The sequence below is a fragment of the Dermacentor variabilis genome, chromosome 2, assembly GCF_050947875.1.
Source record: "Dermacentor variabilis isolate Ectoservices chromosome 2, ASM5094787v1, whole genome shotgun sequence".
In the NCBI taxonomy this organism is placed as follows: domain Eukaryota; kingdom Metazoa; phylum Arthropoda; class Arachnida; order Ixodida; family Ixodidae; genus Dermacentor; species Dermacentor variabilis.
This window is the reverse complement of record NC_134569.1, coordinates 58,373,527-58,445,615: the sequence shown is the minus strand read 5'-3', so window position 1 is coordinate 58,445,615 and position 72,089 is coordinate 58,373,527. Positions and strand designations below refer to the sequence as shown.

Sequence of the window (72,089 nt, the reverse complement as noted above, 5' to 3'; positions counted from 1 at the left end):
GGAAACGAAGGCTCCAACGCTGTCATTTCGCTTATGTAGAGGGAAATGTTTAAGAATACTAAAGTCATTGTCACCGACAAAGGTCCAGCATTCAGAAGCGAAAGGCTAAGAGCTTGGGCAGAAGAAAAGGATATAACCCTGCGATTCACGACACCATACCATCCTGAGGGTAACGCTATGGCCGAGCGATTGAACAGCGATTTGAAGACGTACATAACATTATATCCAAACTTCCCTGGCGGATTGAAATGAGCTCCGGAAGCTGCTGTCCAGCATCAAAACTGCTCCTATACGGCTGGCCTCGGGTGCACATGTCATTTTGCTGCCTGTGGAACCAGTCCATGGCTACGGGCGGATCATCTCCCGGGAGTAGCGGGCAAGGTAATTCTACAAGAACGCGCCAAGACCAAACAACAACAGCATCAGCACTCGCTATCAATGAAGAAATGATACGACTCCAAACATAGGTATAAAATTCCAGACATCGAACTAAGGCACTTAGTCCTTGTACGCAAAGGACTGGATGGCTGGAAGTCTCCATTCACCGGCCTCTACATGGTGATCAAAATAGTGAAGCAACTAGGCGTTCTGAAGGCCATTTATTACGAAGCACCAGGGGAGAAGATTGAATCCAGCGCAATCGGCAACGTAATTCCATATTACCTCAGGAGGTAAGACAATCAAAGCCGCGGCGAGTGTAAAGTGCCTGAAGCGGAACCTCCGTGAAGATAATAAAGACGACGACCGAGACTTGGGGTGCGAGAAGAGAAGAAGAAAATGTTCATTAAAATGGCGGACGAAGCAGGCCGTCTCACTCTTATTTCCTTACAACTACTTGCCGCGTTCTCGAGAAATCGAGGCTGCATAGCACAATTATTGCGTCGACAGCTATCCAACAAAGAAATAAGACAAAAACTTTTCTGCCCTACGGCTTTAAAAACGATGAATTATTTTCTGCGTGCCCACCAAGATATCCATGAACCAAGGTGTCTTATATCCAAGGTGTCTGATATCCAAGGTGTCTTAGAAACCTTAAAGCCATCTTTTTTCTGGACTATTGTGAATGGTCGAGTTACTAGGACTATCCCCTCTGCCATGTATAATCAGAAAGAGAATTGTATCCTGTGTGACGTGATTATACGTCGCAAGTCAGAGCTGCCGCTCTGAGCCACCAACAATGGAAATGCTGCACACCACCACCATCAGAAATGTTACACAAACTTGATGAAATAATGTCACAAGAATTTTTATACTCACATAGCAACACTAATTTAAGTTCCACATAATTAACATCAATGCACATTTTATTGGCTAAATTTGAGCCCTTTGTTCTTTTTCCGCTTCTCATGGCATGAAAAAAAAACGGGAAAAACAGTATTTTCCTAAAAGTCTCTTCTTTTTTCTTTCCAAGCTCTCACATCTCTACTTTCGGACAGCCCATTTGCGGGGACAGAGAGACGGGGGGGACGGCTGCTCACTCGCTCGTTCGTCTGTTCGTTCGCTGGGGCTGTTCGATTATATTCCTAATCATCATCGATAGTTTCTGCATCATTTTTCAAGCTCGTATGCTCGGTGTCGGTTCCAGAATTCTGCTGACGAATGTCACTGACAGACTACGGTGACGAATAGTGACAATGGCATTGACGACCATGAAATTATGGCGACTGCGTGATGACGATGGCGTGAGGACTACAGAATTAAAAGATGGCGTAAGGGGGACGCAATGGCGATCATGACATATTGAAGAAGGCGTGACGACGCTAGAATGACGATGAGCAGATGACGGTGACTGGATGACGACGACGGCGCAATGACAACCAGAGGGACGACGGCATGGCCACAGAGGAATGACGACCAGGGAAGTGACGACAAAAACGTTACCACGGAAGAGTGTTTGTGTTAGAGTTCGCGTCTGCGCTTGCGCATATTACTTGCCACGCCGGCTGCCTCGGTTTAAACTATATCGGGCACTGCATTGCACAGTACCCGAGACCGGCCAAGTAAGCTAGGCCTCAGCAACCAGAACCGGCGAGGGGGAGGCAAGAGGCAAGAAATGTTTCAAGTTCTAAAAAAACTCCACACCACAGCTTATATGGCGTACTTTGTCTCTCAATAACTCCTCATTTTAACCTACTCTGTAGTGTGTTTACAAACCAAAATAACCTACGAAGCAAACGCAGTGGTAGCAATTGCTAACGGTCTCGCAATTTATTTCACCAACAAAGTTCAAAATAGTGAGGGCGACAACGTGCGGGATCGGCCTATATTCTCACACGTGGTAAGGTTTAGGACGATGAATGCATAAATATAACGTTTTCCCTTTTTGGACGATTGGGATCTCTCCCTTCTCAACGTGCACAGCTATGGCGTCGGCGCACGGCTAATTATTTTGCCATACCAGTAACCCAGTTCATTTAGCGTCACTTTTGCACAAGCTACAGTGTCGCTTTTAGAGAATCACTGTTGCGCAGCCTGGGACAACGCTCCATTATTTATAGAAGTCCCGCCAACGTCAACCGGCATGACCATCGCGACTCCGTGAAAGCCGCCATTCGACGATAAGAGGATTAGGGAGATAACCGCTCGGTTGATGCTCACTGACGTCTGCCTTCGTGGAAAGGGGCGGCCGTTCATTCAGGCTGGCTCTCGAACCTGTTTGAGCGGGTCAAAAAAGGATTAGCAGACTTCCAAGGACAGCCAAAAATTCTCAGCTAATTGATCTTGCTTGGCAAGAGCTGACTCTTTGGTCTTTCAACTCGTGACAATCCTCTTTTTCGAAGAAAAGAAAGGACAGTTCTTGAGCGCAAGTAACTTTTTAAGTTGTGCAAACTATAACATAAGCATAGACAAACTCGCCTGCACAAACTGCACAAAGCACAGCACACAGGGTCCCTTAGGTTACCTTTAGAAATTTTGTTTCTGTCTCAGTTGTTGAACCTAGCTGAAATTGTAGAGGAGAGAGTGACGCGTATTCTTCTTGATTTGTTTGGGCAGGTGCCATATCTTGTAAAGCAAGTGGCAGCGCGGCTTCGTTACATGTGCTATGACAATGTCCTAGCAAGGCAAATCTCCGGAAACATTCGAGGTAAATAATTTCCCCTCTGTTTTCCTTGGCTTTCATATCTGTTACTTTCATATGTTTGCGACTAACGAAAATCGGACCCCTCGGTTCCCCTTCTTCTCATTCATTCTTTCATTGCATAGTGAGGGTCTCGATTCCGGCAGGTTTGATGCCTCCAGGTAGCATACGAGTGTTTACTAGTCAGCTGTCTGCTTCCAAAGTTTACGTACTCGTTACGCCAGCGGTCAAAAGCGTATGCAACATCTGCCGTCATGGCCATGAGTGGCACTGGTTATAACACCCGGGGTCAGATCTTGTGCACATACATAAATTCCGAAAAATGTGAATGGGAGAACCACAGTAAATTTATTTTCATTTTTCTAAACGCGCTGACAATGATTGAGTGCGTGTCCTTCGTCTTCATTAGTCTTCTTCTAGCGCTCGGCTCCTTCTCGTGTTTACTGGACAGCACTCATGGTATCTTGTTTTCTTCAAGGACAGTGTGAGGTCAATTCTGTCACTCATCACGGCCCCTTCACGTAAAGTAGACACAGCTGCTTAAAATATGGAGTATAGACGGGTTCGAAGTTGCGCATGCCATCGTCCAATAATTAGGGTTGCTCAAATATGAGTTTTTGACAATTCTAATGCATCCAGCAGCACGAAGCTAAACGGTTGTAGGGACCACTGGCCAAGTCCGGATTCTTAAGAGAAGGAAGAAAGGTCGAATTTTTAAACTTCACCACCAGGAGGCGCAACTTACCCAAACGAATATGACTCACACTTCTGCTATTACCTGCGAATGTTCGCTTCAACAGTCTAATGCTTTCTGCGCATTATACCTCACCAGCTTTCGCGTCACAGCTTTAAGGGTGAAACTAGTTTCTTTTTTTTCTTTCAAATTTAATTCCTGTCAAGAAAGCTATTCAGCACCCAACCTGATGTCTTCGTTTTTTGGAAACAAACCATTGCGTCTCACAGCTTTCAGTTCTGAATTGTTTTAATTTTAAAGTTTAACATTCCAGATCTATAGAGTAGGTAATGAGGAACGCGGTAGTTGAATGTTCTACAATAATTATGACATGTAGTTCTTTAACGTGCACCAAATGTACGGCACATTGCCGTTTTTTGTGTGATTAGTATTCTTTGACATTTTCCCACAGTAATATTTTTATTATGTCCGTCCGTATCTAAACTCTTTCATGCTAACTTGGTCCACTGCGTATGGGACAATGGGCATGTGCCCTTGGTTATGTGGCCGAATAGTCAGCTTGGGCAACTTGGGTGTGTGGAACTGGGCACGTAACACTCGCTATGTGGTAATTTTTGGTCAATCCTTCCAAAGTAGGTATGTGCCACTGGGTATGCCCGAATACACAAGCAGAACAAGAGGCAAAAGCGAACGAGTCGGCAACAGAAAATTAAAGAGGTCAGCTACAGAGAAGTGGGGAATTTGCCAATACGCTGTGTCGCTACATTGCTTCAATCCTAATAGCATTAACGCACAGATTCTTTATGAGGTGAGGTCGGGCGAAATTTTCGCATACCACCGCTGGTAATTGAACCCGCGACCTTGTGCTGAAGAGCACAACGCCATTACCGGTAGGCCACCAGGGCGGATTTTTGGGGAGCTAGCCACTTATCTCGGTCAAATTCAAAAGACACGTCTTTAACAAACCACAGCACTGAAGCTGAAGGCAAAGAAAGCGTTTCGAGGGGATTAATGACAGGTATGAAAGCGAGCAAATTTATCCCGAGTTCTGATGGACTTGGCAGGAATTTGAGTCAGGTCATCTAGGACAAGCACCCTTCTTTGGCTGCAAAAATATTGTATTTATCCCTCTATTTCAAATGCACTATGGGGTGCAGACAGAGCATTCTCTTAATGTGGTGGGTGTTTAGATGCTCCATTTGGATCCTCTTTCGCTACACTGAGCTAGTGAGTGACGGATGGCGCACAATCTATTGCAACTTAGAAGATTGTGGGTGTAGGCCAGTTGGGGAATCATGATTTCGTTGCCTTTACCGCAAATGACACATGGGACGAAAAAAGAGACAGCATAAAGCGGTACTGACAACTGTTGAGTTAATGAAAGAACGCCGCACTTATATATATCAGACACATGTGTGCACCTGAAAAGCAATGACAGAACCAATAAAAACACAGAGCAACATTCAATAGGGGTGCGGTACAATTTCTAAGATAAATGCTGATAACCTACTGAGGCCTCAAACATGTACGTATCACGTGGAAAGAAACAAAAGTTCTTTCTGACCTACAGCAACTGACGGTGAACTAAGGCATTCACTATCCTTAAAGCGTTGCATGGTCACTGCTTCAACAATCTCTCTTTCCAGCTGGCCATTTTTTCTGCCGATAATCTCAGTATTTGATAACAAAGGAAAGTAGCCCAAGCAGCTACGGCAATGAATAGCCAAGTTCGACCTTCCAGCAGCGCCGAGGAAACGCTCATGCTCAGGCAAGGGAAAGTTAATGCACCCACCTGTTTGTCCAATGTAGTATCTGCCGCACTTAAGAGGAATCTTATATATAACACGTGTCGTGCAAGACACATACGAATTTGCATGCTTCATTTCACAGGAGGGAAAACCCGTCGTTCCCCTTGCCACCATGCTGCACAACTTCGAAAGTTTATATAAGGTGCTGAAAGGACAACAGCAACTCCATGTTTACCAGAAATCTTTTTAAGATTATAAGAAACACTATGTATGTAGGGAAGTACTGCAAGATTCTTCCTACTAGCCTCTTCAGTTGAAATTGATGATTCTTTGTCATTTTTCTGAAGCTTAACAAGCAGTGCTTCGGCCACTGAGAGCAAAAGAGAGCTCGGAAAACCCGCCTTTTCCAGACGCCCCACTTGAGGTTGAAAACGGGAAAGCTGCTGGCGCTGACATGATTTTAAAAGCGCTGATGTAAAACTTGATGAGGCTATACCCTGCGTTATAAGCCTGGAGTGGAATTAATCGAAATGCAACAATGCTTTTTTTTTTTGGACCTGGCTCGAAGGCGCAGAGAGCATGGTCAGTGGAAGAAAAGTTTAAATCTCCAAATTGGATTGACCCAGTATGCAGAAGCTCGTTAGTGAATTTTAACTGGCTTGAGCAACTAGAAAAGACTGACAAAATCGCAAGAGCTGCTTCTGCAAGGTTGTCGTCCAGTGAAAGTTGTAGTGTGATTAAAAAAATCGTCTACGTGTATAAATATTATCAAAATGGAAGGATGAGTTACTTTAAGCTTCAGCGCACGGTAAAAAATGGCAAGAATATTTCCCAAAGCCCTGGTGCGACACTGGACCCAATGAATAAGACTTTCTTCTGGACATACAATCTACTGAGGTAAAAATTCAGCAGCTCTACAAATGTATCTGAAGACACACCACAAGAGTCCTCGAAATCGACGGCCCCTGCAAAGTCAATGAGTTCCCTGACAGCACCAAATAAGTTCATTGTGAGGCACCAAATAGAACGGACCTTCCACGTATGTGGACAAAGCACTGTTGGCTCCTAGAATTCCAGCCTTCAGCTCTTCAACCAAAAGGCCAGAGTCACTAATCTTTTAAGGATCAATTGACATTAATGTCCTCAGATGTGTTTGTAGAAACTTGCTTACATGTTCTTGCCATGTTCCTTTTTCGATCAGTGTGTTGAATATCTTTTTCATTTTTTTACTGCCAAGACCCGCAAGGAGTCTTCTCCACTATGGACTATTGTAATAGGAACAACAATACTGTAACAGTATTAGACTTATACATAGTTTAAATTTTTGACGAGTTCGTGATTTTGTTCACCTCTAGACAATATGTCAGAGGTGAAACAGAAATTGTGTAAGCGTGAAGGATGTTTAGAAGTCTACATAATGTAGAATTACGTTGCAGAAAAGAAGTAACCGATTACTATTACAGCTACTTCATTCAAAACCATATTTAATTGCTGTTGCTCATAACTGCCCCAGAAGATCATTTGAGGAATTACTCAACTGTAATCAATTACTTCTACGTTACCTTTCTCCAAGCATTTAAAACATTGCACAGGCACCGTAAACAGAACGAGTTCACTTGGGACATTCGATGTGTCCTCTGCAGACGTTCACACATTGCTTATGTTCACTAACAAATACTTTTCAAAAGCCAAATAATTTTACATGTTCTCTCGTTTTTGTTATAAAGCATCAGCAGTAGCACTAAAAACTGGCTCAGTGTGCAGTGAGGGTAGGGCAGTGTATACTAACGTACAGATACCTTGCGCCGAACAAGATTGTCGTTAGTCAGCATCTTGGTCCTCTATGGAACGCAACTCTTCATTGTTTCTGGGACTCAGAGAAAATGCTCCCAGTGGAGCCAATGAAAGGTTGGAAAATGTTGTCTGTAGGTAATTTCTTGACAAGAACTTCCGAAGTGGTCGTCGCTATCGAGATACGCTAGCACCAGTTCAATTCGTCGGCCAACATATCGTGGATTCGTTGAAACGGGGAAACAAATACTGAGCTCCAGGGTTCGCCTTTCTGCTAATGCGCATCCAAGAGGCTGCTGCGTTGCATGATTCAGGACGTTCTATTGCAGTTCCCGCCAAATTTTGGTGCATAAAGTGGCATCGCCTGTTACCTCTTGTCTCGTTAGTAAAGTAGCAGGTTACATACAATTCCTTACTGAAAAATGTGTCACCATCCCAGGCTCCACGAAAGTGGATGTCCAGCGAAGCTGTTGCAAAAACAGCACTACAACTGCTGAGAGGGGTCTGCAATGCTTTAATGATGGTTAGGATGCTTGTTTTGGGCTTGCTCTTTATTGAAACGTACGCTGTTCTGTACGCTGTATGCGTGATTTCAATGAATGTATGCACTGGTAGCTTCACTTTGCTGAGTGCTTGCAGCCTCTGCATTACAAGGGGGATGAGCCATTGCATGTTTGCTTGCTTAGGGGGGTATGAGCCATAGCTGATGGTGATACTTTTTGTTCGCGGACAGACACAAAAAAATTCTGACCACCGAGAGGCGAAGCTGTAATGGGTAATTTAATTGCAGTGAGCGTTACCGGTTAAACAACGGAACCCTTAAACTACAAAAGTACCAAGAAATGTGATTTGTTACATCTAATTTCTTGCGTACAAGTCTGAACGTCATATTATGAGAAAAAAATTGTGTTTTCTTAATGAGAACTGTGTTTCGTGACGGGCGTAACAACCGACTAGGTGATGGGGAAGACGTCCTAATTTACGTCGGGATGCCCTCGAGGTGTACGAGGTTGCACTTATCGTACCACTTCAGAAACGGACCTCCCTTATGTAAGAGAGGAGCACGTGATACTGTCGCATGAGTTTCTTCCGCTGTCTCTATCATTTGTGTTCCCTACGTGGCTTTGTTACGTTATTTTTATTCCTCAAGAACGCGCTCGCGATTCAGAAAATGCATGAATGTCCGAAGCCATGTCGTCCTTTCCAAAAAAGATGGGCCCTTGGCACAAGTTTGTAGGCACGTTGATATATTGCTGTAGTGCGTACTAAAATTTACCTGATAGCCAGCGCTGCGCTTAGAAAGTACAATGCGGCATGTATGAATAGGGGGCATGCAAATGCAGCCATCCACGACCGCCAATCGACTTGCTGCTATTGTCATGGCCGAGTTGTTTTTTGCTTCTTTTGGCCACTCACACGACAGTGTCCAAAAAACTGTTCACCGCTTATTTTCGTTTGCTTGCAGCTTTCCTGACTATGCCCACCTGCGCAACTTCACGTGCTACGGGGAAAAACTATGACTTACCTAGCCTTGTTTTTTTTTGTTTTTTTGCAGGCGGTTGTCGTCTTCCGTGCCCACCCATGCTAGAGCGGCGCTGCTACGTCGAGTAATGCATTGGTGGTCGTTGGGAAAGTCGAAGTTCTGCGCGAGCTAATGCTTCCTTTTAAGAAACGGCGCAGCGTGAGCAACCAATCGATTAGTGCGTGTGACTTGCGTAAGGTACGCTCCATTTCCTCACCTTTCGTATATACGACCGAAATCAAGATCCATGTCGCTGTGGTAACTCTTTGCTCCACGCGAGCTTGAGCGCAAGTGAAACGCGGATCCGACTGCTTATTGCTCTGGCAGTGGCAGGAAATTTCCTTGTTTTGTTCCAAACAGTAGACTTTCACGTACGTAAACTGTATATGATGTTCTTCGTTTTGAACGCGGCACTAGTGGGTAATGATAACCTTGGCATCTTGCACGAAAACAACGGCGGTGTTATCGTTTCAGACATTTGACCACCGCTCTAAAATGGCGTCTGTTTGAACGAAATCTTTTTTTTTCATTAAGAAAACCGCGAGTGCCGTCACAACAATAACGGCAGTTATAGGGCAAGACGCGCGACCATGCCGGTCGGCTTGAGGGCTTGTACTTTTATGAACTGTGCCACTGGCACCATGCACGCTGGCGGCGTTCTGCATTGCAAGGCGGAGACTCAACGGTTGTGTGTAGGTGAGCGTGTCGGATGCAATGCAAGCATCACCGAGAAGAGTCGCTATGAAATTTTCGTTACAGGATAACTCATTTTGATGCGATACGCGTATATACATATGAATTCTGACAAGCTTTCTGGTGCCCCGCCATCCCCTCCTGTGTACAAATAAGCAGTCCATGTGAAAAAAGAAACGTTGTATTTGAGAAGTTTTCTTTAAGTGACAAAAATTACAAAATCGTGGCTCACTGATTCAGGAAGGAGTAATGGAGTAAGTGAATAAAGCTACTCATCTAGAAACGTTGGAAGCTGTGACGTCTTGGTGCAAACCCTAGAGCAATACACCAAATGTATATGGAGGAAGTGGCACAGTAGCCAAATACTACTTGTCACGTTACCCGCCGTGGTGGCGTCGTCGATAAGGCGTTATGCTGCTGATCGCGAGGTCACCGGTTTGATATTCAATCGTGACCCCGCTTTCGAATGGAAATTCCTTTTGTTTTCAAAAAAAAATACTGGAAGTGGTTACTGAGCTAAAAGCTACGTTGTGCATTTTGACAGAGGCCAGGAAACCTGACACATAGCAGGGCTTGACATTATGACCCACATGGTGCCAAACTTCGATCTACATCTATGTTATCAATTCATGACATCAGTACACCCTGCACAGTGATGCGGTACCGATAAATTTGTACACCTTCGAAAAAAACTCCAGCTTACCGAATCCAAAGACCCCATGCTGCTTTAGAACTTGACGCGACACTTATCAATCAAGTTAAAACGCCTTTCTGTGCACAACAGTGTAACATTTTGGCAGCGTGTCCGGAATTGGGCGAATGCTGGTTGCATGAAGCTTGTCTTCGGGAATGATATTAAGCGACTACCGCCACATGCCCTATCAAGACAAATATACCGCGATGGGAAGAAAAGTCGGGCGAGTCAGGTTAAGTGCATTTTGTAACAACGACGCAGACAGACAACACACGACGACAAAAAAGGCACAAGCAAGCAAACAAACAAACAAGCGTTTTTCCTAAAATGGCGAAGTGACAGGAAGCTTAAAGACAAGGTACCCTACAAAGTCGCCCTGATTATATTTAGAGTCACGGATTCAGGTCATTGCATTGTGTCGGATTGCCTTCAGATTATTCCTTTCTGGTGCCCTATTACGCAACAGTTCATTCTGTTTTGTCCTTCGTCGTTCGTTGGTATAACGGCACACCTTCATTATGGTCGGCATGGCCCACTTGCCACGACAGGTGATAGGAAATGAATATATCCGGCCGAAATGAATCCTTTCATAATACTGCGGCTGCACTCATTTCCCTTTGGAGAATGTGCTTGGGTATACAGCCACAGGAGCGTCCACACTTGAATGAAAGAGTTCGTACTAATGACTAGCGGCTGTTCTTTCTTGTTTCCTTATTTGGTTCCTTATTTGTTTTCTCAGTTGTTTCCTTATTTCATTCCCTCTCTCCGAGACCGTAAACTACATTTTCGCATTTCAACTTTCACCGAAAAGAGAAAGGAACTAATCACTTCCTTTTTCCATATTGACATTCTCATATTGACATTAATATGACATTTCTGAATTACCTGTCCTAACCATTTTCATTGAACATAATTCATTTTCAGTTACGGTTATAACTTTATAATTAAAGCACCGCGCTTGCCGCTCCCCCCCCCCCTTTTTTTTTGTCAATCGCCTATGCTAGGTATGAGATCACTTTTAGCGCGATAGCGTTAAGGGCCCGGTGTCGCACAAAATCTGATGTCGGCGGCAGCGGCGTTGTCCGTTAGAGAAAAATCATCCCCAACCACGCAGGCCCTTCGCGTCGCACATAGGCGTTACAGAAATAATTGAATTTCTCAAAGTAAAATGCGTCAGAAAATTCGTAAAGCACGACTTGCACAGGACCTAAAGATGTGAAAGGGTCGGATTGTAGTTTGAATATACGAGAAATATAATTCTGTTATGCGGAAACTAAAACTCGAACCCCTTTTGCAGCTACCGTTTGAGGTTTGTCTTAGGAGGAGCTGCGCGACCCACTCGGTTTCTTGCAACACCATCCAGATGGCGCTTGCATCCGCGCATCCGAGGCAGCGGCGGTTCCCACCGTTAGCGAAAAGAAAAAAAAGGACAAGAAAGTTCGCCTTCGTGCCTATAGCGTCCACCGCCAACGTTTCCACGACATTTCGGTTACAGAACGGTAGTTGCCTGGGAGCGTGAGTGATGGGGGCGAAATGCGAAAACATCCGTGTACTTAGATTTAGGTGCACGTTAAAGAACCCCAGGTGGTCAAAATTCCCGGAGTCCTCCACTACGGCGTGCCTCATAATCAGAAAGTGGTTTTGGCACGTAAAACCCCAAATATTATTATTATTGGGAGCGTGAGAAGCAGTCAGGGATCCTTGAATTATGTCGCGTTCCACTCTTAGAGGTGAAGCTTAAGCGTCCTCCAAGTTTTCTTGAGGAGAAGAACAATGACAACAGCGGTAATGTGCTCTAGTGATCGTTTGGCAGGAAAACAAGGAAGCATGGCACACATTTACCACCTCCCAAGACACCGGCAGAACACGCATACGTAATGTTTCCGAGCACTTTAATTGCACTAACAGCTTCGCTGTAAAAATGAGCTTCGAATGGAAGCAGTAATTACAGCCTGCCCATGCAAGTTGCATGACGACGACGGTGAGGCTCCATCGGTACCACCATACGTTTATAGAATTGCGACGATCTGAAGCAACCTTAGCAACCGTGAGAGAATTTCAGAGAATGGGAAGAACAGCCAAGTAGGTGTACTAATTACCAAGGCGTTTGTACTCTCCGGCTTTGTCAGTTCTTGCTCAGCCTCGCATTACGCTGTGTTCTGATATGTGTCCCCGTCTTCTTTTAAGGTTATTTAAGGAGATATTGGAATATATGTGGCACAAGCATTAAACCTCTTCTCTCACAGGGTATTTGTCTTCATAATAGTCATAACAGAAGCAACGATATAAGAAAGAAGTATAATTACATAACTTCCCAAAACTTCGAGTAAACAGAATATCCATATTGCTACGGGGTAGTATTCCCAATGACGAAGAGCCGAGTAGGAAGAAGACGAAGACGACGATTGGAAGCTAGTGCGGGCTATTGCCTCTCGGTCAACTGCGGCGTATTGCCTTGTAAATACACTTGTAAATAGCTTTTCGTCGGCGTCTTCCTACGTAACATATTTGGTGGAGGTGGACGTTCCCTGTACCTCGTCACGTAGCTTCGCAGTGGACGGTACGTCGAGCCTACCTTGATGGCTCCCGGCGACGACAACCCGACTCCGCCGGCTCCGACACCTGCTGCCACTTCGACGACCTACATCACCCTCTCCGCTCCCCGTGATCCTGGCGTATTCTCGGCAAAAGATGGGGAAGACGTCGAGGACTGGATCAGCCTGTACGAACACGTCAGCCGCAATAACCGGTGGGACCCTACTATCATGCTCGCCAACGTCGTCTTTTACCTCGGTGACACACCTCGAGTTTGGTATCGGACGCACGAAGATGAGCTGACCAGTTGGGATTCGCTTAAGCAAAAGCTTCGAGACTTGTTCGGCAACCCCTACGGTCACCAACTTGCCGCGCAGAAGGCGCTTTCCGGTCGTGTGCAGACGTCAACGGAGCCCTACGTCACGTACATTCAGGACATCTTGGCTCTATGCCGCAAAGTTGACGCACACATGACTGAGTCCGACAAGGTCTCCCACATCCTCAAAGGCATTGCCGATGACGCCTTCAACTTGCTCGTATTTAACAACGTCGCGACGGTGGATGCCGTTATAAAAGAGTGCCGCCGCCTGGAATTCGCTAAAAGCCGACGTATCGACCAACAGTTTGCCCGTCTGCCCAACACCCCAGCGACATCTTCCTGTGCCGACGCTCCTCGTCCCAACAACACTGGCGATGTTACCAGGATTGTCCGGCGTGAGATCGAGGCCGCCTATCCGGCTGCGTTCGACTCCAGCCCCTCCCATGCACCTGCAGTCACTGTTTCCCTGATTCAGGCAGTTGTCCGCCAGGAGTTCGCCAACATGGGTATTCACACCATCTGCTCGGCCCATCGCCCTGATCCCCACCCGGCTTCTTCGATTCCACCCCGTCCCGCACCTTTTTTGATTTGAATGTTCGACAAATATACATTTTCTCAAAGTATAAATGTTCTTGAGCAGTTGCGAATGACGTCTCTTCTGAGTGGCACTTTTCAAGTATAAATATTCTTGAGCAGTTGCAAACGAGCTCTCTTCTGAGTGCCAATTTTCAAGCAAAGCACTCACGCACACTACATGGACACGTCAACCTCAGAAACACGAAAACACAAAGAAGCACGTACACAAGAATGTATACTATGTTGTTGTTGTTGTTGTGGCCTGTGATGCGTGTGGCTCCTACCCACGATGGGGGATTGGCCAAGAGATGGGTGGATTATTCGAAATTATTATGAAGCATAAATTTCCTAATAGTTATTGAAATAGCATTGAATAGCGCATAATTGCCTGTTAAATAACATCAGGAAGGTAATATTGAATTGGTAATAATTAACTTAAAAGTAAAAACAAAAATAAAGGAAATTAGCAGGGCATTCGTTTAGATTCCATAAGGAATGTTCGGACAGCGAAGCATGCATCCGTGTGGCTGAATCCCAAAGTGGACGCTCCGAACGAAAGAATTGCAGGTTCTGTCAAGTCCAGGCCAATTCTTCGAAAAGGTATTTCCAACCATCTTTTTCTAAGCGCAGTAAAGCGGCGACAAGATAGAAGAAAGTGGTGTATCGTCTCTTCCTCATTACAAAAAGAACAGAGGGGGGAGGGAACCAAACCCGACCTGTGTAAGTAGAAATTCAGCGAGGGTATGCGGCAGCGTAATTTGGTGAGGCAGACCTCCAGCATCTTTGTGTCACAGGATTCGCTATGCCAGGGAAATGCCAGGTGCTTATACTCTGGAGAAGCAGTCAAATGTGGGTTTGATAAGGCTAATCTTATTGATCGCATCCGAAATCTTGTCGCCGTGATCTGTGCTGTCACTGGTAGAATAGGAAGAACAGGGCCGGATAGTGATGCATTTGCCAGTGAATCAGCAGTTTCATTAAAAAACAAACCTTTATGCCCTGGCACCCAAATCAAATGAACACATCGCACATGGGCAGGAACTAGTAAGCGGAATAGTTTTAGCATGGGTGACTCATTAGTAGCGGTAAGGCAAGAGCATACCGAAAGGGAGTCAGTCAGAATGGCAGCCGTTGTAATAATTGGGTCTAATTTACGTAAAGCTAGGATTACTGCTAACAACTCGGCCATAAAAATAGGCACAAAATCAGGCAACCTTAAAGAAAAAGACCAGTCGAGCGCAGGACAAAATATTCCAATGCCAGCTTTTTCCTCGCACTGTGAGGCATCTGTTGCAATGATAACGTTTGTTTCTAGGCTGCTCAGGTGGTCTTGCAACATGGCGTTTAAAATGCCGTAAGGGAGGAGTTTCGCGTGGTTTGGGAAAATGTCATCAAACCTGATCTCTGGGTAATTTGAATGCGTATTATCATGAAGCACCTCGCGAATGTGCACATTTAGTGGTTCAAGTAATGTTTGCACAAATATAATCTGTGGTCTATGAAACCTGGGCCAATGAATAGGAAAAAATAATTCTGGATTAGAGAGGAAAATAATTTGAAGGCGGTTTAATGGGGATTCATATAGCCTTAGGAAAGTCTGAACTGTCAGAAGGCGAAATCGGCATATTATGGGTGGGATTCTTGCCTCCAGGTATAGTACGGCATTCGAAACGAATTTTGGGAGGCCTAAGCACAGACGTAGCGCCTCTCGTTCCAACAAAACTAGCGGCCGAAGCTTGTATGCTGGGACACCTGAGAATAAAACGCACCCAAATTCTAACACCGGACGAACATACATCTTATACACCATCAAGAGGGATTTTCTTCGCATACCTGTTCTTCGGTTGCTCAACTTGCGCAAAATGCCCATTGAACGAGCTCCTTTTGTCGCAATATATTCAATATGCGGCCGCCAGTTAAGATATCCGTTGTAAATCACTCCAAGGTATTTTAGTGATTCTACTTGTGGGATATCTTCGAGATGATAGTTAAGCGATATGTATACTGGGTCTTTAACGGGAAAAACGAGGATAGCACACTTATTAGCATTCAGGTTTAAGTGTAAGCTATCCAGCCAGCCTTCCAGTTCCCTTAGATACGACTGCAGTATTTCATAAAGAGAGTATATGTCGCTAGCCATACCAAAAAAGGCAATGTCATCAGCATAAACGTATGTACTGACAGCTGGGTAAACGGGGATTCTGCTCAGTAAAATATTAAATAATACTGGTGAAAGTACCGATCCCTGAGGCACACCTCTTGTTTGCTTATATTTACTGGAAGAATAGCCGCTTCGAAAACAATAGAACTCCCGGTCTTTTAAAAATTCATGCACCCATGCTATTATATAGCCTGGAAAGCAATGGCTCTGTAACCGATTCGTTAAAATTGTATGTTCAATGCTGTCATAGGCTTTGCATATATCTAAGGTAACTAGAGCCGCGTATTGTTTTTCCTGTCTGGCGATGTTAATGCGACTTTCAAGGTCTACATGCGCGTGCCATATTGAATAGCCAGATCGAAATCCAATTTGACACGGACTCAACAATCGATTGTCGTCAATAAACTCTAAAATATGTCCGAGAAGCACTCTTTCAATAAGTTTCACTATGTTTGATGTCAACGCAATTGGTCTGATGTTGTCGATAGTATACCCTGCCCTGGTTTTTTAATTAACGGAATAATTTTGGCGATCTTCCATTCTTGTGGAATCCATGCATTACTAACAGAGTAGTTTAGCAACTTCAGAAGCTCACGTGGAGCTTCTTGAAAGAAAATCTTTAACATTGCATTTGTTATGCCGTCCGGGCCAGGCGCTGTAGTTGGCAACTGTAACATAACCTTTGCTACTTCCGAATAGGATATCTCCTTGTAGCCTGAGAATGCAGGAGAAAAAGCAGAAGGTTGAAGACGCGTTGCGAATCGACTCTCCAGTCCTTTAGCTAGTAGTTCTAAGGACTCCTGCATTTCCTGTGAGGTATATACGACTGAGTCTACATTAATGCTCATTGGGAGTTTGTTTCTAAAACGAAGGTAATTAAATAAAGCACGTTTGTTTTTGGAATTAGATAGATAATTAAAATGGTTTTTATCGTACTCATCTTTTGCATGTTTAATAGTACGTTTGAAGGTTGCCGAAATAAATTGATAATCTTTCCAATTTTGTGGGCTCTGATTATGTAGAAGTTTTTTCCAAGCAGCTTTCCTTCTTCTATAAACTCGTGTGCATTCGCTGTTCCACCAGGGACTAGATGAGGAACGCTTAGCTGTCTGAATTACAAATTCGGACTTTTGTCGGGACGTCTGTAATGCTGAGCAAACATTCAAGCCAATTTCTTCGTCATTATTATTATTTAGTGATGCAATGGTGGACCGCAAGCAGTCTTTAAATTTCTTGCAATTAACAAATATTCTGCCTTGTCGTTCAACTGATGTCAAAGGGCATGCAATTTCAAAGTATACCGGGAGATGATCACTGTTTGTACAGAAATCAATCGTTGTCCAAGATGTCACAGTGACACGTGTGCTAGAAAACGTCAAATCTAACACTGAGCGAGATTGTCCGCGGACAAATGTAGGTCCACTGCTATTAAGGCATGAAAGGTTTTTATCTATGGTCCAGTTCCACAGACGTGTCCCACCTGAATCTGTTTTGTAACCCCAAGACACGTGATGCGAGTTGAAGTCACCAGTAAGAATGACTTCATTTTTGCAGCTGGCAAGCGCACTATCCAATTGATATGTACTGTGTACGCCCATAGGGAAATAAGCATTTATAATTGAGAATGTACGGTAGCCTGGGATACTAAGGTGCACTGCCAAAATTTCACATTCCGAAGACATTAACTTGAAAGCTATTTTCGCCTTATGGCAGAATTTAGATGACAACAAAATCATTAAGCCACCTCCTTGTGTAAGGCGATCTAATCGAAAAGATCGAAAATCTTTAAAATGAAAATTTTTCTCAGGAGTAAGCCAGGTTTCTTGTAAGACTATGACGTCAGGATTAAGATGAGCTGTTAAGCAATATAAGTCCGTTGAAGCAGAAAACAGGGAACGACAGTTCCACTGTAGCACTTTTAAAGAAGCTATGGTGATGATCTAACTGATATAGTTACTTCAGCGACTACCGTCGCAATGAACTTTCTTGGATGCCAGAATGAGAAATTGGATTACCCTTTTTGTTTTTGGTATATGGACAAGAAGCAGTTACTGGAGACCCAGTTCGTTTTTGCGGCCTGGTATCATGACCTGTTTCCATGTCGACCTGCGAGTCTGACTGACGCGAAGAACAAGGATCGGATCCAAGAAATGTTGGATCCGATGTGGTACTCGGCACCAGGACTGAACTGGCTACCTGTTCTGCAGCACAAGCAATTGATTTTGTGATTGGAGTTGCAGCTGTTTGCAATAGCTGTGTCATCTGCGCAGTAAACACTTGGGAAAGACAGTCGGTAACACTTGTGACAATATGCTGCATAGCCTTTGTCATTGCTTTTTCTACGGCTGATTCAATGAGCTTCGATAAGTTGTCTTCCTGTAAAATAGATTGCCTCGCAGTGACGCCAGCGTATCCAAAGGCTCTTTCCTTGACGACTGCAATAGCTTCTCGCCGCGAACATCGTCGCCTGTCAATTACCTCGAGTACCTGTATTTCGTTAGCTCTAGCCGAGCAGTTTGCATAGTCAGCCGCATGGTTTCCTCCACATAAGCAGCAAGTTTCGGCTTCAGCTGTGCACTCATTGGGAGAATGATCGGCCCCACAGGCGCGACAGCGTCCATTTGATTTGCAGCCTCCTGCACTATGGCCAAAACGCCAACAGTTCCGACACTGAAGTGGACGGGAAGCGAGAGGTTCCACTCTAAAAATAAGCGGCCACACTTTCAGTTCAGAAGGGCAGGACAGGCCAGCAAACGTAGCGATAACTGATTCTGTGGCCACTTTTTCTCCATTTACCAGTCGGTTACACCGGTATACAGCTATGACGCCAGCATCAGACAGTTTCTCCAGAGTCTCAGTTGGGCTCAATCGAGAGTCTACGCCCCGGACAATGCCTTTAGTGCATGCTAGATGAGGAGGAATAAACGCACTCACCGGGACAGATGCGAAAGTCTTACACTTTAGGAGGTCTGCGACACAGGTCGAATCTGATGACCTACAGACTATCCCACCTCTTCCAAATTGTCGGACATCGCTTATCAGCTGGAAATGACGCGTCATGGCCTGGAGCTCGGCCTGAACAGCTTGTGGGTTGTTCAGCCGGATGAATCCACCGTTCGAGGGCACCAGCGCGACAGGGATGCTGCTAACACCGCTGCGGAAGAAAGATTGCAAAGGCAAATCATCAGGGGAAAGGGAGGCTGACCAAGGGCTAGGCCCTTGCCCAGGAGAGTTTTTAGATATCAGCGTTGTTTCAATCACGGATGAGTCCTACAAAAATAAGATAAGTAAGATAACAAGGGGAAATCCACCCAAAACTCAGCCAAACCCCCAAGTAAGTTCCAACTTGGGCACACCGGGGCGGAGATCGAACGCCGAGCACCGCCGACGTCCACAGAGCGTCGTTCTGCAGCGTCGAACGCAGAAGGGCAGAAGGTCGCTGGCCTGCTCGACCGAGAGGCGAAGGCGGCAGGCAGCAGGCAGTCGCAGGCAGCAACAGCGGGCAAAGCAACCGGGAAAAAATGAGAAAGAAGAGCAAGAAAAAGAAAAACGAGATGAAAGTAACTGTTATCACATAAGCATTCCTCTCATTGAAATTGGTTTCTCCTGGTTCTTTATCAACATTGCATTTGTTCTCTCCTTGACTGTAACCTACATTAAAATTGAGCTTTCAGTCAGTCTGACTGCTTGCTCGCATACTATAGTCTGCTTAGTCCAATATCTCATTTATATTTTTTCCTTTACTTTTGCGTTTCTCGTTTTCAAATAAGAATTTTCATTGAGCTAACGCCTGCCGCCCGATTCTTAGCCTATCCCTCTTACTGGGTACGAGCCATGGCAGCGCTTCATCACCCTCATCATCAACTGTTATCTGAGTTAGTAGCCTTCTGGCATTCCTGATTTCTCCTAGACCTGGGCGCGCTGCAATTTCTCGAAATTTTTCTGGAAGTGATGGACCGATTTTTTTAATGGTGGTGATTGTCTATCTGACGCATTAAGCCTCTAATGGGGAGTGTCATGTTCTTTGCAAACTGAAAGAGGCGTCTTACCTGGTAAAAATATTCGAGCCATAGTTCTCTATTGTCTGCGTGCGTGCTTGGGCGCGTGCGTGAGTACGCCCGTGACGAGGGGTGTAGCCAGGGTGAGCGGGGGGGGGGGTCTTATGGGGCTTCAGCCCCCCCCCCCCGAAATGTTTTTTCATGCTGTCATGCACCACCGACCAAAACAACCCCCGGCGCTGGAAGTCATTCCATAGATTTTGTCTAGAATGTCTTTCTCAGGCTCGAAAAGAAATTTCAGTGCGAACATTGCGAACTCGTGCTGGATTATGCGGCAACGCCCATGCACCAGGAGTCACATAACGCAAGGAGCCCCATCCGAGTCCAATGTTTCAAGGACGTTTTCATGGCGAGCAGGCTCGTCGCGGCATCTCGCAGAGCCGCGGAATCTACGGAGCGCATTGATTTCAATTCCAAAACCTTATGGGTATAAAGTTCTCGCAAACTTTTGATGTGAAAGGTGCACTGACATTTCCAAAATCGTTCTTTAGATTTTCAATTCCGGAAATTTGTGGGTTTAATGTTGTTATAAAGATTTGACGTGCAAGGTGCATGGACTGTTCAAAAGTCGTAGATCGGACCGCACAACGAGACAAGCCAAATCAACACACTGTCAGACAAGTTGACAAAGCACGCAGCGAAGTCCGATGGGACAAAGCGTTGTAGTGGTGCATTTGTGCCGTCATGTCACAGAAAAGAACATCAACATTTTTTTCACCTGCACCAAAGCCTCCATGTGAATACACTTAAGCCAGCAAAGGTATAACTACACTCTTATTTATTTTTCTAGTTTGACTTTTATTCGCGAGGATACATTGAGCCTCTTCAATTTTTTTTTGTTCTCACTACCCTACTCGCGGGCTGCCAGAGTCAATCAGAGCACATGCGTTTTTCTCGTGTTGCCCCAACTACCGCGCGGCGCACTTCGCTGCGCGCTCGTTCTTGTCATGCCGAGTGGATTTTCGCCTGGCAAAGTTTCGGATGCTTTTTGGCTAGCAGACTAGGCCGAGTGGATTTTCGCCTGGCAGAGTTTCGGACGCTTTTTGGCTAGCAGACTAGAAGAAGCAACAATGGTCGCTTGCCGCCATCACTGTGGGTACTCGACAGATTTCAACGCGTTCACTTGAGTGCAACCACTATGGAAAGTAGTCTCGCTATAGAGTATGGTACCGAGCAGTATGTGTATGGTTATCTGTGAACCAAGCGTTCAGTGTTTTCTTCGATATTCCTTCGGTAGCCGCATTAGGTGCCCAAAGTAAGCATTCGATTGTGACCAACATGCTCTCCTTTGCGTTTTCTTTTTCATTTCGGTGCCCTGACCACAGAAGAAAAAAAGACATTGTTGCGGCGCAGCAAATTTTAGCATGGTGAAAGTTCAATTTTGTTACTTCTTCTTTTGCGAAAAGTAATGCGCTGCGGGACGCTTCACTTGACGGATACTCTTATTATATTATTGCGATGGCAATTGTATAGACACTTCTGACGCATTTTTGCCGTCGCTGTCATGTTCCGTATGAAGTCGAAGGGCAATAACATTGTCACCGCGCGCTGAATGCTGTATGTGCGAGTGAAAGCATAGGAGAGGGGGACGGGGGTGTGCCGATGATGGTAGCTCAGCCTTGTGTGTGCAAGGTGGAAAAGCGCGCGGAAAGCGCACCGCCTTCCGTCGCGCGCGATGCATCGGGGGGGGGGGGGGGGGGGGCAGGATTCTGTGATCTGTCAATCTGTGTTGGCGTGACATGTTTATTTGCCTTGTTTAACGCATTATATACACTGCCTTTTTCTTAAATACGTAGATTTATTGGAGACATATAAGTATATTTATATATCTTGTTGCGCGGTTTTGTGTATACGTGCAGAGAACTTTGTTTCCAGTTACACTTTTTTTGCGCTTTATCAAGCTGTATCTTCGCATTTGTATATTCCATTGTATCTTCGCATTTCTAATGTACGAGGGCGGGTCAAATGAAAGTGAGACAACCTACCCCGCGCAATAATGGTTCGGTCCTTATCTGCGAGGCATGCGCGTAGCACACAGGCATCTCTCATTTACATAGGTGACACTCAGGTGCGAGGATAAATGTTCTACAATGCTCTATGGTTGAACATAGTTGCGTGACTTAATGGACACTCCAAAAGTTGAACAGCGTGGTGTCATGAGGTTTTCGACAGCTGAAGGTGTTTCCCAAAAAGAAATTAGTCACCGTACGGCTGCTGTGTACGTTGAACATTCCATTTCAATGGCCACTGTGAAGCGTCGGAACAAACTGTTCGAAGAAAAACGTGAACGTTGCAAAGACTATCCAACACCAAGCCAAAGCCACCGTGCAATCACCACCAACACAATTTCAAAGGTTTATGAGTTGATTAGACAGGAATGGACTATAATCATTGATGAACTGGCAAAGCGTGTGAACAACAGTCACGGTTCGGTTCACACCATAATTCATGAACATCTCGGTTATCGGTTCTTATGTGCGCAATGGATGCCCAAGATGTTTAGCCACTCCCAGAAGACGGAGAGGTTCGGCGCTGCCTTGACTCATCTGATCCGGTATCACAATGAAGGTGGCGACTTCTTGTCTGCAACTGTGACCGGGGACGAATCATGGTGCCAGTATACGAGCCTGAAACACGACGGCAAAGCTTACAGTGGAAAGATTCAAATTCACCACCCCCAAAGAAAGCAAAGGCCGTCATTTCCGCAGGAAAGGCGTTGTTGACTTCTTTTTTGATCGTCAGGGGCCATTACTGATCGAATTTGCTAAATCTGGAGAGACTATCAATCGTCTGCGATATTGTGAAACGCTGCATCAGCTGCGTTTCGCAATCAAGAACAAACGACGTGAAAAATTGTCAAATAGGGACATCTTGCTCCACGACAATGCCCATCCCTATGTCGCTGATGTGGTCAACACAAAACTGGCGAAGCTCAAGTGGGAAACGCTACAACATCTGCCATATAGCCCAGATTTTTCGCCTTGCGATTTCCACATTTTGGAGCAATTGAAAAAACAGCTCAAGGGAACCATATTCGTGTCGGACGATGACGTGAAAGTGTCAGTTACAGACTTTTTGAAGCAGAAACCCAAGGAGTTTTATGACACAGCAATCACGCGACTCGTTAGTGAGTGGGACAAATGTCTAAATGTTCATGGAGACTACTTTTAAATAAAGTATCCCGCTTGTCATATATTCGCATTGGCTCACTTTCATTTGACTCGCCCTCGTGTATTTTGCTGAACTCCTGCTTTTTATATGTGCTCTCTGTTGCGACTATAATTTTGGTACCATTACAATACACGACTGATGACAGCTGCTCCTGCGCAATATATCGGAACAAAGGACAGCGGCATTGAGATTTTTCCCTCGCTATTGCATATGTACAAAAATGTAAACAAGGTTCTTGAATGACAGTTTCATTAAAATATTTGTCCTCAACTTGTTCATTTCATGGCCTTTGAATTTCTCATACCAGCGGCATGCACTGCTTTGCTGGTTTCTAGCTGATATAGTTATTAAGTTCCCCCGCCCGAATGAAATTACTGGCTACGCCATTGACCGTGACGGTAGAACGCCGTCAAGGCGGTGAGGTGTGTCGCTGGCCGACACTCCCAGGTTTATTTCTACCAGATAAACATAAGTACACTAAAAAGTGGCTGGGGAAACGGCGTCGTGGTAGCGCAATTGGTAAGAGCATCCCACGTGTAATGCGAAGACGTGGGTTCGTGCTCCAACTGTGGCTAGTTGTTTTTCCATCCGCTTTCATTTCCATGAATTTATAATTTCTTTATTTCAATTAATAAGTAGATGTAATGTCCCCTACGCTGTCCTTGGTGTCTTTGCTTGTTGGCTTCTTATGATATGACTAACAGAAAACGGGCCTTCGGTATCCTTTCTTCTGAAAGAGGTAAGTTTTGCGCAGTGAAACCGACGTACCAATGATGGAGGTAGAGCACGTGGTCATGGGTTGTTTTGACGGAGGCATTTAGCCATTACGCTTGCGGATAATACCTTGGAGTCGCAGCCATCCTTGGGAACTTATTTTAGACTGGTCCACACAATTTTAAAGCCAAAAAGATATATTGGTACATGCATATTGCGTGTTTCGTGTGGCCGATGCACGCGGGCACCCCGACGAAGACGACGAACGCTCTCTGGCTCTCGAGCTGTCGGCTGAACTGGCCAGCGCTGCAGTCACCCTTTGTAAATATACTTTGTAAATAGTCTCCAGCCTTAATCCTTTGTTTGCGTAGCCTGTTGGTGGAGGGTGCCGTTCCCCATACTCGCCACGGAGCTCAGCAGCGGCCGCACCGTCCTGCTTTCCGCCATGGCTCCCGCTGACGACACTTCGTCTCCTTCTACTCCTGCGACCCCGACAACAACGTACGTTACGGTTACCAATCCCCGCGATCCTGGTATATTCTCCAGCCAAGATAATGTCGACTTTAAGGACTAGCTCAACCTGTATTAGCATGTTAGCCAAAACAACCGCTGAGACCCTACCATTATGCTAGCCAAAGTCCTATTCTACTTAGGCGGAACCCCTCGTGTCTGGTTCCGGACAAACGAGGACGAGATCTCTAGCTGGCATGGTTTCAAGGAGAAGCTCGTCGACCTCTTTGAAAATCTCACCGGTCGTCAGCTGGCTGCCAGAAAATAGCTTGCTACCCGAGTTCAGTGTTCTATTGAATGTCTCGTACATACAAGACGTGCTCGCTCTTTGCCGAAAAGTCGACGAGAAAACGGTCAAGGTTGATAAAGTCGGCCACGTACTCAAAGGGATCGCGAACTACGCGTTCAACTTTTTGGTCTTCAGCAATGTCTTCACCATCGACGTCATTGTCAAGGGGTGCCGCCGCTTTCCGCTCGCCAAAAGCCGCCGCGTCATTCCACAGTTCTCCCGGCTCCCTAACACGGCTGCGACGTCGTCTTGCGTTGACCTGACCGCTTCACCACACTTAAATGAGCACGTCACACGTATTGTTCACCGCAAATTCGAGGCTACAGGTCCTGCGCCGTTCCCTTTGCGCCCACTTGAACCCACCATTGACCGACCAGCTCCAGCGATCTCTCTCATTCAGGCAGTTGTGCGGCAAGAATTTGCAAACGTAGGTTTTCCTGCTGCCTGCTCCGTCTCCCGACCTGACGCCCGACCGGTGCCGACTGCTCTGCCTCACGGCGATTTGTATTTCCCTCCCAGATACCGCAACCCTACCGAATGGAGAACTCCGGACGACAAGCCCATTTGCTTCCGTTGCCTCCGCATTGACCACGTCACTCGCCACTGCCGCAACTCCTGGACGTTACCGTATTCAAGCTCCTTTTCTCCGTCTCCGCACCCAAATGCCGACCCGCGCCGTTACTCGCTTCGCCTTATGCCTCCTACTTCTGACGTATCCGTTGACGTCAGTCGTCCTCCTCGCTCGCCGACACCTCAGAGCCGTCGGTCTCCGTCGCTCCAGCCACGCTGCTATTCGTCGCCGACCAATCATGGACCCTACCGGACGGAAAACTAGGCCATGCAGCTCCTGGAGCTGCTTGGTCTATAAAAGACAATATAAACAGTATAAACAATATAATATAGACAATATAAACAATATAAAAGACAAAATGCACTTCGTTAAGCAAAGCCAATCAGAGAAAGAGTGAGAGAAATGGATCAAAGTAACATGCAGAGTATGTTTCAATACCATGCTTTGAGTGACGCCATCACATGTGCAATAGACAACAGTGGTATGTCTTTTGGTCTCAACATAGACGGACCCGCTTGTAAATTGGGCGCGAATTCATTGTGACATTCATCCCCAAATTGAGATGGATGCCAAATTTTATAGAATGATTTCTCTGAAGTTGCTGGACGGGGTTCTCCCGACTAGAAAAAGTGTAACGGATATGCGCTTGTTGCTGTTTTCCTGCCGATCAGACGTTGTAATACCGATAACATTGCCAACTGATGACCTGCCCCGCCGAAAGCACGCGGTGAAATCAGAGTACATAATATGGGGCTAAATACACCATCCTAGCAGCGCAAAAATTGTGGTTCTGTACAATGTAAGGATTTCTTTTGCTTTATTCCGTTCCTGTCTTATCATCCATCGTTCACGGCCGGCCTATTCCAGTGATAATGTGGGCGGAGTGCCAAAGAAACCACCGAAGAAGCGTAACGTGGAGACAGAGAAATGTATTGACTGATTAACAAAAAAAGCCTATTTGCTGCATGAATCGTAGCTGAATAGCGTGCGGCTGACACCTGAATATCGGTCAGCAGTCTGAAGAAGGAAGACGGGACGTAACAGTTACAGAGATCGGTAGGAAGAGAGTACCTGGACATTGCAACTCTGCATGCGCAAGCTCCTGTTCAAACGCTTAACTCGTTCAATAGAGACAACTTAAAATAGAATCGTTACATTCTAAAGGCCGGGATTTTCATCACTTTTCATATGCATCATGTCAGGGCAATAGAGCAAAATGATGCCAGTTCACATAGCAACTTTTTTTTCCATTGGGGTAGTGGTACCCGTAATCACGATGTCATGCCATGAGCGACTGCAGTAACTCAGCTGTTCCCTCCCGGCCCCTTGTAAAAGATTGGGCTATAGCAGTGCGGGTGACGATGTCGGGTCCTGTAGCAATGAATGTCTAGCAGCAGCCACAGATTCGTTAAGCGTGTCCACAGTGAACACAATTTCCAATCCTCGGTCGTCCGTCTTTAGGAAGAAAGAACCTTGCCGCATAGGACGATGGTTTCGCCAAGGAATAGAGCCCAAAAATACTTCACCAACTCATGTTGGGTCCGGTAGGGATGAAGGGCTTCGGCCGCGAAAGCCTGTCGTTTTTACGGGGACGAGTGGAGGGCAGACAGGGTCCTCCGGATGCGCAGCAGCGGTTTACTTGCCACGAGGGATTCGCAGAACTACTTCCAACGTGATTCCTGTAATTAATCTAAATACCGCTGGACTTTCTGCGTTAGCCGTGCCACCCTCAAGTCGTAAATTGCTCCTCCGTACCCAAGCATCGCCTTTCCACTCATCGAAGAAGTTCACGTAACGTCTGCATTTCTGTATAGAAATATGTTCGAAACCGAAAGAATGATAGAGGTACAGGTACAGAAAATTGGCCCATGGATTATCACTGGCGATTTCGACTTCCATCACTTACTCTGTGGTAGTCCGATGATCAACTGTAGACGCGTGGATATCGTGTCACGTTGCCTGTGATGGCAATCATCCTTTTATGAAGTGCGACAGACAAGCGTATCTGCTAGGCCTCATGTGCAGCATGCGCCTGGACTTGACGTTAGTTTCGCACTGCTTCACTTTGCGAATGCAGGGATTACAGTAAACATAGACGCACGTAGGTGCGATCATATTGCACTCGAAATGTACCACCTCAGATACTATTAAAATGCTTTGTGTTTACTGACAACGTTACTATACAAAAAGATGGCAGTAATTGCACCTAGGCACTCGTTTGCAACAAACAAAACAGAAATATCTGCCATAAAAGTGAGTTCATTATGTAATAAGGAAAATTGAAATCTCACTTACCTTTGGGTACTGCATAGGTGTCCAGTAACGTATTCGTTGTCTTGAAGCTGGTGACGAGGCTACAGGTGTTGTGAAATCATTTGTGTGATACATTCAAACAATGAATACCCGCCGTGGTTGCTCCGTCGCTATGGTGTTAGGCTGCTGAGCACGAGGTCGCGGGATAGAATCCCGGCCACGGCGGCCGCATTTCGGTGGGGGCGAAATGCGAAAACACCTGTGTACTTAGATTTAGGTGCACGCTAAAGAACCCCAGGTAGTCGAAATTTTCGGAGTCCACCACTACGGCGTGCCTCATAATCAGAAAGTGGTTTTGGCATGTAAAACCCCATAATTTAATTTTATTTTAATTCTAACAATGAACATTCGGTGTCCTCTACAGCTTCGTAAAGAAAGGGTAATGCGAATCCCACGCGCATGTTAGAATGCGCGCAAGGTCAACGTTTCGAGAAGGGATTAATTCAATGGTGCGCAACTAACTGCGATGCGTACAATTAAGTTTATTTTCAAGCTGTGTCACGCTTAGTTTAAGGCAATTTTTATTCTTACGCACCGCACAGGCTCCAGCTATATTATCATGCAATGCCTGCGTTCGTCCACATCATGTTCCATTCATTAACTATGCCAAAATGATGCATACACCGAAGCAGGCTGATGCACAGTGTGAGGCGTCTACGTCGTGATGTTACGAGGATGATGGCGATGTATGATGCTTGTTCAGAGGAGAATGGGGATGACAGGTGTATGCACAAAGTACAAGACCTATGTCAACGCACTTATGGCTTCTATGCCCTTCGTGTCACCGTGGCACACATCCATTCTGGGGGACTGGTCGAGAATGGGCGCGTAGCCAATACCACAAGATTGTCGTTGAATATCATGCGCTATTCCATTAAAATAGATCTGTGCTTTAGAGGTACTTTTTAGTCAACATGGGACCAGATTCCGGCCACGGCGGCCGCATTTCTATGGGGGTGAAATGCGAAAGCATCCGTGTACCTAGGTTTAGGTGCACGTTAAAAAAACCCAGTTGCTCCAAATTTTTGGAGCCCCCCCACTACTGCGTGCCTCATAATCAGATCGTGGTTGTGGGATGTAAAACACCATAATTATATTTTAGTCAACATTATAAGTACTGCTTTATGTCGTAATTTATTGTTTGCTTATGCAGAACAGGGGCCCTATAACGTAAAACTATTCCAGTACGTTTTCATTCAAATCTCCTGGCATAAAACTTGCGCAACCGCCGACGCAAGCACCGGGCTGCCACCCGCATAGTTCACTGAACAGACCAATAAAACGCTCTCCTCGTTCATAGGAGGTCACTCTTGTTTGCTTGAAAAAAACGAATAACAGTGCCTACACTTAGCGGCTTGCCATATGTAATTGGCTGACAAGTGGCGAGGAGCACGCTCAAGTGGAGAGTGATTGATAGGGCCGAGACAGTGCACTGAAAGTTGATAACCGGAAGAAGAGAGTGGTGCTGGCGTCTGCGATTTGACCGCTTTCCCTTACTTAGCTTGCGGTGGCTGGTTGAAAATCGCGGCGGCATGCAATGGAAGCTTAAGAATGACGCTAAAACGGATCCTCAGCAAAGAAGGGTTGCAGAACGAGTTTCTAAACGTGCCGAAAGGGCTCGAAAACGTTACACGGCCACGGAAAATGTTCTATTATACGCAATTGGAATGCATCATGTAACCGCACAAAAACAAGGGACAAAGAAGGAACACACAAGACAGTCTTGTGTGTTCCTTCTTTGTCCCTTGTTTTTGTGCGGTTACATGATGCATTCCAATAACGACAACCAACTAGCCCGCTTATCCCTGTTAAATATATTATACGCAAATAAACCCATGCTCTCCGGCAAGTGCGAGTAGCCAGCGCCTTAGCGATCGGCGGCAGCCATCTTTTATTCCTTTCGGAACGGGGCAACTTGTGGCTATTCAGAAGAAGTTTTGTTTGGCATAATAATGCATCTTAAATGCGTTCGCGTCACTTTGACGCGGTGAGTTTTTGCGGTTTTGTGACGTCGCGTGACAGGCAGCTGAAGTGCGTGCAGCCCGAAATCTTTTGACGAATAACCAGGGGCTAATGGCGAAAGGAGCCGAATCAGAAATAACTATTTTTCTTTTGTTTGGTCAAATCATACGTAATCAGTTTGTACGCACGTCATGTGAGATGGGGAGCTATCAAAGTTTTCGTGACGTCGCTTGACAGACAGGTGAAGTGGGGGTGGTCCGAAAACGTAAGTCATCTATTCGGCTAGAAACATACGTACTTGCGCTAATCCCACCATTCCCCGGTTAGGGGAATGGGGGGGGGGGGGGAGTTGCAAAAGAAATGTTGGCATTAAAATACGCTACGAAATAAGCTTTGAACCTGCATCTCATTGGCATTACAGTAACCCAGCAATGTAGGATTCAGGCGAGAATCACAACTGCGTTACAGTCCTTTAGCTGCCTTTAGAAGTAACACAAGCGCTAATGTGGCACGTGAGACATGAAATGTAAGTGCTTAGATGGTCTCCTCATCCCAGCAAATGCGACTAAGGAAACTTGGCTGATTTTTTGCTTCTCGAAGTAGGCGAGCGCACAAGGTGTTAATAATTAGCCTTGTTAGGCAGCCTTTTGGTGATTCTAGCGGCTGAATAAGACTATTTGTTGGAGTGGTAATGAGTGTTTAGCTTTAGCTTTAGTTTAACAGTCTCTGGATATCATTTAGAAAGTACTAAACGTGTAAAAATGCACTCTATATTTCCATTTATATCAAGTGTTCTGGAGTAGGCACGTTTAAGCAGTACAGTTACCTGCCGATGGACCGAGGAGGGATTTTATAAATGGACGCTGTTATCATGTGGGAGAACTACCGCGGCAATCGTTGTGCAGTGCGCAGTATTTCTTTCTGTGCAACACAGACAGTCAGGGAGTAAACAAATAAGTACATTTTTATTAGAACGTATACTTCAGCAGACAGAAGTGGCTATGCCTGCGAGTATTATTGCGGTAAATACGATGATAACATTGTTAAAAACGAGTACTGGAAGTAATGAGATACAGTCAAGAGCACATATAACACAGTTGAGAATGAACACGTGTCTGTGGCACGATGCGAGAGTAATTTAATGCTTTACAATGATGAACACTACACTCACATTCACATAAAAGCTAAACATGCTTTCCACTTTGAAACGCAGGCAGGCGAGAAGTTCCTTTCAAAATTGATTTTCTTTTCCACTTTTTCTTCTATTTGTGAGCCACACAAACAACCGTGACGTAAATATTCAAACTGTGCGCATGCCCATCAATATGCACAAGTTTAATAAATTGACGCTTTCGCTGGCATGTAATGCATCAAAGGTATTATGATACCTCCGACGATCGAAAATAGGCTGTTTTGTGTTCAACACCACCTTCACATAGGCTTTCCTGCAACACACTCCTCAACGCAAGTGCAGCGTTGATCTCACACCGGGCTTTGTCAAGCGCCACACGTACGTGACTCACTAAACTTAACTGCAAAGGTCTTCTCTCTGTCCTGAAAATAAATTGCTGGCTCCTAAACAACCACTCAAAGAGAAAACGAAACACTTTGTTCCTTGTCAGATAGGAGTCCACAGGAAGATGAATGCTTGCAGTGATTGACGTTGGCCGAACAAAGAACGCCATTGGACTCCCCATTTCGACAAGGTATGTCGTCTATTTCAGGTACGCAACCAGCTGCTGCTCTGGCAAAGACAGTCATGCTTGTCGAAATGGTGGCTCTAATGAGTTTCTTTGTTCGACAATTATTGATCACTTTGTTCCTTGTGTAGCCTGTCGACGTCGCTTGGAGGAAACGCCCCGTCGACACAGCGCGTGCGCACTATATCTTCACATCGCCACCCAGCCTGCCTCCGCGATATTTTCCAAAGTTAGGTCTCAAATCTGTGCACCAACGTAGAAACTCGGCAGATTCCGTCACAGTTCATTCCGTCGCAGCCGCTTATTGGTGATCACGCCCATGACGCCACCGTGTTTCGTCACACCCACGTCGGTCTCTTGAGGACCGAACTGCGCAGACGTCACACCTGCGTAAGCGACGTCTTGCAGGACTGGCCGCCGACTCCTCCACGTGTGATGGGCGACGAGGACCAGCGCCTGGCGTCGCTTTTCTTGTTGGACGACACCATCCCTGATCCTCGGACAACGCGCCTCCTGTGCATTCCTAGGATGGCGAGGAACTTAGAGCGGAACTTGTGGCTGAACACGCTGTAGAGCAGCGGGTTGCAAGCTGATGACGTGTAGGCCATCATGTTGACGATGATTAGGTACGTCCAGGTCTCTTCGAAACGTTGACTTGAAAGCGTGTTGTATAGAAGCAAGACCTGCACAGAGGCGTTAATGTTTCGGAGGTAAATAGTTTGGACACAAGTAGCGCTGGCTATCTCGAAATGATAGGAATAGAAAGGAACAACAACGAAAAAAAGATAATAAAATATACAAAGTGCTGTCAAGTTCACAATTAAAAGGCAAAATACTAAAAGACCGTATATCACAAAGAAAAAATAGAAAAAACAAGTTATTAGTCTACAAGGATAACGCAAGCCTGTACGTGTAATGCCAACACAGAGGAAAGTAAAAGAGTACATTAACTAGCGTTCACATGAAATTGATCAATTCGCTGTCTACGACAAACTCTCGTACAGCTGAGAGCCGATCTCTGTTGGTTGGACCACTACCAGAGACCTAGCATTTTCTGCACAGAGAAGAGGCACCTTCTCACCTTTCACGTTTCAGTTCCCGGAATCATGACTACCATTCTAGCGTAACTCAAATAAAGCTTCACCTTTCACTTCAGCTGCTAAGTAATCGTCGCGACATAGCTCCTTTGTCGTTATTTCATAAGTACGCCCACCACACTAACAAACGCACCCTACGCCTAAAACATCATCGCACACGCCACATAGATTATACAGCCATCTTAGCTTTACGCGCATTTAGGGTAAAGCTGAAGCATTTAACGCGTCTGCTGTTCCTTGTGCCATTCGTCTCTGGAAGATCATCCCCGATAACATAGTTGAGGAAACTGACCGTGAAAAATTCAGGCACTCACTCAACTCGCTTAATCCTTGTTAACGAATGTTATCATACCCACTGTTTGGTTTTATTTTTCGTACCATTTCCTTGCACTGTAATACGTTTGTTACAAACTTATGAAGTTTTTTTTTTTATTGTTCTGATACACACTTGTATGTCTCTAACATGTTTCTGTCATCTTTAGGCTATGCACCAAGCCGATGTCTTCTTTTTCTCTCTACCTTCATATTGTCATGAGATTTCCTCTTTTACGTGCTTACTTGCTTCTATGCCCCCCTTACTCAATGCCCCATGTAGGGCCCTTGTTAGGTATTTTACAAATAAAACAAATAAACTGTTTTGACCACTGCGAAAGGTATCTTGCTGCTGGTAAAGTTGCGAGCACTCAGCAAGACAGCGCGCAACAGAAGCTGATAATGTGCAAGTTAGCAAATTTCTTAAATAAGTACTACCTTTATTTGTCTGAGATTTAAAAGAATATATAAGCTGATATTAAGACTGCTGTTCCAGTTAATAGCTTTGCGTACCGCATTTTTCCACCGTGCCCAAATACATACTAGAGATCCAGCATCGTTGTAGTCGTAGTTTGCTTCGATATGAACGTAGTTGCTTGCTTTCATTTTTATCTGAGACAGTATAGCTTCCTGTGTTTTCTTTCTTATTGTTCATCTCATAACTTCCTTCCCCCTGCGTAGGGTAGCACGCCAGACGTGCGTCTGGCTGAACTTGCTGTCTTTTCATTCTCTTCATTATATATATATATATATATATATATATATATATATATATATATATATATATATATATATATATATATATATAACGCTTATAAATGGCCCCGCCTAGTACGAGTCAGCGCTGGCTGGCCTCTACGAATTATCTATCTGATGTACCTCTGAAGAAGATAACCGGAACTTCACTTCAGAAACGCTAATCTTGTGTGACGCACCTGATGAGGCGAAAAGCTGATGAAGTATACAGCCACTCCGGCCACCAACATCTTGATGACACCGCGGCGGGCCTTGACCGATCGCGCGTACTTCTCACGACCAACGGCCGGCGCCATTGAGCGGAACGACTCCGCGCTGAACAGCCGTAGGCCCACGATGGTGTACAACACGCACTGTCAAAGGAATCAGAGTGATTACGTTATTATTCACTCCATAAATGCTAGCTGACCATCGCAGTAAGCAAAGAAAGTTCGCCCATAGCGGAATTCAGAAAAGTTCTCCGATAGCGAACCTCTCACGGCCAAAATAAATATTCATCACATCAGGAGGCTTACCATAGCGCTGAAGAGAAGAATTTCAAAATCTTGTTTTTATCGATAACACTCCCTGATGTATCAAACGGGGACATTTTATTTGCGGAGAACAAACGGCTAGCACTTTCAAATAATGATAAAGCTACCAAGCAAACATACAAATTTTATTCAAGCATCACAGGATGTTTATGAGCGCGGACAAAAAGACTTTAGCAGGCTTTGCTGCGTTCGTGCCTCCAGTATAGATGGCATAGAGTGAGAAGAGCGTGGCCTAACTAAACAGGTTGCAGATTTGTAGTACGTGATTTTTACTACGTATTTATTCACAGTAAACATAGAAAATAATTATGTTTGTCTAGCACAACAATTAAGAAATTCATATAGAAAAATGTATGGAATGACAACTATCACATTGAAGAGAATATATAAAAAACAAGAATAGGTTTACTAATGAAGTAAGAATACAGAGTTAATAGCTCTAGGTATAGGATACACAAAGATATGAGTTATAGGTAACGCAAAAAAGAAAAAGAAACTCCCTTGTCCCGATACAAGATAGCATGAACACTAAAGCTTACAGTCTTGTGAGAATCACAAGTATGTCGTGCTCAAAATTGTGTACATTATTTCGGTATTATCAGTGTTATCGCTTGACACCTAATTTAGGAAAGATGGAAAGCGAAATTTTAACATTTCTTTTTCGATTATTCGTGCGGCATGTATCAATTTTGCACTCTTCAGGTATACGTGTATTGCATAAAGGATGGTTTTCTTGAAGTCCCGCCAAACTGTATAATGTATCGGTATGCGTAGATGCGTCAGATTTGTAATGTCGAGCAAGTCAGTACAAATACAATGATTTCACGCTGATAATGCTGAATTTATGAAAAAATTCCCCAGTGTGTGAGGCAGAAGGGACTTTTCTGGCTATACGAGCGGCTCGTTTTTGTAGCCGAAGTCGTCTAGTTATGTTTTCGAGCGTTGTCGTAGAGCAAACTAAAGCGCCATAATTCATTATCGAGTAATATAAAGAATTATATAAAAGGTTATTTAAAAAGACTTGAGAAGGTGAGCAGTGTCGGCGCAAGCCAGTCGTACGAGAAAGTGTATTTCTAACGTTTTAAAAGGGGGAAAAGCTTCTACTTGAGTTTTAGCTATCATGAGGGGCGCAAGATGGAAACATTTTTGACCGGGCAGAATACTACAGCTTTAGTGTTTTGAACATTTATATTTAAATCGTTTTCAAGAGCCCAGCTATTAATTACGGGCTAAAGTCTTATTGGCTCTCAGCCAACACGACACTTGAAACCCCTGAAAAGAATAAACTGGTGTCGTCGGCCTATATTATGTACTTTTACGCATTATCAATATTCACGAGTTCATTAATGTATGTATGAAAAGGAAAGAGCCTGAAATGCTCCCTTGAGGAACACCTGAAGTTTGCGGTTTTACCGAACAATGATATCGGTTAATGTCAACGAATTGTGTGCGATGTTGTAAGTATGAAGAGATTAAAGACAACACTTTCCCACGGTGACCGTAGTGCTCGAGTGTCTGAAGAAGGGTGCGAGGATTGATGAGATGGAAAGCTTTAGTAAGTCTAGGAAAACTCCCAGAACCATATTTTTATATTCAAAATTTTCTAGTGTAAATTCCTTCTGAGTAAGGAGTACTAGTTCGGTCGACATGCTTGGGCGCAAATCACACTGTAACGAAGTTATTATTTGGTGATCAGAAAAACATGTCATGCACTTAAGGATTCTTTTTTAAAAGTCTTTAGCGAACACAGGCAGAACAGAAATGGGCCGATAATTGGACACACAATCCTTGTTCTCCCTTTTTATAAGTTACAACAATCCTAGCGGATTGCACGTTACGTGGAAAAACGCCTGATAATAAAAAAAAATGCTAAATATCTGTGTTAGACAGTGTGCAACGATATCAATAGTGTACTTGACAACTACTAGTAATGCGTTCGTAAAGCTTGCTAATCCGCAACGGCACACTTAGGGGCGAAAGAAAGCATGTCAACCGAAAACTTCCGCATCGACGACCACTCGACTAATGACTGATTTCCTAGTACCGCTACCATTCCTGGCGTGCCTGCATCTATCGTTCTTTGATATGACCTTGCTTTCCGCTTTGCCCGGGGAGTCTTCGTCGAGTGTATTACTACAATTCACTCCACAAGTGTTACTATGATACACCAAAGCCTTCGTGTGCTGTATCTTGTTTCGTACTTTTGTTAATGACTTCATAAAAGTTTCTTTTTTTCTTTAAACTTAAAACACGTGAATTCAAACTTGTGCGACTTTTCCGCCCGTTACGCGTAGGTAGTGCTATACATAGCTCATTAAAGCGACGTGATGTTGTTTGGTACAGTTGATCAGAATGTAGCGTAATCATTTCCACATGCGGCAATGGGCGAATTTATGCGCTACAGCCCAACTGAGATAAACTATATTGATTAATCAGTCGTCAGCTTGCTGCAAGACCACACTGTAACGTGGACTTGGCTGTCTCAATCACTACAATTGAGGAATAGCAAACACTTATTCCTTACAGTTATCGCATTTCACTCTTGTCTAAATGAACATAGCTGTTGAGGTGCTTATACGGTGCGTCCCAGGTAATTTTAGCCAGAGATTAAAAATAGGCAGGTGCCCTGTAACTGGACAATACAAAGGTAATGTTGCTTGCCATCGCTTGGAGATACTCAAACTATCTTTTTCATTCCGCCTAATTATATCACTGGCCTTAATTAAATAATCAACTTCTCAAATATTATAATTATAAGAAAAGTGTCAAGAGAAAATTGTAGAGCTACATGAAAAACTCCCGATACAGCTTTCTGTTGCACAATGCGGGCTACATAAAAGTTTTTCTGAGCGTGAAAGAAACCCACAAGTGCACGCAAAATTGTCGCGCGACAGGCCACTCGAGGCACTTTGCATGTAATCGCTGGCTTCTTTCGCACTCAGAAAAACACTTTTATGTAGCACGTATTGAGCAACAGAAAGCTTCATCGGAAGTTTTTCATGTCGCTCTCAAATTTTCTCATTAACACTTTTCATCTAATAAGATTTGACATGTTGATTAATTAAATAAGACCATTTATGGGAAAAAAATTATGAAAAAAATTATTTCAGCATCTCCAAGCGACGGCTAACAACATTACCTTTGTTCTGTCCAGCTACGTGGCAGTGGTATATTTTGAAACTCTGGCTGAAGTTATTTGGTACACCCTGAATATAGAATTCGCTACTCTAAAAAACCTAAACCCTTAATTTCACCTTAATTTGCAATGTTAACGCTGCCTTAATCCCTTGTGCGCACAGTATATCACGCCCGGGGTTCAACGGCTGTGGGAAATTAGACCGCAACACCTGTTTGCATTTCACAGCTTTGAACGAGAGCTCATACTTAACAAAACAGAAAAAAAAAGTTTCCCGAGCCAAATATTTCCTGCAGCGGAACTCTCGCCCATGGATGTGCGCATTATTACACGATAGCGAGTACGCTGCGTTGGTTGACGCACGCAGTGCGTTGAAAGCTTCCGAAGAGTGTCACACGTTGACCACTGCTCAAAAGAGCTCTCACCTGAATCACGAGTGGCAGAAGGTAGAAGAGTAGGAACTCGGCGTACTTGAACAACACGAACGCTTCGAAGGAGGGGAAGTGCATGACACACGGTGCAAACCCAGGTCTGACGCCGTGTATCTCGTGGTAGACGAGGTTTGGCGCCGCCAGCAGTGCCGACAGAGGCCACAGCGCGCCGATGACCAGTCTGACCCGCTTGCGACAGCAGAGCAGATGGGCCCGCATCGGGTGCACGATGGCAACGTACCTGCACGTCACAACGCAGGTATAGCTGCTCAGTGTGTGCCTCAGGGTAAGAGACCCGAAAACACTGGACGAAATGGCATCAATTAAAGAAATATATATATCCCAGTTCTGCCTCGAAATTTAACCTAACTACACGGTATTTCCTAGGCAGCAGTTTGTGCTAGTTGGTCCATAATGCCTAGAGGCCGAGGAGAGCTAAGATAAGCGAATCGAAATGTACTTTGTCGTCGCATTCTGTACCTCTCTTCGTCTTTTTAGCTCTATACTAAATTTTGACCATGCCACACAGTAAACAGCCTCCTGTTTTCTCATCCCTTACTTACATTGTGCCATAACTTGTTGACACTCTTCCTAATTTCTAAACATAAATCATTAAAATTACTCCTTCTACTGTAACATCCAACTTGAGCACTTGTACGCTTATAGTTGTGTGAGGCGAAGCATCTATAGGGGACACTTAGTATAGCGAGGGCAACATTATGAACTTTAGCGGGGGTCTAAGTGTCCCCCCATGCGGAATAACCCATTCCGCTGGACGTTTGGAGACGATCTCGCAATTACCTGTGCCAAACTTAGAAGGCTCTTAAGAGTTGTGTGATTATCTAAGTGCTAGAATGCTCGTCTCCCACGCTGTGGATATGGGTTCGGAATCTCGCAGTGGTGTTGTGTTTTCATCGTGCGGTTGGTACTGCGAACCCAGTTATGTTCACTCGCCTCGAGAAGTGAAGAAACCTGGCACGAACAACCATTATATGTATAGAATAATACAAAGTACAGTTTTACTCAGGGTCGATGCCCATCTTTAAAGGTTGCAATGACATTTCACTTCGTGAAAGCGGGTGACGCGCAAGCGTATGGGTGCTATAGCGCACACGAAGCTATAGGCCCTCGGTGCGCCTAGACGCCTGCGCTGTCCGCATCACAGATAGTATTCAAGAGAGGGCTCGTGTGGCCAGGCCCTACGCAGCAGCCACCGGAGTAGGACGCCCCCTTGTAAACATTCGCTTCCTAACTAAATTAACAGGCAGGTTGCCCGCGTGCACAGGCAAACATGAACACATCACACTCGATTACCGTGGACACTCCCTGTCAAAACGCTGATGTGAGCAATCGCGGCAGTGGCAGCGGGCGAATTGATCTTCATGCTGTCTAATGCCCGAACGCAAACTGAGCGGCGAGAACCCACCGCACGCAAAGCTACAAGCCATCAGTCCACCTAGACTGTGCCTCCAAAGCAGATCGCTTTCAAGATAAAGCCCGCGCGACCGCGCGTGGCCGAAGTACGACGCCCTCTTCGCTGCCCCGGTTGCATGCGCGCGACGGAAGACGGCGCGCTTCCGCCCCGCTTTTCCCCCTTGCGCGCGCGAGATTGAGCCGCCATCGCCGGTTCGCCATCGCACGCTTTCACTCGCACACAGCGTACGGCGCGTGAGGACTACGTTATCACGAGACGAACCCGGTACGTCCGGATCGCAAACAAAATCTCGAGCAACTGCCAGAGGAGGTCAACCCTTAGCGCCTCCGCCTACCTCCCTCCTCCGCGACGTTTCGCTTCATTTCTCCTTCCCCCTTCGCTCAACGTCACCTGGTCTTTTCTCTGGGCGGCGTAGCTTTGTCCCGCGCTCTCAGCGCGCTCCTTCGTACTTCCCCGGTGCGTGATTCGCTTCCCCTCAAGTCACCTTCCTCCTCCGCTTCCTTTGCGGCTTCGAACAAGCATTCCCCGATTGCGCTAGCTGGCCAGTTACGCTTGCGCGCAAAACGCTCTGTAATATAAAGATTCGCATGGACATTTATGTAGGATTAAGTGTAATCGCTGAGTAGCTTTTCACCAAAACAACAAGCGCAATGCGCACTGGAGTCTCGTCGCAAAATAATTGCAATCGTGGCGTTGTCGATATAAACAGACAAAAGCAAGAAATGGGGAGAGCGTGGATTTTGAACACCCTCTGCACCTTGTTGGCCTTTCCTAACCTAGAAAGGATGTGGGCCAGCCTTTATACACATGCACGGCTAGGTGCGACCATGTGATTTTATTGCAAGACCACGCGATTCTCTGAACACTTCGTGATAAAAACAAATATGGCGGTGGGATTATGCACAATCGAATACCCGCCCTTTTAAACATTCTCTATTGTTTTTTTCTAATAAACGCCACAAGAGACACCTTAAGCTTAAATGTCATTGCACGATACTGTTGAAATCCAGTGCCGTACGTTACTATTACCCGCATTACTTTTCCTTACTTTTGGGACACAACTTATGTGAATCCTTCAAGCAAGCAATGTTGAAAACGTTTATTAATACGTGAATACGTGAACCCATCAGTTTCGTTATTAAAAGCTCGAACTTCGCTGATCATCATTTGAGATTTCTATTTTTTCTCAGCTTCTTCACTACAACAAAACTATGTACTAAAAATGGCTGCAAGAAGTTCCACTCTACTACTCATCATGGAAGAAGTTTCCGCCATTGTCTCAATGCGTTCACTGAACCAAATCGACATAAGGCGAGAAAATGTCCTTTAACCGTATTTACGTATCCCTCTTTGATTATTGCTTACACAGCACGCGCATATAAGATGAGTGCGCCCTGTTCTTAAAGTTGGAGTGGCCCAGCTGTGGACGATCGATGTCCCCGCCCACACACACCACACAGCTCTACCACCGACCGAACTTGTGTCTCCATCTATCGGCACAATAGCAAATAACAAAATCCTGATTCCCCTGTTTTACGCGACGTAGCAAAAACTGTACACTGGATACTTGAAGTTCCCTTCATCAGAGCAAGATAGAACATGTGGCACAAAGCTTTGCACACAACGAGCCTCCCCTCCCCTCTGCCCTGCATGAACGGATGCTGAAATCTAGCCCGTTATAAGGAAGGTCCCTTTAATTACGCTGTGCCGAAGACAAGTGAGAGCACGTGTAAACTGCCAAATCAAGCTTTATTTATTCATGCATGCATGCATGCATGTATTCTCCTTTACGGGCACGGGATGACGTCTCCTTTCCGTTTCGTTCGCCTAGCGCAGGGTTTAGTCAAAGTCCAGGGATGGTTCGGTGGCTTTAGCGTCCCGCAGCTGAGCCCGAGTTTGCGGCCGTGCTTCTCAGCCACCGTGGACACATTCTCCCTTGTGGTCATGAATTCAGGAATTTCCCTGTATCGAGAATAGGATGCATGGTAAAGAACTCCAGGCGATCCAAATTAATCCAAAGCCTTCCACTAAGGCATCTCTCGTCTTTTTTACTCCGACAGCAGCCATAATAGCTTGGAAGATGAGTTCGCTGTAGCTCTATGCTCTTCCCGTTGAGCCATTTTCAGAGCCACCTCTTCGTATGGATCATTACGACATGATAAGAAATATTGAAGGTTACCACCTCCATTGGCAGCCGAACTCACAGCATTGCGACAGTTGACAGACGGAAGCTGGACGTACTAACCACTGAGCTGACGCTCAGCTTTCGCGTTCGGCAATTTTCAGTGCGCTGCTCAGACTACAGAGAGTAGTGGCGTATTTGCAAGTATATATCAGAGGTGGCAGCAGCGGTAGAAGAGCAACAATATATCGTGTGCATTGCAAAGAAGTTCTGCTTAAGAAAGTAGTCATGTCCGCTGTTTGTGTGTACTGTTGTGGCAGTAAATTAGTTTAGAACCGGATGAATTTCTGATTTCGCTTATTTTATTTTAAGGTGAAGCTTTCTCCCGAACGTTTCTGGCCGTGGCTACGTGCAGCGGCTGCTGTCTTACCCAATAGCTCACACTTCAAAAATTGAATTACATGTCCTCTGAAGGGATCGAAACTCCGCCACGCGGCAGCAGCCCTATGCTCGAACCACAATCGCACTAGTACTTCACCGTATCAACGCCAACTATATCTTTGGGATGATCACCGCATGTGTCACATTGCGAAGGGGAGGTGCGCGAGATCACATGTGAGCGCATGTTTCCTCTACGCCAAAGACGCAGGAATTAATAAATGTATAGCATTTCAATAACCACTTCACGAAAAGTTCGCTTCACATGGATTCTCTCCACCTCTTCGTAGATTTCTGCCTAACTATCATCCTCAGTGAAGTGATGCAATCTAGTAACACCGGCACTGTGTCAGCAGGAACACGTCAGAATCTAAGTGGCACTGCCACCAGTTCGGATTGCGTGGCATGCGTAGTACCTGTCATACAGCGCACGAAACCATGTTGGTCACGTGGAAAAGTGCTTGAGACAATCGCTTCTAACCAAGGCAAAGGACTGAATGAACTCGGGGGCTTTACGTGCCAGAACCACCGTTTGATTACGAGGCACACCGTGGTGGGGACTCCGCATTAATTTTGACCACCAGGGCATCTCTAACGTTCCCCCAATGCGCGGGACACGGGTGCTTGGCAAAGCCCGATTTCTATTCACCACTCTTGCACGCGACGTCGTATGCGCATTCCCCTGTTCCAGGTTGTTATCGTATTATAAAAAAAAATTATGGAGATACAACGAACACGTTGCAATTTATGTGAAACGAAGCTTTAGTGCTGCCGTTATTTAAATACAACTAATAGCAATGCATATGATTGTGTTCATTGAATGCAGCGCGCAATGATATGCTATGTTTATGTTTCTTCGAAGTAATGCGCACAAATTTATTATCATGCGCATTTCATGTTTATGCACTACCGCTCACAAGCTATGCCCAAATGAAAACGCCAAATCAGAAAGATACACAGTGGGGCGTATCTGAGCAGCGACGTCAAGAGGATGAAGGTGACGTGTGATTGTTGACGAGGGAAGAATGGCGACCACAGGTCTATGCTCAGAGAAGCACGACACATACCCAGCTATTTTAATGATGATGTGCAAGTTGTGTCATTGTAGTATATAGCCATTCTGAAGAATTGGTCAAAAAATGGGCCTAGTGGCATGTACTGGGTGGCCAAAATGAATTAAAATCAAGTAAATAATAAAACTGTTGACTATAATGCAGTATTCTATTAAGAGGTCGATATGCTTTAGTAATATCTGTATGAGGCAACATTATATGTTCAGGTTTTATGTAGAATTTTTAAAACTAATACGCAGGTACCCATGCTGACACAACCTTGTCGGTCAGCATGCCTGAGTTTGCCCGTTTGCTGGTATTTGCATTTGGTGCACATGTCACCTTCGCTTTTACAGCCCCAAATATACGCCGAGATAACGACAAACCCAGCAGAAGCAGCAGCAGCAGCAGTCATCCGAAACCCACGAGGTTAGGCGAAACAATTAAGCAAATAAAGCTTCACTCTAATGCGTTCGAACAGCACTCTCCTTCGGCTTTGTTTCTTACTGCAGCATCTACGACAGTGTTGCGCTGCAGCTACTCCTAGTTTTATTCAATAAGAACTGTGAAAGAAAACAAATCTATTTGTCGGCGACATTGCGTCCCTCCTTTCCTACTTTCTTTTTTTTTTTCTGTGTCTGACGCCCGGAACGCAATTTTAATTTAAGAAACGCTCATGGAAACACCATTTCCTCTCGATTCCGTTGCATCTATTCATTTCTTTTTTTTTCTTCTTTTTTTTTTTTTAACCAGTGGTTCCGCTGCGTCCACTCAGGCTGCTGTGACGAACCTCCTACACGAGCGATGACGTTCGCTGCACTTCGGGAAACGAGCAGCAAACACTTATCGCGTCGTCGGCGAAATCGAAAATCTCGGAGGTGCTCGGCGGAGCATGTGATGTCAGCCTGTCGGTGAAATGAGTGTTTGCAGAGAGTTCCAGATATATATGGTTGTGAAACTGGAGCGGCTACGACTTGAGCAACGAGACGCGATGACAGGCGCTTCCTCTGACCTTGGTCTTGGCTGTGACGAACGCTTTCCGAGTGGATCCTTGCGCTGACACGCTTGGGGGCACGTCTTGAAGACCCCCGGACACGAAGCGCAAGTAGAGTTGCCCGTGCTTTGGGAGAATAGGCGCGCTGAGAACGCCGACTGTGATCATCAACAGAAGAAGCCGGAAGTGATTGCTAAGATGATGGAGGCCGTCTCTGTTGGGCAATTTTTGCATTTATTTGCCCACTGTGTTATTACAAATCAATTCTCTAACGCTTAACGCCTTTGCTGTTCCCGCTGGGCAAGTCTAAAGGGAAGAGCTTTTATCTATAGCTTTCTTCATCAGTGTGAGGATGACAAATAAACATTATTATTATTATTATTATTATTATTATTATTATTATTATTATTATTATTATTATTATTATTATTATTATTATTATTATTATTAACAAAATAATACAAACAATTTACCTTATCTTTTTCTGATTTCTTCCCTCGTTTTCATTATTCATTCTCACCCAATTCTGGTTCTTTTGATTCTGTCCTACCTATTCTAAGCTAGTGTAGATGTGCCACTGACACATATACATCTACCATCGAATGCGATGGGGGAAGTAGCTCATCAGACTGTTCTTCTGCCAGTTCTTTTTAGAGGGAAGAGTAGCTAAAAGCGATCGTTTGTAATGAAGCTTCGCAAAAGTCCACAAACAGCTCTATGGAATACAGTCAGTGACTGCAGTAAAACGGAGAAAAGAAATTAATGCAGTACTCAATTGGACACGTCGTCAGTAACATCCCCGTAAATCCTCTGCAAGGACACACACAGTAAATGATTTATTTTGACCTGCCCTGGTTCTTGGCCAATCCCCAAGAGTGTATACGTGGCACTGAGAGACAGGCTTACATATACATCTACCATCGAATGCTATGGAGGAAGTAGCTCATCAGTCTGTTCTTTTGCCTGTTCCTTTCTGCAGGAAGCAGCAGCTAAAAGCGCCTGTCTGTAATGCAACTATGCAAAGATAAACGCACAATTCTATATAAGACTGCAAGAAACAGCAGTAAAGCAGAGAAACAAAATCATTTCAGGCAGTAACTAATCGAATGAATATCGTCGACGACATCCAGGTAAAAGCCCAGCAAATATATACTGTGTACGAAAAACTATGTATTCTAGCCTGCCCTGGACCTTGGTCAAGCTTCAAGAATGGACATGTTCCACTGACACGTAGGCTTTACATATACAGGGTGTTGTCCTTTTTACATTCTTTTAGAAAAAATATTTTTTTTATGAAAAGGATTTGACCATGAAACAACTTGCCGTTCCCCTCGGGCGGCAGGTTGTTTCTTCGTCCACTTTCATTTCCATTAATTTATCGTTTGTTTATTTCATTTATCAAGCACAAGTAATTTCCCCTACGTTCTCCTTCGTGTCAGTGTTTCTTGACTTCTTATGATATGACTAATAAAAATCGGGCCCCTCGGTTAACCCTCTTTCTTCTCGTTTATATATATGTATATATGATTCGCTTCTAGTTTTGACTACGCATTCCTCGTTCCAGGATAAGTTAAACAGAGTAGCCGCAAGGATGCTGCTCTAAATTTCTTCATATCTACTCCAGCTAACAACTACAATACAGCGGCTGCGAGACGTTGCAGTTCCGAGATGCGGGTTCACGTTTAGTATAGGGGGTACCTTAAATTGCGCCCCCCCCCTCCCTACAAAAGCTTTGTTCTTTTTGTTTTTTTGTTTTTTGCAAGAGACCTCCAGAATTCCGGGTTACACCGCCGGGAATCAAACCCAGGTCCTCGTGCTCTGCAGAACACCTTAGCCACTCTGAGAAGGAAATGGCCGACACGCCGGACAATTCGCAGGGCACGCAGGACAGACGCAGGACGCGCAGCGACATACCGCGTGAGCTTGTAATAATTGCTTTACTGGATAACAGGTTCCCGCATAATTGTTGCCGCCTACAGACAGTATGTACGATCCTTGTTTGAAGCTCGAAATGGGAATGCCGCTCTTCTTTTTTTCTATTCTTCTCAGCTATTGTCTCGCAACTCCAAATTGTCTAAATGAGCGAATTTGTCCAAATGGGCTCTACCCGAGTTGACATACCAACACCACAGAACTCGGCGCATCATAGCCGTAGTTGCTTTTTGGACTACAAAACTCTAAATAACTACGTACACCATAAGACGATGACGCATGCGTTCAGTGGGTCAACGCATAAGCATTATATTGTGGCAGGCGTCACGAAAATTCGGTTACGAGCGCTGCTACCGGAACGCCCGTTGCTCTCCTGGTCCCACTATAGATCCGCTCCACCTTTCTTGTCTAACGGTATTGTGTCTTTGGCACAACTGCATCGGTTAAAACATAATAGCAACATTTCAGAAAGTGCTAATAATATCTTGGCTTACCCACGGGGTCCCCTTACAACCACCATTTCCTTTTGTTTTTCGTCAAAACATCAACACCCCCCCCCCCGCCCCCCCCCCCCGCCCCGCCGTTTCCAGACTTAAGGACACAATTATAAATATATTGGAGCTTGATGAACAGGCTCTGCGATCTCTGATTCATTATTAACACTGTTAGACAGTGTATTTGCAACAATAAAAGACTGTGGCAATAAGATGAGCACAAAAAATTACACTAAAGAACGCATTAAATCTTTAATTTCTTATGCGGAAAGGTGCAGGAGACCTCTGCGCCCATAAAAATATAGTAACGCCAAATTTATACTGCAGTGTGGTCGTGAAATCTACAAGACAAACGGTAAGGAAATAAAAACTCAGAAACACTGCTGCATGATTATTAATTCTTCAACACAGCAATCGCGAACAGCATTTTTATCAGCAATGGCGACCCCGTTAATTATCTTATATTTTCTGGAAGTTCTTATCATTTCTGGCAAATTTTCTGTCCAACCTGACTGTTACTTATGCACACATATATTTAATTTATTATTAGGAAATTGCATCAACAGAAAAACAGATTAAAGATGACATTGCAGAAATGCTAGCGCATTTCCCTCACTTTCTGTGCCCACCCGCCGTGGTTGCTCAGTGGCTATGGTGTTGGGCTGCTGAGCACGAGGTCGCGGGATCGAATCCCGGCCACGGCGGCCGAATTTCGATGGGGGCGAAATGCGAAAACACCCGTGTGCTTAGATTTAGGTGCACGTTAAAGAACCCCAGGTGGTCAAAATTTCCGGAGTCCTCCACTACGGCGTGCCTCATAATCAGCAAGTGGTTTTGGCACGTAAAACCCCAAATATTATTATTATTATTATTACTTTCTGTGCCCATTTACAGAATCCCCATAGCCAGCGCGTCAAGACCATGCTCCGCAATGAAAACAAATGGAATTGTTTCGCTCTATGGGCACATTTCATACATCAAGATTCTAATAACAATGAGAGAATGATGGCGACTTGACTCTTTTCGACAACGCTGTGTTGGAGAATCCAATTATTTAATTAAAGAAAATGATGTGGCCATCCTTGCCTGTACAGCGATTCCCGAAGTACAGCTCACTGTCCGTCGCTCCCTGTATAAGGTCTTACGTGCTCGGTATCGTTGGCAAGCCGTTACAATACGTGAACGATTTGCAGGGCAATATTTTAGTCCTCTACTTCTCTTTTTCTTGTTGTTGGACGCAGTGGAAGGAGGGGGGAAGAGAAGGCAATAATACGCCTTCCACAGTGATAAATGCAAGATCTAACTCGTTAATTGCAACGTTTCTACTAAACTGCATTTCTTTTTTATTGCTTTTCCCAATTACCACATTCTTTTCTACATTTTGCTTTTGAAGATTCGCACTATTCTGAACTTCGTCAAGCGTGCTTGCATAAACTTTGGATAGCCAGTGTTTTAAGGTCCTTCACACCTTCCACATCCGATTGCTATTGAAATGTTTATATTTTGCTTTTACTTGGTCATCTTCCGTGCGATGCAAAACAAAAATCGAATCCAGAACCAGGCCATTTCACTTAACCCCAAGGCGTCCGTATCTTCATGACCAGTGAGGGTGATAACAAAGTGAGAATACGAAAAACAGATGAAAATAAAAACAAATAAGTAGCATGCTGATTTAACACAGCTCTCCATATTTTGCATTAGGGCTTGACCGTTTCTTTGCTCTCTTTGTACTTTGTTCGCAGCAGAAAAAAAAACTCTTCTATATGTCAGCGCATAAATAATTTATCAGCTCGGTCGAGCAATGCATTTATTCTGTTGCATAAACTGCTTTCTCTTCGAAGCAGGGCAGGCTTTCTTCTTTTTTTCTCTTTACTCGGCTCTAGCGCATCCTTAAGCGGATAATGGAATCAGAATGAAAACATTGCTGGCAGCAAGTAACGGTTAACATGTTTGTGTTTCGGTGCCGCGCGTGAGTACACAACCCTCCATATGCCCTTGCTCGCTTGCTTGCTGCCTGTGAAAGCAGACAGTACGTGTGCGAGCGTTTACAGGCCAAGCTGCCTTGCTCGCAGGGTTGGTTCAATTATTTTAAGAATAGTCTGTTTCTCAATTCATTGCGGTATGGCACCATTTTGCTCTGGCGACCGAATAGATATCACGTTAACGATGCCCTGAAGCAATCCATTTCCCCTGACTCAGTGATTAAAGAAAGAACGTTCTCCTCATTGTGTCCCCATCACATAAACACCTTACAGAAAGGACACAGTACTAATACACCTGACACTGAAGCTTACACTAACCTAATGGCGCTTTACAATATTGATAGGAGAGCAGACTGGGACATCAGGTACATCCCAACACACCCGAACAAGTGTCGACGAGAATCACAAGACATGTTTCACGGTCTCTTTTGAGTAGCGTTTGTTGAACTACGTCTTCTCTTGGGTTAAGATAAGAGGCGCAGTCTTCGCGCGTCATGCCGAGATCCCTGTTGGCCTGGTCGCTTGTCCTTGTCGCCAAATCGAAATGTCACCAAAGGCTCAACAGAAGGAGCTGATTGTTCTCGAGCAGAAGCTCGGAGAACGCTGGTCGCGTTAAGGGAGGCCGCTGCAACAGTGCGACGGCGTCGTTCCAGCCTATGTCTCTGCCTTCCAGGTATGTCGCTACCATTAAAAGGGAGATCTCATGAGCTTCTGCGACTCAACATTTGTCGTGGTCAACCGCAACCGTGACTTAGAACATTGGGAGTGACGAAGCGATTAGCATTCCTTTTGACTGTAGGTGCTCTGTACTACCGTAGCAACGTCCAAAAGCTGATACGGCAGCACGAACCAGGCTACCGAAAACGTGCTCTCGCGTTATACCCAGCTCAAGGCCAAACGATCAAGCGAAACTCTTCTATCGCCAATGTCATTTGCGTACTGCTAACAGATATGCGCATAACTGTAGTTCACAGCTCTGCATACCGAAACCACGTGGATAAGGTAACAATGTAAAGGTCACGAGCATCTTTGCCTATTCCATGGTTCCAATGGTTGAAATCTGGAGCCTTTAGGGAGCTCAAGGTGAGTTCAAATATTCACGAGAGTGCATCGCTTTTATATTTGCAGTACATATTATCTGAAACTTATCATTGGCTAAGTGGTCAGCGTAGCTGTGGTTGTTCGGAGAAAGGCATATATAAAGGCACAATTGGCCATATTTGACCCTTGAGCCAATAAAATCCATAAATCATCATTTAAAGGCACAAGTGTTAGTTTTCCAGTGCTTGCCACCAAATTCGTTATGCAACGTTATGCTGTGATCGTCAGGTGGTTGTTGTTGTCCTTTAAACGTGTGGCTCATATCCACTAGGGGGATTGGGCAGACACCGGTGAATTCATTATGCCTTGTGGCCCAATGAATATGGAAATTAAATTTAACATGAAAATTTGCGATAACTGATAAACTCATGTGACAGACACAAATGACGAGCGGCACAATCTATGTGCCTCAACTTCATCTTTGTGGCTACAAACAGCTTCGCGTCGCAAATTGTCCGTTTTTAGAAAATGCTCGCTTATAAATGCAACAATTCGCGACAATGACGCACGTGCTCAACGTTTAATCACCTTGAAGTGTTTCTAAAGCAGTTAGTGCTTGAAAACATAGAATAGAAATAACGTCACGGAAACTTACGAAGTCACACGCACGAAGATTAGACACATCCATATGCTAACCATCATTCCCATGGCACAGTTGAACGATCGCCGCGCCAAAGTTTTATCAACTAACTTTTGTAAAAAAAATACTCTACGGCTCGGACTACCTTGCAGACCGGCATGGATAGAGTCAGTGCAGAATACAAGAACATGCGTCGGGCACACCGGAGGCTATCGAAGCGCTGAGACCGGTTGTAGCAAATCGTTTGAAATGACTTGCGTGTAGCGAAAGAATTGCGCAGGATATTCTAAAGCACTCGCAAAGTATTGGGGACACTTTGGACAGTGCAGTTGTAAATGACACCCCTATAGTACTACCGGGGAGGTGAGAACTGTCTTATGCAGCTTCGTTGTCCTTGAGGTGCAAGTTACTCTGATTTGCAGACATATATGAAGGGTGTTTTTGCAGGTGACCGCCTGCTCTGTACTGCTCATGCTCTACCGATTCTGCAGCAAGAGAGAATAGTGCGCCTCAAAAATATACTTTGTGGACTTCTGAGCGCTGGCTGATGTGATTATCTGGCATCACCACACTCTGCAACTAATTGTCGTAACTGACGCCAGCGTATGGGGATGATGAATAAACTTTATTGATCTGAGCAAGCGAAGCCCTTGCCCGAGTTGTGCGACCTGAGATAAAATAATTTAAATGAAGCGAGTGTATAAAATCAAAAATAAGGATAGGCATGTACACGAAGAAAAAAGAACGTAGTGTCTATCCACTTCTTCAGCACTGTTAATATAGGTAACATAGACCATTCAGTTGGCTTGAAGGAAGGCATATCATTAGGTTTCTATTGCGAACCTTGACCAATGCCTCTTTGTGGGTATGTGTCATACATAAAGGACAACAAAAGCAATCACAACCGGGACCACTACCTCCACAAACGCCGTCGAGCTGTTTTGTTTCCAAAGAATGGCTCTTACCCACATCTGGACGAAATGCACTTTTTCCAGAGTTGCCGCCCAATAATTTTTTGTCGTTTTTCTCGAAGGAAAATTGCGCCCATCTGCGAATGTTTACGACGACCAACACAGCATGAACCAGTCCAATATTTACTGCGCAGGATGCTGTGATTTGCTGCCGCGCCACTACTGCGCATTATAGACGAAACGGCAACTTTTCTGTACTTATGTAATCTAGCGCATATATAGGAATGAAAACCTCCCTTCGTTTTTTTTTTTTTGTAAGCGTGACGTTCCCCTATACGAATTTCATGTTTTCTTTGAAAGGAGGCACCCAACATTCAGCGGAACCTACTGGGAATTCAGACGCAACAAAGATTATATTGCCTATTCCCGGTTTTAGGCTGCTTCGTGTCTCCGACACTCTATTGAGCATCTACGTCGTAGCTTTATGCAAAACAGCAAAGCGAAGTGGACATATCTCCTTCAACCACGGCGTGCACATGGGCGTGTGCGGCTTGTTTTTGCCAGTTCTGTCCAGTGAGGGGCATTGAAGAAAACCATCTGCATATTCAATATGGCACTATTTCGCTTCAGTGCGCAGAGTACCGCTACATGTGAGCACTTTGCTCAAGTCAATACCATGTTTGAACAACGGCAAAACCAATTTTTTTCGTCCTTGTAATGCTGACAACTATCATCTAACTTGTTCGCGAGTTTTCAGCCGGTCATTCAATTCTCTTTATCTAAAAACTATATTCGCCAAGGATTGTAAGCTATGTTCATATGTACTTGCTCAGAAATTGAGGACTCACTAGAACATTCATGAAAGATCATACTTCCAACATTACTTTCTTTCACTTCATTCTCCAGCGCCTGGGAGTTGATTCTCTTCCTTAGACAAAACGATGCCTCTGTGGCTTCAGTTTGAAAGGAACACAAGCGAAAAGACACACACACACACACACACACACTCCACGTACTGCGGTCCACTCTAGCTGAACGAGCACACTTCTACAACAAAAATTGACCTTCATCGACAGCCTATCACAATTCGCTAAATGAGATATAGGAACTCAGAAAGGTATATTGCACAGTAAACAACTCGTTTTCTGCTTACACCTGTACTCGAAGATGTCAATAATAGTGATTACCTTCGAAGTGCGGAAAGTGGGCGCTGTTCGTGCAGATTATTTTCGCTACAGATTTCAATGGTAGAATTATTTCAACAAAGTCTAGAGGTGCTAGCTAAACACATTCGCAACAAGACGGGAAATGTTTCATGCTACACTCAACACAAAATGTTTAATACAACGCTCACTCTAACTGGGCTAAGCTCAGCAGGCTTCAAATATATCTGCCAAATACACATCGTACGCAACTTTCACGATAGTCAGGAATTAAAAGTACTACGCGGCAGTGTTGTTCATTTCTTTTTTTTTTCATGTGGCGCACTCTGGCGACTGCTTCACGGCAGAACTCTGCGAACAGTTGTACACACCGCGAAATGCGTCGCTCTTGCGAAGCGCAGCGCCCCAATCGGCGCTGACTGTACCGCTTCTCATTTGAAGGAGGCCGTCGCTCCTCTCGCAGTACTGGAGCATTAGGTAGGCGAAGAATATCTGCGCACTGGACATTATGCGACCACCGGGAAGCATCACTGCAATGTCGCCGTCTTTCCCACCGGTGGTCTTGAGGAATAGCTTGAAGGCGACACGCACAGCAAGGACATCTCGGAACCTCGCGAGGCGCAGGTAGTCCCGCCGGCCGTCGAGGCAAGCTTCGGCTGCGAGAAGCTTCGCCCACGTGTTGTCATTGAGCCAGCTCGCGGTGCCGTTTGCCGAGCCGGCTTCGTCAAGAAGCATATCGAAAAGGCAGCAGCTCAGTCGGGGTCCGAGCCGCGACAACTGCAAAACGTCCGCGCCGCCTTCGTCCAAAACCTGCGACAGGTTGAAGGAGAGCAGGGGAACATACACGCTTCTCGGATGCGTTTCGTGCCAGCAGTCAGCGCTGAATACGGACCGGCTCCAGCGTTTCCGGGAACCGCGAGTCAAGACGTGGGAGAAGGTGTATTCGTGGTAGGCGACGAAGGTGTCAAGTCCCCAACGCAAGTTTGTGACGTCGGGCAGTTTCTTGACGTATTCAGCGACCGGAGCGGAATCGGTGGCCCAGCTAGGTCCGAACACCCTGACGTCGCTTGTCGAAAGGATTTCACGTATTTGTTGCTTCGAGGAGTACGATAAATACGGCAACTCGTTCATTTCGTTCCGCAATTCAACGACGACTGCGTCAACCATACCGATCAGGCTGGACGCGGACTTGCGCAGTTTGCCGTGAGCGAATACAGAAGCAAATGCAAGCGGGCGTAACGCTCTCTCAACCACGCGCACGCACAGTCGCCATCGAGGCTGCGCCATTCGAGTCTTGCCGTAGATGATTATGCTCAACAAGTCGAGTAGCTTCGAATACGGCATGAACGGCGACATCTGAATCATGAACCGAAGGCAGAGGTAATTCATGACGGTGTGAGTCTCGGTATTCGCGACGAGCTCTAATATGGAGAACGTGGAGTTGGGCGACCGTATTAACACATAGGACATAGCGCCGTCAGCGACAGAGCCTTCGAATCCCTGAAGCGTTGCGTTTATAAATTCCTGCAGGTCTGGGCGTGATTCGAGGCGTTCAACTTTCGCTGTGTTTCCTCTCGGCGCCGCTTGAACGAGCTTCTCGATGTTGCTGGCAAATCTGGCTATGGAGAGAATGTCTCTTGGTGGCATGTACTCCTTTTTTGCTATTTTAATCGCTGAAAACACTGCCTCTGTGTAAAGGCGGATCACTTCACCGCTTTCAATAGGACCGAAAGATGTCAAAACTTCAGGTAGGCCCACCGACACAACGTCTTTGTTTTCCACCACTGGGTGAGACGCAACACTCAGAGTGAGCAGCGCTACAGTTCCCGTCTTCCGGAGAAGTTGAGCAGCTGTTCTCCAGACGGAAACCTTCGTCCCTAAAGGAGCACGCAGAGGAAATCCTTCCAGAGAAAACCACGTCATCAAATCCTTGAGCGCCTGCACGCCTTCGTAATCGATGCGCCTTAAGTTCATGCACTCGTCGTGGAGAAACTTCAGCGGCTGTGCAATCTTAAGTCTCCGACGTCCGTCCTGAAGAAAGGCGTGAACTTTTTCCTCCAGAAATTCGGCGTGGTCATCGTCCGTTGAAGTTGAATAGTAGTTGGCTGCTGATGTAAACCTGCTTCGCCAGTGGCTGCACACAAACGCGTTGAAGTCGTCGCACGGTTCAACGTCACGCCAGGAGAGAAGATCGCTCAGGTACGAAGCACGTCGGAGGCAGGCGTCAGAGGTGCAGGTCGCGCCAAATCGAATATTGTCAATATGGCTTCTCGATTTCGCAGACGGCCCCTGTTTGGGCCAGAACAGAAAGCATAGCACGAGAGAAAGGACAAACGCCAGACACACGGCCGCAGGGTAAAGAAACTTCTCCCTGTGGCTCCCCTGCTCCACGTTTCTGCGAACACGCTGCTCACCCGTCCGAACGACTGTTACTGCCCGTTCTGATGGAGACTCAGCCGTGGTGCTCCTTAAGCTTTCGCCAGTGCTCTCGGTCGTCGTATAGCGCGAACTTGATTTCTTGGACGACACGCTCTGCTTCGATCCCGATTTTCTCAGTTTAAAACTGATCGTCGATCGTCCTTTGTGTTCCTTGGGCACTGCACTGCTTTTCTCCGTGAGACCAGCATTCCGCAATTCTCCCTGACCCACTCGCTGCACGAGCTTCGCAAACTGAGGAGCTGATGTCCCGGTTTGCTGGTCGACGAATTCGCTGGCCATCTTGAGCGAGTGCTCGGCACGGGCTTGCGATCTCTGAGAACTGTTTGGTGGCAATTTTTGAACCGCAGCTATTGAGGGCTGCGTGTTTCCAGACGTTCCGCTCGAGGGCGAAGAATTGTCCGATGCAGCTGGCGATTCTCCGCTTCTCGAAGAATTACTAGGGCCGATAATGTCTGCTTCTTCCCTTTTCGGTACTTTGAGAGGAGTCTTCTGGTACATGCCGTGTAACGCTGCCACGGCTTTGGGATCCTTCTTCGGTGCCTCTGATCTGCTATAGGTCCAGCGAGAGGCTGAGCTGGCAGGTACGGTCGTCGGCAGACGTGTATCTAGCAGACTCGTAGTGGAACTACAGTAAGTTGTAGCAAACGGCCCTCCTCGGGCTGATGTCCTTGGCGGAGTCCGCAACGAAGGCGTCGAAAAGTTGGCTAAGCTGACGTTGTGGCTGGTCAGCAGATCGCGCGGATGTGCTTGTTGAGGAAATGGCCCTGGTGTTTTCGTCGCTATTGTTGACTCTTCTACATCGGGGCGTTCTGCCATCAACAGTATACTTTTTTTCGTTGTAGCCGTAGAGTCTTTGAAGCTAAATAAATTTCTGCCCTGCAATATCTCAGCTGGCGATTTCTCTTCGGTTGGCTTCTGCTTATTTTTGCCATGCAGCGTTCCTTTAGTCGCCGAATATGTGACCTGTTTGGTTCCTTCGCAAGTTGTAGTGGCAGCTGGACTGGAAGAGCATTTAAATAGGTTTGGTTGCTTAACTTGCGGCGACCTTCCAATCTTTCGATGATTTGCTAGCCGATATTCCACTAATGTGCCCGATTTTCTCTCCACGACTTCTTGCGACGGTCTAACACTCAAAGAATTCTCCTCCAGAGGAACCACAGATGTGCAGGAGGAGGCGGAGGCTACAGGAACGCTATGGTCTCGCAATACAACTTGGTTGTGAGGCATTACTGAAGGCAAAGTCTGTCGTCTCTGCTTAAACACCCTTTCGATTACTTCTGTGTCCCTAAAATGCTTCTCATTTACCTCCGGTGCGGCGACTAACTTATCTTCCTTACGAGCCACGGTTAGCGCGTAGCTTGAAGCGAGGATCGCCTTAGCAGTCGTCGGCTTCGACTCACCGGCAGCGTACGGCGGTTGGTTCCGTGATGGGATATCGTTCTTGGACAGCGCACTCCCGGAGCTCTGGAACGGGGCCCTCAAACTCGGTTGCGTTGAATTCATAGGGACACCCAAATCGCCTGTCAGCAAGTCGTGTGGGTTGATCGCTGCTATCTTCTCGAACGCGCGTTAGGCAGTTGCGAGTAGCTTCTGAGCAGGGGACGAGGCGTCGCGCGCAGGCTTTCTACCCAAGACGATGATGAAGATGACGATAATGATGCTGCTGGTGATCATGATCCTCATCTATGGTACATACCCACTAAGAGAAATAGGCCAATAATCCGGTGGCAGCGGGCGGCGTGTTACAAATAGCTATTTTAAGAGGAGAAACGGAAGATTAAAAAGGTAGGATCGAAAGAACAAGAGTGCCTATGTACCTGACCAGTCAAACTAACTGAAACGAAATGCATGGATAAGGATTCCGTACTCTTTTTTTCTTGTTTCTTGTCAAATATTGGCGCTTACCAACTACGAGAGATTGGCTAAGAATCAGTTGGTTCCGTAGTGTGTGCGCGCGCGCGCGATGAATCAAGAAAATGCAAACTAAGAATTTTAAAAGATCGATGATCATAGTTGTTAGTGAGACATTGCAAAAAGAGAGAATAATATGTTTAAATTATGTCTTTAAGACTATTTGGGGAAGGAGGTAAAAGAATGTAAATATTAGAACAATAAACTCATAATGAAGAATTTTGAGAGTCTATCATTGCGTAAATATCAAACTAACTGGAACGATTAATGATAAAAGCACCGGGCGCGCTTAGAAATTTAACACGGTAGTCGTTTTTGCGCCCTGAACAAACTTATAGGTAGCAACGCCGGCGTCCACGCGCCTTGAGGCCATGCAGCATTCCACCCGCATTCTCCCGCGTACTTCCTGTTCGTCCTCTTTGCTAAAGGACACGGTACGAGCAGCTTGTTTTAACAATTAACATCAAAGATGGGGTCCACTTGCGATGGATGATGATGACGGAGTATAATAGGACGCATGGAGTGGTAGAAGGAAAAACAAAAAGATAAAATAGGACAACGAAGGAATGAAGGGTGTTTTATTCTGATCGTCTTCGTTTGTTCAGTTGAAGCCATCTGGAGGCGAAATTGCGCCAACGTCCTGTGGCTGCGTCGGACGTGACGCACCAGGAGTAGCCAAAGCTTCTCGATTGCAAGTTCTAAAGGAGCGGTGCAATTTATTGAATTCGTCTTCCCCTCCGACATGGAAAGCATGGCGAAAATGCCGCGGTTGGTGTGTTACCTGGAAATTCAACAATGTGGAAGCAAGAAAGAAAGGAAATAAAATGGCATTAACGTAAACGATTTCAGTCTTCCGCAGTGTAACTAAACGACTGGCGTACCGGGAGTTCGCATTTATCGAACAATCAGTGAAGCAACGATGTTGCCTACTTGGTCATCGCGTTCAAAATCAAACAAACCTGAAAAGATGGGGCACTTTATAACGTAAATCTAATCCAATCCACTACTGAAGTCCGCCCTCCATGAATCGTCAAAATTTTTTCGGTCACCCCACTTCGCCTGCCTGACCCGCGGCGTCAGCGAAACCGCGAAAACTTTCCAACCTATATGACGTGTCCACACTGCTTGTGCGTGGTGAGACCGAAGGAAAGAAAGATAATTATTTCTGACTACGCCATTTTTGTCATTAGCCCTGCGTTATAGATCAAAAGTTTGCGCGCAATACCCACTTGCCCTTTCCCTCCGGCAACGTCACAAAACCGCGAGAACTTACCCCGTCAAAGTGTACGCGGTAAAGATGCATTACTATGCCGGACAGAACCTCGTATTTATTATTATTATTATTATTATTATTATTATTATTATTATTATTATTATTATTATTATTATTATTATTATTATTATTATTATTATTATTATTATTTCATAACCGGAGTCTTCCCTGTTTTCGAAGGAATCAAAAGTGACTGTCCGCCGATTGCTCTGGCACTGGCCGCTCGCGGCTGCCGAGGAGAATGCAATTATTTGCGTATAAAAAAAAATTGTCTAGACGTACACCATTATGGAGCCCTCTCGGCAAGTATAAAACGTCGCTTTGCCAACTCTTCTTCGCTGAGGATCCATTTTACATCGTTTTAATGTTCCGTTTGCACGCCGCCGCCATTTTCGACCAACCACAGCAAGCGAAGCAAGGCGAAATGGGAGAATTGTGGACTCCGGCACCACCTTCCTCAAGCTGTCCTCATCTGAGAGACAGTTACTGCGCTGCACTTTACCCCAATTCTTCCTTCCTCAAATAAGAATCTCTATCTCTCTCTCTCTCTCCTCAACCGGCTATATACTTTGAATGCACTGATTCGGCTCCACCAAAGGCCTCTCCCCTACTGCATGCTCATCATCTCTTGTCACCCAACTATATAAGAAATATCTGTCAAGATAGGTGATGGCTATTCGCTTAGAAAGTACACAAAAGTGACCTCCTATGAACGACGAGAGCAATTGATTGGACTGTTCCCACGAAGCTGCAGGTCACCACCCGGTGCTTGCGTCAGCGTTACGTAAGTTTGACTCCTGGAGATTGGAATAAAAACAGATTGGAATAGTTTCATATTATAGGGCCTATGATGTAATCGTTCTCCTCAACACATTCATATCGACCGAGCGACAAAAAGAGCGACAAATGTATGTATATATATATATATATATATATATATATATATATATATATATATATATATATATATATATATATATATATATATATATATATATTCAATTTGCATCCTTATACATGGTACATCATCTGCTGCATTTCTTATTGTGTTTGCACGAGTTACTCAGGTGTAGTCTAAAGTCGTTATCAAGAACATGATCTGCGCTAAGCTATCCATGAAGTCAGCCCCATCGTAACTTCTCTCCAAGCACAGGACAGGAGACAATAAACCAGAGCCGATGTCATGACAAAGTTACAATGAAGTCCCAAAGAGAGAGAAAGGAGTGGCACTGTGAGGTTGTTGACCAGTCTCACTGACACAAAGCATACCGCACATAACCTCGTGGTTTCGGTAGACGCGCGCTTTCTTTTTTTAATCGCAAGCGCGTTTCTCTGTAGCTTTATAACGATGAACTCACCTTCAGTTCCTTCTGTTGTCGGGCGACGATAGAGCAGTTGACATTAGGAGGACTGGACCTATCGAATTTGTGACGCGGCGAAAGCGAAGCCGCCGGTCTCATACTTGCAAACCAAGACGGGCTGCTCCAGTCAGTTGACGTTTTGTGAGCATTTCTTCTATGCAGTGATGGCTGATACGCACCGCCGAAGCAAAGTAATGAAGAACAGTACCCATCATGATAGGGAATATAACACGAGGGGACGAATAGCCGAGGTTATGTTCCCTACAAGTTACGTAATCACGTATCTCTGCTTCGGACAATTCCCTGCGAAACGAAATTGGAACTCATGATCATCAGCCCCTAAAAGTTCCCTGCTTCCGATTTCAAACCGCCCCATACCACACAGGCATTTTGACGGCCCTGAATCCCCGTCAACGCGTGTTTGGTCCTCTACGCACTCGCTGCATTCTTCCAGCTTTTAGTTTTCTTCAAATCTGCTTCTATTTTCCTCTTAAATCATGCTTTGGCATTTAATATGACTGGGAACCATTTAACTTACTTTCAATGCTTCAGACCTTTGTCACCCTGTGGCCTTTGTGCTTCAGTATGTTCCTTGACAGTGCGTGTTTTGAATTAATTTCTTATTTCTTTTATTCGGTAATTTGTTGGTTTAAATTGACCCCCTTGCCAAGTTGTCTTCACGTTCACTAGAATGAATGTGCGTTAATACTGTGTTTTTCCTAGAATATCGAACAATTTTACTTTCCCTACACCAACTATAATTGTGAATAAATAATTTAGTTCTTATACCGACAACCTCAACATTTTTTTAAACTACAAAATTTAGTAGATACTCGAGAACCGTTCCGCAAATCTGCTTACCGCCGATGGATGCAAACTGGCGCTGCAACCAGATCAATTTGGGAGCCGATTCCTGGCGACAATGAATACTTGATACTCATACAGTCCCCGGTAGTCAGTGTCAAATAATTACCTAATCTGGGACTGCTGTATACGCCAAGCACGTCGGCTAGAACCCAAATGGCTACGTTGCTAGAAAAGCGACTTTTGAGTTTTTCTTGGGTACGTCTAAAAGGCAGTTTCAGGAGCTTTATGTAAACGAGCCACGTATTCATCTTTTTTTCGCCTGACAATAAGCCAGGAGACGGTCCACGGAATGTATGACGAACGTTTTGATGAAATAATCTACCACTGAATTTAGGCGACGCTTTAGATTTCTCGTGACTAAGGATGGGGGCAGCATGGGTCCTCGCTCGAGCGTTGAGAAATAGCTGGCATCAAGAAGCATGCACCGTCTGTTCTGCCGACGCACGCTACGGCGCGAAATTACAATAGCATCGATAGAAAGTGCGTCGGCTAACAAGTGTCCCACTACTCCGTACGCCCAGTCTTGTGTATAGCCAATAGACGCGCGCTGAATCGATGTTTGCTAAGGTCATCGATTAACTGATGTTTGCGAAGGCCCCTCTGGGCTATCCGATTTTTACGAGAAGGCGCCAAGTCAACCATCCGCTTCCTCGCTACTTAGTCACGCGAAACATACGCCGTTAAACTGTCAATTGACTCAGTATCGCGTCGCAATACTACGGCTCAGGAACGTTTTGTCAGGAACGTTTTCGCGGAGGACTGCGGATTATAGTTTCCCGCACCGTGGGGTTATGTAGTGCGCGCACAAAGGCTTCTCGCATTCCAACACTGCGGTTACCATGACCGTGAATCGAACCCGATGCCTCTTACTCAGCTGCCAAACTTCCCAGCCGCTGAGTCACCGCTGCTGGCGGCAGAACTTAGCACGAAATGCCAAACAGCTTACCGCTCGACGCAGACGCTGACCAGAGTCATCACCGAGGCGTACAGGGCCATGACCTCGACGAATCGCAGCGTGCGGCACAGGCCCAAGCCCAGCTCCCAGCCGCGGTTCCGGATGAACAGCACGATGTCCGGCACGCAGGCCAGCAGAATGGTGAGGTCGCTGAGCGCCAGGTTCAGGATGAACAGGTTGGTCACCGAACTGCGCATGTCTCTGTCGCCCAGGACGGCGCACACCACGAACGCGTTGCCCAGCACCCCCGATATGCCGATGGCGGCGAATAGCGAGGCGAGCGTGGCGATTGTGGCAGGCGATGCCACAGGTTCCTCCGCGGCCATCGACACGCTTGGCAGGGTTCCGTTAACGATGAAAGTCGGCGAGGAGACCTCCAGCAGCATGCTCTCGGTCGGAGACATGGAGAATCGCGTGGCGTGTGAGCAGTGTCTCAAAAATTCGCTTCCGCTCTTCGGCTTTTTCGTCGAGAACAATTTTTTCAATGACGAGTCCGGGCACGCCAGACACAGCGATGAGCCTTGTACAGAAAATTCTTGTACAGGCAGTGTACAGCTTGACTACGGCAGTGGAAAGTACAGGTGAACAGGACGTTGGGCATCACCCTTACTCCTGCGAGAGCGATGTAGCAGTGTCACTACCTCTGGCCTGCACAAGAAAGCATAGGAGAAATATCTGCGCTTAAGCGTTTAATGAAGGAACATCTCGCGTGTTCCTTAATTGCAGAAAGGGCGAGAGCATAGAGGCTTCTCCAAAAATTAATTAAGAGAACTCTGGCGCCATTGTGTTCAAGAGCTGCAAGTAGGACGATTCAGCCAGCATCAGAATGACAGGCACTACATTTACTTGCCTAAACTTTGTTTTTCTGGCATCAGACGGCTTTGCAACTTTGTAAATTGTTCGTTTTGAATAACATATTGCGTTATAAGGACAACAATTCGCAATGACTATGCCTATGCTCTGAAACTGGAACTAGACCTGGCAGAGCTGGCGCAGGCTAAGACTCCAAGGGTTAGTTCTAGTAGATAAACATAAATACCCCAGAAAGTGGATGGGCAGACGGTGCCACGGTAACACAGTTGGCAAAAACATAGAACGTGTAATATGAAAACGTGGTTTCGTATCCTACCTGCGGCCAGTTGCTGTTCATCTACTTTCATTTTCAATAATTTATTATTTCTTTAATTAAGAATGGCCCATAATCACCCTTATGCTGTCCTTGGTGTCATTGCTTGTTTGCTGTCACTAATAAAAATCAGGCCCTTTGGTTTCCTTCTTCCTCGTTCATATATATATATATATATATATATATATATATATATATATATATATATGGAATACCAGGCTTAATCTTCAGCAAACAGCGGCTGAAGATTACGACGGCAATGTGTAAAATGAGGACAAAAATACATGAAGCGCGTGCTTTTGGGACGTTCATATAAGGACCAAAATCAAACATACATAATTTGATATTCATTTCCGAGCAATTTGTCATAGTATTACTGCTTCTGAAATTGTTTCACCAGAGTACTCAGAGTTGGGGCACGCACTGATTTTTCCCCATCACTACAACGTGACAACATTGTTGAAGAAGATAAAGCGCCTTGTGTCGTCGCCCAAATAGTACCGAGGGGACGTGCCACGCTGTCTGGCGAAGCAACGAAAAGAGGAAGTGTACAAAGGCAATTGAATGAACTTAAGTTATCTTGCACGAAACCGTAAGCGAACGAAATATGCAGCGGGGTTTTTCATCAACATTAAGTTCAATTTGATGCTGTAGAAATTTCAAGATGCACATAAATTAAAGGGGGGGGGGCACGCTTTTATCCTTCAGAACCCCATTTTAATAATTGCGCTTCGTCTAAGGAAGAAATTCTAAATCGCAATGAGCACGCTGAGATTAAGCCAGGCTCACCACGAATGCGGCATGTTCTGCCCTCAGGCTACTGTCCCGAGCAGGAAAGAAAATGACCAGCCAGCAGAAAAATCTCCAGTAATTTTGTCACTGGTCACGAGGACTCACCACAAATCGCGCCCTATTTCAAATTTTGGCTCTTACCTTTGCCGGAAGGCTTCGCGGAAGAAACAAAATTTGCGCTCAACCTTCCTTTTTTCTTCTTCTTCCTCCTTTTTCACAGAAAATCTTCACACAAGCTTCCAATGGGTGAATCACAACGCCGAAAATGAGACCCACTTCTGCGGTGGCAGCAGTCCTTGGGAGACAGCGGGTACACAAAAAAGCAATAAGAAGAAGAAAAAAACTGTCATAGAGCGGAAACAAACTCGTTGGCAATCGCGCGCAGCAAACAAGCTCCCTCCGCAGGTGCTCGAGCGCGCCTATCGTCGGACTCTTTGACGGCCCGTCGCTCACCCCTGCCGCACCGTTCCAAAGGGCGTCGGGTCCAACACTGCGGTCGGCGCAGCACTGAGCCGCGCCGCGCTCGACTCGGCGCTCGCGCCTGCCGGTGTTCCTGGCACGCCGTTTCTCCCTCTGGAGTCGCTGCGCTCGCCGAAGAGAGGAGGAAGACCGCCGGTCGTACGTTGGCTTCCCCTCGTATCGTCTTTTCTCTTTCCCCTCGTCCCGTTCCTCTATTGCCGTTTCCCAGTCTCGCCATCATCCTACCCCTCCGTCCTCTTTTCCCCAACTTTCTCTCTCTCTCTCTCTCTCTTTCCTAAGAGGCGCTCCCAACTTTCGTGACCACAAGGAGTAGAACTGGTTGACGGCCGCGAGACAACGCGCGGTTCTCCCTTTCTGATTGCTTTCTCCAAGGCGCCGGTAACCACACCCGGTTCCTGCTAACCTGTCTCGCTGACCGTGTGATTGTATTTGATGTATCGCTGTCGTCATACCCGTGCGACCGAGAACGAATAGGCAGCCAAGGAAAAAGACGAAGTGCTGGGCGAAGGGGTTCGCTGGCCACCTAAAGGTACATCGCGTTTTTTTTTTCCTATGTGATTACTGCGCCGCTTGGAACAAAAAAAGTACCGAGGAAGGTTAACTAAACGTTCACTTTGTCTTTCTGTCAATTTATTTGTTTGTTTCTTCCTTCCTTCCTTCCTTCCTTCCTTCCTTCCTTCCTTCCTTCCTTCCTTCCTTCCTTTCTTTCTTCAGTAGGTGTGCGGTACAGCGATTAAAAGACAGGGCAAAAGAAAACGCACAGGCACACACACAGCGCTAACTTCCAATAATATTTATTATTGAAAACAAGGACGTACTGATACACTCAGCCAGCATTAGTCACAGCCACGTCTACACCAAATTATTCAAATCGAAACATTTTATAAGTGATATCTTAAGCCATGCGCAAGAATATAAGTCCTTTTTCAGAGAGAGCCAATGAAGGTTTACTGATACATGAATCCCTCAAGGCAGCAAGCTGCTCAGCTTCTATTACAAGTCTATTCAGTTAGCACTTACTTCTACCAGCAATGGTTGTTGATTCAAAGATAGGGGAGCACTTCTGCTGCTTACAATGACGGGAGATAAACTCCCCCCATCTGAAGCAAATCTTCGACTTTATTTTTGTGTTCGCGCAGCCTATCATTAATGCATCCGCCCGTCTGTCCGATGTAATACTTTCCACACGATAAGGGTATACCATATATAATCGAAGTCTTACGATCTCTAAACTTTTTGCTGTGTTTAACTTGGCAGCTAGGAGCACTTTCTTTCTTTTCTGGTGTTGTTTTTCTGCACAAGCTGATTAGTTTCTTAGGTGCAGAAAAACCACATTAGTGTTACCTTGGCGGGTAAATTTCTGTTTTTTAAACGTTTTTATTTCTGCTTTTAATAGGTCAAGCCTTGCGACAGAAAGGCTCCGCGTAATAAATTACGGCAGAAAGAATTTCTGCCATAATTTTCTTTAAGTCGTGCGACAACCAGGGGATATAGGGTATAAATGTTGGTATTTTTTTCTCATGGTTACTATTTCCTTCCGCACGTTCAGATGTCCCAGATTGCTGCGCTTGCCTCAGTATTCCTTCAACAACTGGTACTAGAACTTGACTGCGATAACCTGCATCATGTAGGCACGTGGTTTGTTGCGTGAACGCTTCGTCAGTGCAATGATGGCATGATTTAGTAAGTGCGTTAGTAAAACACGTTTCCGCAATTGTCCTTCTTGTTTTCCTGCGCAAGCTGATTAATTTGTTAGGTGCAGCAAAAAAAAAATCTCAGTGCCCTTTCACTCTGTGAAGAAGGATGACCAGAGAAGCTGTGTAAATGTGGGCCCCTTAATGGCGAACTGTACCTCCGGCATCGCACTATCTTCGGGATCGGCCCACGTATACGTAGTGCTTAACGCCTTCTTCACCTCCGCTGCGGGTCGGCCCTCCCTTGCACTATCTTCGGGATCGGCCCACATAAGAGGAGTGCTTAACGCCTGCTTCACTTCAGCAGTGGATCGGCCCGGCATTGCACTATCTTCGGTATCGGCCCACGTATGTGGAGTGCTTGACGCATGCTTCACCTCCGGCGTGGATCGGCCCGGCATTGCACTATCTCCGGGATCGACCCACGTATGGGGAGTTTTTTGCTTACAACGACACGAAAATTTCCTTGGAGGATAGCGGTATACAGCCTCACTGTAAAAACCAGATCAGTGTTACCTCGGTGGGCAATTTCCTTTAGGTTCTACAACAACCACTGGATATAGGGTATAACTATTGGTCTTTTTTCTCACGGTTACTATTTCGTTCCGCACGTTCAAATGTCCCAGATTGCTGCGCTTCCCTTAGTATTCTTTCTACAACTGGTACCAGAACATGATTGTGATAACCAGCATCATGTAGGCGCATGGCCTATTGTGTGAACGCTTCGTCAGTGCAATGATGGCATGATTTAGTAAGTGTTAGTTAATCGCACTACCGTACATCTATTCACGATGTGTTACGAACAAGCCCACATTGCAACTCTCGTGAACTTTATTTCTTTCTTCTTTCTTTATTGATACTGTTAACCCTCGCTTGAGGGTTGTTACAGGGAGGGAAAATAGTAGAACAAAAGCAAATTTGACATTTCATAGCATCGTGCCTACGATACAAAATATTAATCAAGCATTCAAATTTGTGCACATCTGTCTGATCTACAACAACATCAGGTAAGGCATTCCACATTTTGATTACATCCGGAAAAAAAAGAATAACGAAAAACATCAACACGTGTGTTATAAGGCTTGACGGCCCTGCTGTGGTTTATACTCTCGCTACGATTAGCAGGAAACTGGGCGTATTTTTCCTTTTTTATCTTCAAAATCCTTTGAAACATCTGAAAAAATCTTAAGTGTGGCTTTTTTCCTACGGGTTTCCAGCAACTCAAGCCCACACGAACGCAGAATTGTTGTTACCGAGGCCGTCCTTCGGTACCTTGAAGCAATAAAACGAGCAGCCATTCTCTGAATTCTTTCTAGTTTGTCTATAGAATTTTTTTTTTTTGGGGGGGGGGCGAGCTGTAGACAACACAATCGTATTCTAAAGATTCTAAGAGTTTTATAAGCAATCAATTTGGCATACTTCGTTGCATGTTCCAGCTTTTTCTTCAGTGAATACAGTTTTTGTGGAGCCGTCGAGCACAGGTTATTGATATGTTTACGCCAGTGTAAATTGTGTGAAATTGTGACCCCTAAATACTTGAATGTATCTGCATTTCCGAGTTTGTTGCTTGCAATGTTATAAAAGAATGGCGCGACACTTTTTTCGTTAGTAATATGTGTAAAATTCGATTTGTTGCAATTGATTTCCATGTTCCATTTCTCACACCGAAGGTGAAGGAAATGAAGGACCCGGTTAATTCTGATTTGGTCGTCAATGTGTGTTACCGTAGAATAAATTAAAGAATCGTCAGCAAAAAGCTTCAATTCCACAGGGACCTCGGCAATCTCTGTGATGTTATTAATGTAAACCAAGAACAGCAACGGGGCCAAAAGTGACCCCTGGGGGACACCAGAAAGCACTTCTAACGGAGGGGACAAGCACTCGTTCACACGCACAACCTGCCTGCGATTGTGTAGGTAGGCTTCAATCCATATTAGAATAGTATCATTTATCCCTGCTTTATGTAACTTGAAAAGTAATTAATTGTGTGAAACTTTGTCGAAGGCTTTCGCAAAGTCTACGCAGATGACGTCAATTTGCTCTTGGGCGTCTATAGTTGAAGTAAAATCATCAATAGTTTCTATGAGCTGGGTCACTGTGGACTGTCCCTTTCGGAAACCATGTTGTTGCTCATAAAAAAAAATCGTTATTTTCAAGAAAAAGGAGAATATGCTTACTTATGATATTCTGTAAGACTTTACAACAGATGCTAGTCAGGGAAACCGGGCGATAGTTATTTATTAGCAATCGGTTACCACTTTTAAAAGCTTAAAAACAGGAGTTATGACTGCGCAACGTCAGTCTTGTGGCAACGAGTGAGTTTGCAATGACTTCACAAAGATTATATGTAAGAAAAATGACACCCACTCCGCGTATCGCTTTAGAAATTGAGTTGGTATTCCATCCGGCCCACTAGTACATCGGGCTCCTTTATGCATGTGGTTCGAAAACCAGAAGAAACAGTTGCACTCATAGCCAAAGTGATGTGCAAAGGCCGGTCTCTAGGCTTTTCTATGCGCGAAATATTCCTGCCTGAAGACGTCGGAACCCTCTTCGGAAGATGCACTCCTTCAGCAGGACACGGAATTAGGATCCTAAAGATTCTACGTGCCGAATTGCTGCGGCAAGCGCGACTTCTCTGGGCTCACCTCCGCGCACAAACACACTGTACCTACGAGCCTAGTGTGGCGAATAACCAAGTTCACAGGTACTCGGCTCTGACACATCAGGTCACGGAATACCTGTGGCAACATCAGCTGAGGCAGCTCCGGGCAGAACGCTCCAAGAAGCGGCACATCTCATCGAGGCACACAAATAGCAAGGTCCACATCCCCGAAGGACTGACCCTGTCAGAAAAAGTGCGTCAAGTCTTGAAGCGAGGACCAAAGTTCAAAGCCGGAACTACTCTCTGTCGTGCGGCAGATGTCCAGACGTGCACCGGAAGACGAAGGCAAGAGGATGAACTCTGAAGGCATGGCTGCCCTAAACAAACGTAAGCTTCAACGTTCGAAGTTACCTGTGAAACGCGTTGTTTCGTACCCAGTTGAAAATGCACTGTCTGTTGTACTTGCTGACAAAGAGGGCTTTGCATTATTTTCACATGGTGCAACAACAAAAAAGCTAATGAAGTAATAACAGACGTGTTCAATGAACAAAAAAAAACTTCACTGGAGAAATTTAAGAGTACAGCCGTTGCGACATGCCGGGACATGAACTTAGATAAAGTATTGAAAGGAAAAAGCAAGAATGACAGTCTCGATGTATCTTTTAGCGCGACAACGCGCGAAGAAGGTGTCCCGTTCAGGGTAACAGTATCGGAGAACGGCACATGGCAGAAGTCCATTGCAGTCTATTCATTAGACAAGTTTAACTTACTCGACATTTAAGGTTTGCTCATCACAAAAAATTCAGAGGAAGTTTTAGCCTTTGTAGGCCAAGTGTAGCACAGGACTAAATGCCTTCTCAGCAGATGTGAAAGACATGTATTGTTCTTTGCTGCAAAATGAATTATTAAGTTGTGTTCAATCATGTATAGATGAATTTGGGGGCGCATGATATAGTACAAAAGCCGGCACAACCATTGAATATATTTGGAACTTTTAGACCTGTACATGAAGTCAACATTTGTGCAAAGAAACAACATTCCGTACCTTCAAAAACAAGGGGTTTGTATAGGATCCTGCTTAGCACCTGTTTTAAGCAACCTATACTTAGCTAAGCTAGATAGAGACCTGTTCTTACGTGTCAATGAAACAAAAGATGTTAAAATATTTAGATTTGTTGATTATTTTTTAGTGTTTGTTAATGTAAGCTAGACAATTTTGACACAGAGTGTTCAGCTGTTAGTAACTTTATGCGCGAGTGCCTTTGTCCACTGAAAGTTGCGTTCGAAGTGCCCGTAGAATGAAAGACCGAGTTTCATGTTAAATTTACCTTCAGTGATGACCTAACATGATAGTCCTACAGTCCCAGGACAAATAAACCGATGATGCCATATCATTCAACCCATTCTTAATTGGTAAAAATAGGAATTGCGGAAATGCGTTTTACTAACGCACTTACTAAATCATGCCATCATTGCACTGACGAAGCGTTCACACAACAGGCCACGCGCCTACATGATGCAGGTTATCCCGGTCAAGTTCTAGTACCAGTTGTTGAAGGAATACTGAGGCAAGCGCAGCAATCTGGGACATCTGAACGTGCGGAAGGAAATAGTAACCGTGAGAAAAAAATACCAACATTTATACCCTATATCCCATGGTTGTCGCAAATTACGGCAGAAATTCTTTCTGCCGCAATTTAATACGCGAAGCCTTTCTGTCGCAAAGCTTCACCTATAAAAAGCAGAAATAAAAACGTTTAAAAAAAGAAAATTACCCGCCAAGGTAACACTGATGTGGTTTTTCTGCACCTAACAAGCTAATCAGCTTGTGCAGGAAAACAACACCAGAAAAGAAAGCAAATGCTCCTAGCTGCCAAGTTAAACACAGCAAAAAGTTTAGAGATCGTAAGACTTCGATTATATATGGTATACCCTTATCGCGTGCAAAGTATTACGTCGGACAGCCGGGCAGATGAATTATGATAGGCTGCGCGAACACAAAAGTAATGTCGACAAAGTTGCATCAGATGGGTTTCTCTCCCTTCATAGTAAGCGGCAGAGTGCTTCCCTCTCTTCGAATCAACAACCATTGCTGGTAGAAGTGAGTGCGAACTTACTAGACTTGTAATAGAAGCTGAGCACATTGATGTCATGGGGCATTCCTGTATCAGTAAACCGTCATTGGCTCTCTCTGAAAAAGAACTGAAATTTTTGCGCATGGCTTAAGATATCACTTGGAAAAGTGTTTCGCTTTGAATGTTTATCTATTCACGTGGCTGTGACTCATGTTGGCTGAGTTTATAAGTGCGACCTGGTTTTCGATAATAAGCATCGTTGGAAGTTAGCGCCGTGTGTGTCCCTGTGTATCTTAATTTGTCCTGCCTTTTAATGGCGCTACCGTGCACCCATTCAAGATGCGTTACCAACAAGCTCACATTGCAGCCCTCGTGAACTTTGTTGGTTTGTTTGTTTGTTAATATAAATGTGGCTTTACCTCCACATTTCAGCCACATGTTTCTTTTTTTTTTTTTGCCGTGTTGGGCTGCTGGGCACGAGGTCGCGGGATCGAATCCCGGCCACGGCGGCCGCATTTCGATGGGTGCGAAATGCGAAAACACCCGTGTATATAGATTTATTTTTTTTTATTTTTATTTTCGTGATTCATCATTAGTACAGAAGGAGGTCCCGGAGTTACAAGAACTGTCAGGGGGACCTCCTATTAGTAATTTAACATTGCATGAATTAATACATTTTGGCAACATAGCAGCGACAGACATCAGAAAACGCGAAGTTAATGAAAAAAATAAACAATTACAAAAGGTTGCTTGCAATAATTGAAGTTCAAAACAAGCAAATGAAAACGATACAGCGTATGAATAAATAAATATGTAGTATTTGACACGTTATGGAACATAGGAATGACACATGTCAAAGAACACGGGGTTAATATAACAGATAATTAGAAATAAATATATGCTTACAATACGCAAAGTACAAATGTTATATAGACTATGCGACAAAAACTTTGAAATGCCTAAGAAAGGAGAAAAAAAGAAGACAAAGTAACATATAGAATAACCAATAAATAAAGGCTGTCGATACAATAGGTAAGTACAGAACCATTGAAAACTGGGAAATAGATTTGTACACAATATATACTTATAGTAATGAATCAGTAGCCAGTAGTGTCGTTAGTAAGTATTTCTTCGTCTCTCTCCTGAATGTTAATGTTGTGCGGCAGGCTTTAATATGGGATGGTATATTGCTCCAGTATTTAATGGCCGTAAAAAGGGAAGTAAACATTCCATAATTAGTGTTTATTCGAGGAAGTAAAAAAAGGAAGTAAAAAAGTGGTTTTGACACGTAAAGCCCCATAATTTCATTTTTTAACATTTTTTCCTGTCCGAATGTGCCCGTCACAAAGCAAAGTGGATCATAAAAGACTACAGCTTCCTCTCTGTCTGGCGATATAAAGCGTAATATTAGATACCTGCAAAATGTAATAGCAAGGCTAATATTAGTGACGGCGTAAGCAAGACGCCCATCCTAACTTCTTTATAGTCAACAAACCTTAAACCCTTAAACAACGTGAGCATGGTCCGGTTCGTGCCCCTGAATTAAGCCGAACTGCTTGGCCTCGATAAACATAAACAGCGTTAGTTCCTGTTACCACGCACGCCTGCTTAACATGGGCCTGGTTTTTCTTTTAATGAGCCGAGGCGGATGGCGGATTTGCACGTGCCGTCTTTCCGTACGCTCAACGTTTGAGGTCACACGATCAAGCACGCGCGTCTGCTCTTCTGCCACGGCTTTGCATGGCTATCCGCGCTGCTTAGCGCATACGCGGCCCATGCGCCGCATGGTGGAGATAACGTACTGCGGGTGCGAACTCTGGGCGAGCAGAGATGGCTGGTGAGTTCATGCTCGCTGTGTTTCCGTGCGTCTTATGTTGAGGGTGGCGTAATTCTAAGCTTCCGAGACGCGGTGAAGCGAGATGCTGCACGAAGCGTTCCCTCCCCACTGCCGGCGCTCTTCATTACGCCAGCGTTGGGAACTAAAGCTCGTAGTGATCGAGGGAGATCTGCTCATCTTCGCCCGTGCGCCTGTGACACCACGCTTGTTAATTTAGTTAGTAAGCGAATGTTTACTGCAGTTTAGACGACTGACAAAACTACGAACCTTACTTGGTCTATCTGTCAATATTTTGCCATCACTACCAATGCTTGAACTTTCTCTCGAAACTGCGGCTTCTTTTTCTTTTATTATCTGGCCTTCGCGAATACGCTTTCATACATCAACAATTCCCCGAGAACTTTGTTCACTGAGGACACCATTGAAAATTCTCCCACTACATGCGTGTTATCGTTTTATCTTTGTGATAAGACGCCTAAACGGTCTGTGCTCCCAGTCGTGAAATGTGTTAATTCCTGTTTCTTTCTTCTCTGACCAAATCTGTTTGTTTTACAGAGCAAGAATTGTGGCCTAGAGGTAAGTTCTTCTAGTACAAGCATACTGCGGGGAACTTAAGGAATTTAGCAATGCGTTGCTGTCCCGCTGCTCGAGATGTTACCTAATGTTCCATGCGGCGTAAATGAAAAAAAAACACTGTCAGTGCAACACTCAGTATGTAACATACTACATTCTGGTGTTTCTGTCATAACATGCACTTTCGCGTTCGCGTTCTTCAAGCACACACTCCCGTTGTATTAATACGAATGGCCATGCCGCTTGAGGTTCCTGTGTCGTGCACTCGTTTACTTGGATGTGAGCACACAACATTCGTGTCTGTCCTTTCATTGTCTTTCCGTAAGCAACTTGAAACCTTTGTTCTCTGCATGCAGAATGTGCTAGCGGAAACCGACATCTTTCCTTCTGCCCCTTCATTCAAGCCCAGTTCAAGCGGTCGGAGTTACTTGTGTACGCAGCTCGCTGTACTGTTTCTGCTGTAAACACCACCTCAGGCAGTGTTTTCATCGGACTGTCTCTCAGGAAAGCACACTTAACGCTCAGCCGAAGG

General features: G+C 45.2%; 1 protein-coding gene across 1 annotated transcript; it reads right to left on the bottom strand.

The window, feature by feature from the left end:
* Positions 1 to 30,346: 30,346 nt before the first annotated feature.
* LOC142570857 (neuropeptide receptor 15-like) lies at positions 30,347 to 62,783 on the bottom strand. The gene is made up of 5 exons (XM_075679167.1): positions 62,435 to 62,783; positions 60,367 to 61,023; positions 37,360 to 37,606; positions 33,445 to 33,618; positions 30,347 to 31,783 (listed from the first exon to the last, which is right to left on the bottom strand). The coding sequence occupies exons 2-5, from the start codon at positions 60,777 to 60,779 to the stop codon at positions 31,481 to 31,483; spliced, it is 1,137 nt and encodes a 378-aa protein (XP_075535282.1). The 5' UTR covers positions 60,780 to 61,023; positions 62,435 to 62,783; the 3' UTR covers positions 30,347 to 31,480.
* Between the last annotated feature and the right edge of the window lie 9,306 nt (positions 62,784 to 72,089).

Coding starts and splice junctions, on each gene's coding strand:
- LOC142570857 (XM_075679167.1), bottom strand. CDS start 60,779: ATGTCTCCGACCGAGAGCATGCTGCTGGAGGTCTCCTCGCCGACTTTC. Junction 33,619..37,359: donor TTCTGCCACTCGTGATTCAG/GTGAGAGCTCTT, acceptor TTCCTTTGACAG/TGCGTGTTGTACACCATCGT. Junction 31,784..33,444: donor TCAGCTTTTCGCCTCATCAG/GTGCGTCACACA, acceptor GCCTCTGTGCAG/GTCTTGCTTCTATACAACAC.